The sequence below is a fragment of the Leptopilina heterotoma genome, unplaced genomic scaffold (genome assembly GCF_015476425.1).
Source record: "Leptopilina heterotoma isolate Lh14 unplaced genomic scaffold, ASM1547642v1 Lhet_235, whole genome shotgun sequence".
Classification (NCBI taxonomy): Eukaryota; Metazoa; Arthropoda; class Insecta; order Hymenoptera; family Figitidae; genus Leptopilina; species Leptopilina heterotoma.
Window position 1 is genome coordinate 483,449 of NW_025110952.1, and position 72,089 is coordinate 555,537.

General features: G+C 24.1%; 4 protein-coding genes across 6 annotated transcripts; 1 reads left to right on the forward strand and 3 right to left on the reverse strand.

Annotated features, from left to right (window-relative positions):
- The first annotated feature begins 6,349 nt into the window (after positions 1-6,349).
- Positions 6,350-7,527, forward strand: LOC122502631. The gene is made up of 4 exons (XM_043612782.1): positions 6,350-6,510; positions 6,775-6,828; positions 6,930-7,070; positions 7,265-7,527. Exons 1-4 carry the CDS (start codon positions 6,451-6,453, stop codon positions 7,340-7,342), a joined length of 333 nt encoding a protein of 110 aa, XP_043468717.1. The 5' UTR covers positions 6,350-6,450; the 3' UTR covers positions 7,343-7,527.
- A 19,372-nt stretch (positions 7,528-26,899) lies between these two features.
- LOC122502638 lies at positions 26,900-28,140 on the reverse strand. 2 transcript variants are annotated; one of them, XM_043612789.1, is made up of 5 exons: positions 27,998-28,140; positions 27,746-27,799; positions 27,528-27,569; positions 27,311-27,376; positions 26,900-27,212 (listed from the first exon to the last, which is right to left on the reverse strand). In XM_043612789.1, exons 1-5 carry the CDS (start codon positions 28,055-28,057, stop codon positions 27,075-27,077), a joined length of 360 nt encoding a protein of 119 aa, XP_043468724.1. In that variant the 5' UTR covers positions 28,058-28,140; the 3' UTR covers positions 26,900-27,074. The 2 variants fall into 2 exon arrangements, with proteins under 2 accessions (XP_043468724.1, XP_043468723.1); XM_043612788.1 differs by having other exon boundaries at positions 27,528-27,641.
- Positions 28,141-28,529: 389 nt separating this feature from the next.
- Positions 28,530-33,083, reverse strand: LOC122502617. 2 transcript variants are annotated; one of them, XM_043612767.1, is made up of 7 exons: positions 32,876-33,061; positions 30,112-30,165; positions 29,874-30,017; positions 29,703-29,804; positions 29,568-29,621; positions 28,839-28,982; positions 28,530-28,768 (listed from the first exon to the last, which is right to left on the reverse strand). In XM_043612767.1, exons 1-7 carry the CDS (start codon positions 32,933-32,935, stop codon positions 28,718-28,720), a joined length of 609 nt encoding a protein of 202 aa, XP_043468702.1. In that variant the 5' UTR covers positions 32,936-33,061; the 3' UTR covers positions 28,530-28,717. The 2 variants fall into 2 exon arrangements, with proteins under 2 accessions (XP_043468702.1, XP_043468703.1); XM_043612768.1 differs by lacking the exon at positions 30,112-30,165 and having other exon boundaries at positions 32,876-33,083.
- A 255-nt stretch (positions 33,084-33,338) lies between these two features.
- LOC122502624 lies at positions 33,339-34,425 on the reverse strand. Its single transcript, XM_043612776.1, has 4 exons — positions 34,265-34,425; positions 33,967-34,020; positions 33,717-33,857; positions 33,339-33,633 (listed from the first exon to the last, which is right to left on the reverse strand). The coding sequence occupies exons 1-4, from the start codon at positions 34,322-34,324 to the stop codon at positions 33,526-33,528; spliced, it is 363 nt and encodes a 120-aa protein (XP_043468711.1). The 5' UTR covers positions 34,325-34,425; the 3' UTR covers positions 33,339-33,525.
- Positions 34,426-72,089: the final 37,664 nt, after the last annotated feature.

A 72,089-nucleotide genomic window follows, 5' to 3' on the forward strand; every position in this document is an offset into this window, starting at 1 on the left:
TATTACAAAAATTATTATAGTTGAACTTGACTTATTTTAATTAATAATCAAATGAATTTTTTTTTAATGCAAAATATTGCATTGGAACACAATAATTAAATAACTTAAAACAAAATAAAATTAGAAAACAAAAGGCAAAAAATAATATGAGAAAAAATAATCCTACTCGAAAATCAACGAAATAAAACAAAAGAAAATGAAAATGAAAAAAATAATCAGAAATAGTAGATAAACAAAATAAAAGTAGAGAAAATAAAAAAAGTTAAACTACAGTAAATAAAATTAAAATAAAAAAAATTAAGAAGAAATAAAAAATATTATAGGTAATCAATATTTTTTACTATTTCTTCTACTTTTCTACCAAAATAAACCAAGTAAATGAAAAATATAAAAAATATTTATAATAAACCTTGCATTTTTTTTTTAAAACAAAAATCAAATGTGTTTTTTAAATGAAAAAATTGCATTGGAACAAAATAAGTAGAATAATATACAAAATAAATAAAAAATAAGAAATAAATAAAATTAGAAAAAAAATTTTTTTTTTTAAATAAAAACTCAATAAAATTAGAAAACAAAATGAAAAAATAATGAGAAAAAATAAATAAAAAAAGTACACAAAATTAAAAAAAAAATAAGAAAATTAAACAACAGTGAACAAAATATAAATATGTATTAAAATGAATTTATAAAATAAAATATAGTCGAATTTTTATTATTTATTTAAAAAATTAAATGTTTGCGGATAATTTTATTAAAATTTTTTTTAAATAATTGAATTCTTTTGGAATATTTTATTAAATAAGTAGATAAATTAAAAATTTGAATTGAGGAGAATTTTTGAAAATAAGAGAAATTTTCGAGATTTTACTAAGAATTTTATTAAAATTTTTGAAAGTACCTAATTGAATTTTGGAGAAAAATTTTATTATTTATATAAATAATTGAAACTTTGACGAGAATTTCCAAAGAAATTTGAAAATAATTGAATTTCTGGAATCATTTGTAATTTTTCAAAAATTCAATTTTTTTTACTGTTTTTAACTAAAATTCTCTTCTATAAATCCATTATTTTTAATAACTGATTAATTATATATTGACAAATTTAACTATAATTTCAGAAGAATTTGAATTATAATTATTATTTTTAAAAAATCAAAGTTCATTAAAATTTCTATAATTAAATTCATTAAAAATTTGAAATTTTCTAAAATTTCAAATTGAAACCATTTGAAGTTCATTTATTTATGAAAATTGTTAACGCAACTCTTTTAAAATTGAAAAAAATTAATTTCAATTGAATTTTGAATTGAAATTTTCTTTTCGCTTAATATAAATATAATATAATAATATAAATATAATATAAATATAAATAATATAAATATAAATAATAAAATATAATAATATAATAAAAATATAATAAATAAATAAATAATAAATAATAAATAATAATATAATAATATAATAAATATAATATAAATATAAATATATATAAATATGTCCTCTTTCTAATGTAGAAATATTAGGGTCAATGTACCCTTTAGTAAACAAAGGAAAAAAATTGCAATTTTTTTTCTATTTTTGTTTAGAGAAAATAAAATTAAAAGTTTAAAAAGAAAATTAAAAAAAAACTTTTTTGTAGCTATAAAAAACTATATAAAACTTTTATAACTATATAAAAAAATACTCGTATTTTCGATTATTAAAGATATCTCAAAATCTCAGCTTATTATTGAGAGGGGAAAATAAAAAAAAATTAGGTCGAATTTCGTTACATTTACATTGTCCTGTTTGCCGCATCTTATTTTTTTTTCCTTCCCAGGCGAGAACTGACGCTGGATTCAGGCTTTACGGAACCTTCGTTGAGGCTTGGTCAACATTGATCAAGCCTTGGTGGGACGGCGGAACGAAGGTTGCTTCTAGCTATAATGTAACACTTATTTAAGACTGACGCTCCAGTCTTTGTTGTAGATTGGCGTTCAATGTTCAATCAATGCTGCGGAACCCTAATGCAGGACTGAAACAAGGCTGCTTCCACTGTTCCCAAATTTAGGCGTCTCTCGCGCTCATTCAATATAATATGGATATATGAATTGTATATAATAATAATAATAATAATAGTAATAATTATAATTATAATAGTAATGAATATTATTGTTATTATTTTTATTCATATTATATGCGTTTGTTAATTTAATGGCATTAAGTTACTATTATAATAATTATATTATTATCATATAAATAATATATTACTAACAATAAATGTCATTTGAAATAGTAATATTAAAAAAATAATTTTAGTAAAAGAAAACTATTTTTCTGTTAATCGGTACATTTTTTTCTCGATTTTTCAGCAGACTTTTTAATATTATTTACAAACATATTCACATTTTTTATTCACAACACAACACACAATTTTATTATTAGATATAACGCTTAAAACAAAGAATGAAAAATATTCGCTCGCATGTGGGATCGAACTCACGCACCCCGCCCCTAACGCATACCGGAAGTTCTAAACGCACGCATTTAAACCGCTCGGCCACAGAAGGCTGGAAGGCACCTCGCCTAATCTACTATTTCAATGCCAGCGCCGTATATTCTGTATATACGGCGCGTCACTCAATATTTGTTCAGCATGGGACACCAATGTTCGTCCCATGTTCGATTCAAGACTCGGTCAATCTTGATACAATATTCACTTTCTTTATTACCGTGTGCACTGAACAATATTAAATATCAATATTTATAAATTATTTATTATTAAAATATTTTTTATGATAATTTTATAAGTTAAATTATATATTATTTTTTTTCTCGCACAGTGTCAAATTATTATTTTCAAAGTTTAAGAGTTTCGTTTATCTGAAAAATTATTAGTGAAAAAAATGTTCATTAGGTAGTAATAAATATTTATGCTTAGTAGTTTTACACTAGGATTAACTGTTTAGTAAATATTATCAAAAAACTATTTTTTGTCAAACGCGCGCGACTAAACACAAATAACCTTGAAACTCCAGCATTACCAACTCAACACATACGTTAAACTCTTGAGTTGGCAATGCTAAAGTCTCAAGGTTATTTGTGTTTAATCGCACGCGTTTGACAAAAAATAGTTTTTTGATAATACATATTTACTAAACAGTTAATCCTAGTGTAAAACTACTAGGCATAAATATTTATTACACCCTAATGAACATTTTTTTCACTAAAAATTTTTCAGACAAACGAAACTCTTGAACTTTGAAAACAATTATTTGACACTGTGCAAGAAAAAAATAATAATGTATAATTTAACTTTATTTATATAAATCTTATATAATTAATAATAATAATTATAATAATAATAATAATAATAATAATAATATTTAATATTTATTTTTAATTTAATATTTTTTTATAATAATAATAATAATAATAATAATAATCATTATTATTAATAAATTAATAATTAATATAAATATTATACACTAAATAAATATTAATATTTATTTACCAATTGATATCTTGATAATAATAATTAATAATAATTTTTAAATAGTATACAAAATTATCATAAAAAATATTTTAATATTAATTAATTTATAAATATTTATATTTAATATTTTTAAGTGCACACGTCAATAAATAAACTGTCAAGATTGATTCAGGCTTGAATTAAGATCAGATGTTCGAGCTTCACTCACGAAGATTGACCGAGTCTTGAATCGAGCATGGAACGAACATTGGTGTCCAATGCTGAATCAACATTGAGTGACAGTGGTATAAAGACTGCTTCAACACTGGGTTACCCAGGCTGGGCGTTCAAGGCTCAATAAATCTTCAATCCATCGTCAGCATTGGTCTTTCGCGCCTGGGTTTTCTTAAATTCAATTGACAATGGATATAAAAATCTATTTTGAAAAATTTTCCTTCAAGTATCAACATCGTATAAGTAAGATCATCTTGATGAAGATTTTTCCATAAAGTTGAGAGAGAGAGAGAGAGAAAAAAGTGAATGAAATATATTGTCGAATTTTTGAGAACAGATGTGTGTCTTGGGGTCGAAGATTCAAGATTTTAGATATCCCGCCAATTCCTCTATATATACTTTGCTTATGTGTTGTCGATTCACGAGAAATCATGACAAAAGATTGGTGAAGGGGCTCTTTACTAAATTTCTAAAGAAACTCACTCGAGTTGAACAATAACATATTACCGATTTTCTTACGAGTTCTGACATCATATTATTACAATATTAACCAAGAGCACCATTTTATTTATTTTATTTATTATTATTCATTATTGAAGTCAGATTTTCAAAATTCAAAATGGCGTATCCAATATGGCGGACTATTTTTTAAAATATTTACAAACTTCCTTGAAAATTGTCACTCGGGGGTTATCGAGGTCGCTGATTACGATTTTGATGTCAGATTTTCAAAATTCAAAATGGCGGATCCAATATGGCGGACTATTTTTTAAAATATTTACAAACTTCCTTGAAACACGTCACTCGGGGGTTATCGAGGTCGCTGATTACGAAAAAGCATTCAGATTTTCAAAATTCAAAATGGCGGATCCAATATGGCGGACTATTTTTTAAAATATTTACAAACTTCCTTGAAACACGTCACTCGGGGGTTATCGAGGTCGCTGATTACGAAAAAGCATTCAGATTTTCAAAATTCAAAATGGCGGATCCAATATGGCGGACTTTTTTTTACAATTTACTATTTTTGCTTGAAATAAATATCTCCGATTCTTCTCAAAGTTTCTTATTAACTATTTTATTATTTAATTCATTCTGAGCAACTCAAAAAAAAAAATCTTCCAATATTTTTTTTTTTCAGAAATGGTTTTTGATTGATATGATAAGAAAAATATATTTATATATACATATCTCATAAAGTCTAGAGTCTTTTTTTTAATGAATATATTGTCAACGCAAAAATTATCGAATATAACGACGATAACGACAGGGGAAGGCCGCATAAGAACCATCAGTGCCAACATTAATCTTTGACGACAAATATTAGGGAGAAGGCAAGATGAGTGAGTATCCTAAAGCCATCCTGTGGGGGTGTTCTTTGACGTATCCAGTTTCCCCTTTTACTTTCACCGTTAAACTCCACGTGATCTAACGATGCGTTTTACGTCAACGTTAAAGCACTTTTCTTAAAAAGCATCATCTCAACATTCTATTTTCTATTTAGTCTCTATTCTTTTCTTTTTCTTCTTACACACACAAAAATATATGTATAGCAGTATGTAGTCGCAAAAAAAAAGAAGAGAGAAAACTTAATGATACTTTAAATGATTTATGACTATATATAGAACACTGTTTATTCTCTCATTCATCGTCATGTCCAAAAAAATATTTTTCATGTATTAGAAATAATAAAAATAAATTTAATTTTGAGGGAAATGAAAAAATTCTTTAAAAAATGGAATAAATCTTTTATTTTTTAATTATTATTCTTCAATATAAAAATATAAAAATATTAATTACTATGGCTAAAATAACTTGCGCGTGTAATTGCTAATTTTAATATCATTTTCTTTTTACATTTTTAATTTTTTTTATTTAAAATACTTTTTTTTTAAATTTTTTTATATTTTTTTTTGATTTATATTTATTTATGTAATTTGAAAATTATATCCTTTTCGTACATTATTTTATTCTCGTAGGTACATTTTTTATATTTTTCTGTATTTAAAAAAATTTTTTTTTTTATTTTTTTTTATTTAAAAATTTTTTTTTTTTTATTTATTTATTTATGTAATTTGAAAGTAATCCTTTATTACATTATTTTATTCTCGTAGGTACATTTTTTATATTTTTCTGTATTTAAAATTTTTTTTTTTTTTTTTTTTTTTTTATTTATTTATTTATGTAATTTGAAAGTAATCCTTTATTACATTATTTTATTCTCGTAGGTACATTTTTTATATTTTTCTGTATTTAAAAAATTTTTTTTTTTTTTTAAATTTTTTTTTTCTTTTTTTGATTTATTTATTTATGTAATTTGGAAATTATCCTTTTCGTACATTATTTTATTCTCGTAGGTACATTTTTTAAAATTTTTCTTTATTTAATATCACTTAATTTTTTTTTTCAAAATTCTTCTAAACAGATTATTAATTTTTTTTAACCACTTCTTCACGTATAAAGATAAATTCATTTCAAGGTTTATTTCAACAGTTATCAAATTGCCATAAATTTTTAATGCACTTGTACATTTTTTTCTGTCTCTATATTCGAAAAATGTTCTTTTTGCCAAATAATACGAAGCACTTGCAACATTCCTACTGGCTTGGAGCTAATAAATTTTGCGATAATTTTTTAATATACTTTGTATTCTATAAATGCAGAAGCATTCAAAAATAAAAAATTATTCATACATTGCACTTTCAACCTGCTGCATCAAAGTTCCTAAAAAAGTAAACTTTAAAAAAAGTGAGCAGAAAATGATTTACACGTATATTTTACTTTGTGCACTCGTTGCACAATCAACCAACGCGAATCAGGTAATTTTTCTCTAATTTATAATAATAATTTTGCAATATTATAAATTTTGGAACATGAAAAAAAAAATTTGAAAATAAAAACTTTAGTATTCGCTTGTAAATTTGGATAGATTTCTATAAAAATTGCTTCATAGGAATATGTATATGGACTTCTATAGGATTCCATATGAGGATTTTGGAAATTTTAATAAAAAAAAATTATTTCAAAAAAAAAATTTGTCAACTTTTTTTTTTTTAATTTGTTTTTTTTTTACTCTTTTCTAGATTAAATCACCCGCTGATCGATGTGCTGAAGTCCAAATGATATTCGATTCAGATGTTAGTATTAGAATAATAAACATATTCGGAATTTTATAAACTTAATTTATTTTTCTCAACATGCTTCCTGCTTTTATTTTCATTGTTTCAATTTTCTATAGTTTAATGACGGCTGCATTTTTACTTGTAAAAAAGAAAAAAATGTTTCGAACGAAAAAAATGTAACTTTGGAAAATAATGGCGAACTTGATGACACGAAAGATATTGTTGCTGAAGATGGTGCGCCCTGCGCTAATAATGGAGTAAGAATAATTTTTACAATATAGGGAAAATGTTTTTATAGAAACGCAATCGGCTTTTTAATATTGCGTGTTAACAAAAAAAAAAAAAAAAAAAAAAAAAAAAAAAAATTGACTGTCTTACAACTGGACACACTCCCCTATATATTATTTTAACCACAAATTTTCTTAAAGTTATTTTTCTTTTTTTTCTTTAGCACTGTGAAGAAGGAGTATGCTTCAATATGACAACTACTACAACTATTATCAACTATACTGGTTCGCCTAGTGGCTAATGTTAAGAATAAAAAAAATAATAATAATAAAAATACTTTCTCATATGATGAGAATGTAATAATAATAATAATAATAATAATAATAAATAAACGAATGTATTATTAATTACACTTGAAAGAATTTGGTGTATTTTTGAAACGAACTAAATTCCGTTTCTCATTCAATAAATATTGTTTTAATCGAATTTTGATATTTCGGTTTTTAATTTGTTCCCCACTCTGAAATAACATTTTACCTTTAATCCTTTGATTCGAAAAAACTGCCATCATTTTGTAATCTAATTTATGGAACTGTTAAACTAACTCTCTGACAAAAAAAAATCCATGCAAAAAAAATTAATGCTTTTTTTAATAACAAATTTCCTTTGACTGATCTAAATTATGCAAATTTTTTCTCCTTTTTATTTAAAAAAAAAAAAAAAAATAGAAAATTGTTAATTGTTAAAAAATTATGATTTGGAAATAGAAAATAAATGTATACACATTTTAGGCATAATTTTTTTTATTTCTTAATTGTTCACAAACTATCATTCTTTTATTTTGGAAAAAAAAATATTACAAATTCCAGTTTCTTAATATTTTTATAAATATTCAATTTTCATAAGAAAATAATTTACATTATTTCTTAATAATTACGATTGTTTTAATAAAAATCAAAGTTTTTTTTAAAAATGAAGGAAAAAAATGTTTATTATAATTAATATATATATTTTTTTATTAATATATTTTTTTTATTAATATATTAATATAAATTCTAAAAATTCTTCAAAACATTGAAACTGTAACTTCTTAAAAATTATTTTCGTATTCAATTATTATCTAAAATTTCAACTAAAATTCATTTAAAAAAAAAAAAAATTCTACAAGAATTCAATTATCCAATTAAAAAAAACAAAAACAAAAACAAAAAACAAAAAACAAAAGTAAATTATTTATTAAATAATTATTGAATGTTTCATAAAATTTAATTCTTATAAAAATTATAAAAATTATAAAAAATATAAAAATTCTTATAAAATTCTTATAAAATAATTCTTATTTGGACGAGTTTTAATAAAATTTTTAAGAATAACTACATTTTTCGAGAAATTCGATTAAAATTGAATTAAAAATAATTGAAATTCGCGATGAGTTTTATTATTTATGAAAATAATTGAATTATTTTAAAAAGAAAAATACTAAACACAGAACAAAACAAAAAAAAAATTGATATATAATTTTTATTTTACAATGAAAATTTTATATAAAAAAGTGTGATTTATAAAAATTCTTTTCCTTCATTTCTAAAGTAGAATTCTGTTAAATAATTGTAATTAATGAGAAATATATTAATCCTGCAAAATATTTTCATTTTTTTTTCAAAAAGAACAGAATTTTGTTGAAATTTATAAAATATTAAATTTTAAATAAATTGTGATTAAAAAAATAGGAATTTTATGGAAAATTTTTCCTACGTTTAATCAAACTCTGAATTTTTTTTATAAAATTTATTCTTATAAAATAAAAATTACGCTGATTTTTTCATTTATGAAAATAGAATTTTATTAAAAATAATTTTTTAAGAATTTTCTAATGTTTTCTTTTTTTAGAAACGAAAATAAGAAAATAAACTAGAATGAATTCCAATTTGTCAAACAAATAATTTTCTTATAGAAAAAAAATTAAACAAAATTTGCATGATTTTCATATTTTGATAATTTTTCATTTCAAACTGAATTTTTTTTTTTTAAATTTGTTATCTTTTAAAATTAAAATTATGCCAATTTTTTCCTTTATTGAAAGAAAATTGAATTTTGTTAAAAATCATGATTTAAAAAAAAATAAAAATTCAGCAAATTTCTTAATTTTTTTAAATAAATACTTGAGATTTTGGTAAAAATTGTGATAAAAAAATATAAATTAAGCAAATTTTTATTTTTTATTTCAAAAAAACGATTGAAAGTCGTTTTTATTATTATTGAAAACATTGTTTGTTGAAAAATATAAGTAGAGTCCAAATTTATTCTCTTTTTTTAAAAAATATAGGAGTTTGTATAAAAATTGTGATTTTGAAATAGAAATTATGCAATTTTTTTGTTAATTTCTAAAAAAAAAATTATAATTTCGATAATAATTGTGATTATGAAATTGAAATTATGCAATTTTTTTCATTAACATCTTGAAAAAAAATTATAGTTTCGTTAATAATTGGGATCAAAAAATAAAAATTATGGAAATCTTTGTATAAAAGAAACTAAAATTTTTTTTTTAAAAAATGTGATTGACAAATCGAATTTTTTTATTTTATAGAAATCTATTAAAAATTCTCAGCTTTTTAATTTCCGTTAAAAGTTGCGATTTTCAAATTGAAATTATAAATTTTTTTTCTTTATTTCTAAAAAAAAAGATTGAAATTTTGTTTAAAAATTTTGCAAATATAGAAAAGAAAGAAAATTTTCTACAAAAATTGTGATTAAAAAATAGGAATTTTGCAAATTGTTTTCTATCCTAAAAAAAAATTTAATTAGTTATATAATTCTTAATTTAAAAATTTTTTCTTTGTCGATAATAAACCACTTTTTCTTTTCTAAAAAAAAAAAAGTTGAAAAGTATTTTTTTCATTTTTTTCTATATATGGAGAATAAAAAACTAGAATGACTGTAACTTGAATTAAATCGAAAAAATTTGACACTCACCTGGATATGAAATAAATAAATATATATTATATAAAAAGAAGAAACGAAATGTCGCTAAGAAGAAAAGTCTTACCGATCCTCGTGCGATAAAGGGATGTCTGTTACGTAAAGCCCTTCTAGGAAAACATAAAAGTTCCAATACATCAAATGCAGTTTTTCTTCGACCTCATGAAAGAAGTCGATTGGGGGAGGTCCGGCCTTTCTATGTATATCAGTGAGTTGAGAAAATCTTGTGTTAGTGTTGGGGACCTCTAAAATCCCGGATGGGATAGAGTGAACCTGAACAATGCCATTGAAAAAGATGAGTGCAAATGCACAGACAATGTAATGTTAATGTAACTTATCAACATAATACTGTTACTTATGCAACATTAATGTCACTTGTGTAAAATTAATGTCACTTGTGTAAAATTAATGTAACTTATGCAACATTAATGTCACTCGTGTAACATTAATGTAACTCGTGTAAAATTAATGTCACTTGTGTAAAGTTAATGTAACTTATGCAACATTAATGTCACTTGTGTAAAATTAATGTAATTTATGCAACATTAATGTAATTTATGCAACATTAATGTCACTTGTGTAAAATTAATGTAATTTATGCAACATTAATGTCACTTGTGTAAAGTTAATGTCATGCAACATTAATGTCACTTGTGTAAAATTAATGTAACTTATGCAACATTAATATAACTCGTGTAAAATTAATGTAATTTATGCAACATTAATGTCACTTGTGTAAAGTTAATGTCATGCAACATTAATGTCACTTGTGTAAAATTAATGTAACTTATGCAACATTAATATAACTCGTGTAAAATTAATGTAATTTATGCAACATTAATGTCACTTGTGTAAAATTAATGTAATTTATGCAACATTAATGTCACTTGTGTAACATTAATGTAATTTATGCAACATTAATGTAATTTATGCAACATTAATGTAACTTATGCAACATTAATGTAACTCGTGTAAAATTAATGTCATTTAAGCAACATTAATGTAAATTACGCAAAAAATGAATTAATTTGATTAAACCGGAAGAATTATTATTTCCTGCAAGAAAAAAAATCCGACCAAGAAGGAAACGAAAAATCGAGGACAATATATATAAATAAACGTATATGTACATATTTCTTGTTAAGTAGACAATATTTCACGGGATTGGGAAATGAAGGTGTGCGGTAATGGTAATCGTAAATGTAAAGATCAACCGCGCTGTAGATTTACCCCCCAACCCCCACCCTCCCCTCTCTCTATTTCTCTCTTATAAATTCCTTTATCTCGTTGGTCGTCACATCGCAAATTCTCCATCTAATCTGTGAGTAATTGTCACGGGACAAAGGGCAACAATAGAGGGAGTTCAGCTACCTGCCTAACTTGACAACGAGCTCTCCTTTTTTTTAGTATACATATATAGCTTTTTCTAACCTGTTTTTCTCTAGTCTCACCCTTCTTCACCCTAATTCTAAATTTTTTTTTTTATTCTTTATACAGATAGAAGACGCGCGACGCCTACCGGCCGATTAATCTTCGATTATAAGAGTCGGTTTGACAGCTGTACTCGTAACACTTTTACGATCGACCCTGGAATGTTTGGCAGCCGCATAAACTTTTGACTTTATTCTGAATTGCGTGCAAACAACTATTTTATACGCATATATATATGTATAGGGGTGGCATGACGGCGTAGTTGGATATGCGTTGAAAAAATAAAAAAGAAAAATGCGTGGGAAGACGTTTTAGGGGATTTTTTTTTAATACATATTAGAATATAGTCGCTGAATTTAAATTTGAGACGTCAGTTTTTTAAAATTCAAAATGGCGGATGTAATATGGCGGATAATTTTAAACTTACGAACTAACTAACATAGTTACTAACTTACTACCTTACTAACTAACTAACTAACTAACTAACTAACTAACTTACTAACTAACTTACTAATTAACTTTCTAACTATCTTATTAACTAACTTTCTAAATAACTTACAAACTTAATTACTAATTAACTTTCTAATCAGCTAATTTACTTAACTTAGTTACTTACTATCTTACTAAGTATTTAATTTAATAAGTTAGTTAATAAGTTAGTTAGTTACTTAGTTAGTTAGTAAGCTACTTAATTAGTAATTTAGAAAGTTTTTAAGTTAGTTAATAAGTTAATTAGTAATTAAGTTTTTAAGTAAGCTGGCTAGTTATAGTTAGTAGGTTAGTTAGTAAATTAGTTAGTAAGTTAGTCAGTAAGTTAATTAATAAGTTAATAAAGTTAATTAGTAAATAAGTTTGTCAGTTAGTTAAAAAGTAAGTTACTAAGTTAACAAATTCGTAAGTAAATTAAGTTAATTAGTAATTAAGTTTGTAAGTTAGTTAGAAAGTTGGCTAATAAGTTAATTAGTTTATTAGTAATTAAGTTTGTAAGTTAATTAGCAAGTTTGTTAAAAAGTTAGTTAATAAGTTTATTAATAAGTTGATAAGATAATTAGTAATTAAGTTTGTAAGTTAGTTTGAAAGTAAATTACTAATTGTAAGTTAATTAGTAAGTTAGTAAATTATGTTAGTCACTTAGTTCGTTAGTTACTTAGTAAGTTATTGAGCTACTTAATTAGTAATTTAAAAAAATTACTTACTTAGTAAGTTAATCAGTAACTAAGTTTGTAAGTTAGTTAATAAGTTAATAATTGAACAAGTTTGTAAATTAATTTAGTTAATTAGTAAATACGTTTGTAAGTTAGTTAGTAAGTTAATAATTTAACAAGTTTGTAAATTAATTTAGTTAATTAGTAATTAAGTTTGTAAGTAAGTTAGCTAGTTAGTTAATAAGTTAGTTAGTAAGTTAGTTAATAAATTAGATAGTAAGTTAATCAGTATGTTAATTAATAAGTTAATTAGTAATTAAGTTTGTAATTTAGTTGGAAAGTTGGTTAATAAGTTAATTAGTAATTAAGTTTGTAAGTTAGTTAGAAAGTTAGTTAATAAATTAATTAATAAGTTAATAAGGTAATTAATAATTAAGTTTATAAGTTTTGGAAGTTATTTAGTTAGTAAGTTAGGAACTTAGTTAGTTAGTAAGATAATTAGTAATTAAGTTTGTAAGATAGTTAGCAAGTTAGTTAGCAATTATTTAGAAAGTTAGTTAATAAGTTAGTTAGTTACTTAGTAAGTTAGTAAGCTACTTAATTAGTATTTTAGAAAGTTTGTTATTTATTAAGTTAATTAGTAATTAAGTTTGTAAGTTAGTAAGTTAATAATTTAACAAGTTTGTAAATTAATTAAGTTATTAATAAAGTTAAAAAAAAAAAAAAAAAAAAAAAAGTTATTAAGTTATTAATTAAGTTTGTAAGTAAATTAGCTAGTTAGTTAGTAAGTTTGTTAGTAAGTTAGTTTCTAAATTAGTTAGTAACTTAGTCATCAAGTTAATTAGTAATTAAGTTATTAAGGTAGTTAGTATGTTAGTTAGTAATTAAGTTAGTTAGTAAGTTAGTAAGTTAGTTAGTAACTAAGTTCAGTAAGTTAATTAGTAAGTTAGTAAGTTATGTTAGTAACTAAATTAGTTAGTTAGGAAGTTATTTAGTTTGTAAGTTAGGAAGTAAGTTAATTACTAAGTTAATTAGTAATTAAGTCTTAAGTTATTTAGAATAAGTTAGTTTGTAAGTTAATTAGTTAGTAAGTTAGTTAGTAAGTTAGTTAGTTACTTAGTAATTGAGTTTGTAATTAGTTAGTAAGTTAGTTACTAACTAAATATTGTCCCAGGTTTCCGGGGTCGCTAATTGCGAATCTAATGTCAAATTTTCAAAATTCAAAATGGCGGATCCAACATGGAGGACAAGAAATTTAAAAATGTAGCGGATTTGCTTAAAAATTGTTACTCTTGGAGTTTTCGGGTTATCTGATTACGAATCTAATAACAGATTTTTAAAATTTAACAAGGCTGATGAAAAAATTAAAAAAATTAATCGAATTTGCTTGAAACTTGTTATATTTTTAGGGAATTTTCAGGGTTTCTGGTTACGAATATCTGATTTAAATATTTTCCAAAAAAGGATGATAAAAACTCCCGAGTAATGAGTTTCAAGCAAATCCAAGAGATTTTTAACTTTTCCACATGCGGTCACATTCTGGATCATACTTTTAATTTTTCCTAATTTTTGTGAGGAAATTTGAAAAAGTTTTGTCGATAATAAATATATAAAAATATTGTTTTCTCCTGAAAATTCTACTAAAACATTTTAGAAGAATTATCGATTTTTTTCGATAATAGGTTTTTTTTTATTTTAAATCGTAAAAAAGAGGTCTTTTTGTAAAAATCCATTATTAAATTCTAGGAATATATATAACATTTTCCTCTATTTATATATATATAACAATTCAGAATGTGCGGTGCAGTGCAAAATGATACCCGGCGGGTTTTTAAATGGACGTGAATGCATCGACAACATTCTTTTATTGTTGGAAAAAAAAATCTATTATATTAATGGAATACAATACAATGTCTAGACAAACATATATTTATTTATGTGTGTTGAATCTTCTATGTACGCGCATTCAAAGTCTATTTGATTATTTTATTTTTTTTTCGAAATAAAAAAAAAAGCTTTCTACATTGGAAAAGTATGATATATGAAAATATATTTATTGGAAAACAATTTATTTATTTGAAAAGCGATTTGAAAAATAATTTCGAATTTTAATATTTTAAATTTGTTTACCAATTTATATCGCGCTGAATTCTGGAAAAGTCCAAAATTCAGAAATTTTCTTATGAATTCGAAAAATTTAACTTTTCCCTGACCATAATTCTACTTTTCCCTAAATTCCCTGATCTATGGCAACCCTGAAAAAACGTTAAAAGGTAAACTAATTCCGTCCAAGAAATGAATTACTTTTTTTTTGCAAAAATCACCCAATGGGGGTTTTGTACAAAAAAATCCACTAAACCTTTCCGCAGTTTTCTATATAATGCGCTCGCATCAAAAGAAAACGAAAATCTAAAAAGTCGAATTCCCGCAATGCAGAAATTGTTTCCATATGTTCTAATTTTCAAAAAAGAAAAAAGAAAAAAGAAGAAAATAGAAAAAAGATGAGAGAAAAGAAAAGGTTTCTCGAGAATTTCCTGTGCCTTTTCACTGCATTGTCTGTTGGGGTAAAGGTTGCGGGCACTTGACGTAAATGTGTAAGAAATTTTATATTTTCAAGGACTCCATATAAGTAAAATAACTCCCATAGCGTCCAAAAAGTGTGTGTGTGTATATAGCAAATACACTTCCTGGACATGACCTCGAGAACATATTTTCCGTTTGGTGCTGCGTACATGTTTTGCATCATGAGACACAACTCTCGTCCCTTCTTTTTTTTTTGACTAATGGGAACCATCGTTTTTCTGATTTCCGCATGTCCTCCAATAATAATAATAATAATACCAAATTCGGGGTTGGAGTGAGGCGAGGGGGTTCGGACAGGCCTCTTCTGAATGAAAGAAAGAAGACACACACACACACAACCTGATCTTCTTTCTCGAGTGTTCCTTATTCTGTTTGAGGGCTATCGTCCGGACACCCAAGCGCCATGGGACTTAATAGATACGGCAGGCTGAGGTCCATATGATTCACTTTCTTATACCCATAGGGCATCCGTTTTCCCTTTCCCTCTCTCTTTCTCTCTCTTCTGTTACTCTAATTTTCCACTCACTCGTACACACATATGTATGTATACAGAGAGACAGAAATGCATACAAATATATATATACGTAACTTAATCCCATACAAATTTTAACATCGAACCTATCTCTTTCTTTTTTCTCTCTTTTTTTATGACTACACACATACTGTCGACATGAGGAGATTAGAAAACCTTTCTCGAATTTCTTCAAATGCACTGCTTCCAATAGCATCCGGTTACGAAAAATGAAAAAAAAAAAAAAAAAATGTTTATATCTCATTCGCGGAATTACATTTACGGGGAGGGGGGGGGGGGAGGAGGAGGAAATACTATTGTAGAATTGCCTATACTATTGTATAAGTGATGACCTATAGTTTTGATGTTATTCTACCTTGACCATCTTGCGTTTATCAATATTTTATTTTAATATAAACTAAACTAACTAATATAACTAAGCTTAACTATAATTAATAGCTAATATAATAAGCTTCACTTATTTTCTAAACTAAGTCTTACTATTTTGCACGATTTTTTAACCCCCCCCCCATTTTTTTCCCTTTTCGTCACAAATTTGACATGCTTTGACCCCTTAAGGGGAGACCCCACCTTAATTTTGACCCTTCTAAAATAAAATTATTAAACGAGGTAATATTTTTTTTCTTGCCATCATTTTTAACCTGAAAACATATAAGATGGTCAAAAATATTTAATTTTAATTTTTGAAGAGGTTAGAATTTTTTTCTTCTGACCTATTGCATATTATTGCAAATCCATGCGAGAAGTTGTTTAGAATGGTAAAATATGCATGGAAAAAAAATTTCGTTAAAAAATATTAAAAACTGTAAGAGAAGATCGATTTTTAATAATTCAAATCTTTAAATTGTGCCGAAATTTCGGAAGTCCTGAACCTTTATTTTTTTCTAATTTGATGCTCTGAGTCGAAAAAACATAATTAAAATTGACGATTACCTCATTTTCATGGTAAAAACGATATAAAAATCATGGCTCTTTGCATTTATTGCGGTATATATAAAGTATACCATAAAAGCTTCGAACTATTGATTTTTATGGTTTTTACCACGAAAATGAGCTAAATGTCAATTTTAACAATGCGTTTTTTGAATAATAGCATAAAATTACGTAAATATACACAATTTGAAAAAAAAAATTTAAAGATTTAAGGCTTTCGAAATTTCGGCAAAATTTAAAGATTTGAATATTAAAAATTGATCTTCTCTTACAGTTTTTAATATTTTTAAACGGAAATTTTTTTCCATGCATATTTTACCATTCTTAACAACTTCTCGCATGGATTTGCAATAATATGCAATAGGTCAAAAGAAAAAAATTCTAACCTCTTCAAAAATTAAAATTAAATATTTTTGACCATCTTATATGTTTTCAGGTTAAAAATAATGATGCAGGAAAAAAAATATTACCTCGTTTAATAATAAAAATTTTTCTTGATTTCAAAATTTAAGGGTCAATTTTATTGATTTTTTATTGAGTTTATCTCAAAACCCTGGTGTGATGGGGTTAAATAGACTTCAGATTTATCTTCAGCGACCCTAAAAACATAAGGCATTAGTATACTAAGACTTAAAAATAAGATTTTTTTTTAATTTACAAATTTTGGGGTCAAATTTTTTTATTTTTTTACGATTATCTCAAAACCCTGACGTTATGGGGTTAAATAGACTTCAGATTTATCTTCAGCGACCCCAAAAATTTAAAGTAGTGATACCAAGACGTTAGACTAAAATTTTTTATTGATTTAAAATTTTTAGGGACAATTTTTTTTTATTCTTTGAGATTATCTCAAAACCCTGTCGTGATGGGGTTAAATAAACTTCATATTCAGCTTCAGACACCCAAAAAGCATAAGGCAGTGATAATAAGACTTAAAAATAAAAATTTTTCTAGATTAAAAAATTTTGGAGTCAAATTTTGAGTTTTTTTTTGAGTTTATCTCAAAACCCTGACGTGATGGGGTTAAATGGACTTCAGAAAATTAAATTCCATCGAGAAATTTCATTAAAAAAATTAAAAATAATTGAAATCGGACAAAGAATTAAAAAAAAAAATTCTTTTTAAATAATTGAATTCTTGTGAAAAATGTTTATTTTTTAAAAGAATAATTGAATTTTTTAGGAAGAATTTTATAAAAATTTTCTTAAATAATTGAATTGCTTTGAAGAATTTTATTTTATTACGAAAATAATATTGAATTCTTTTGAAGAATTTTTACAAACATTTTTGACAATAATTGTATTTCTAGGAAGAATATGTTGTATTTTACAAAAATAATTTTATTCTACAACCAATTTTATTATAATTTTTCAAAGTTATAAAGCATTTTATTAAAAAATTTTTAAATAATTGAATTCTCAAGAAAAATTTTATTATTTATAAAAATAAATTGATTTTGTAGCGAAGAATTTTATTCGAATTTTCTTTTTAAATAATTGAATTCCCATAAAAAAATGCATTATTGGTGAAAATAATTGAATTCTCAAGAAGAATTGTATTTGAATATATAATTGAATTGTATAGGAAAATTTTATTAAAATTTGCTATTTTATTAACTAAATCTTGTAAAGAATTTTGTCAAAAATTGTTTTTAAATAATAGAAATTTTAAAAGAATTTTATTCAAGTTTTTCAAAATAATTGAATTTCTCAGAATTATTTTTTTTTTTACAATTCTCTCTATATATTTAAATTCTTATTTCGAGAAACTTTATTAAAAAAAATTAAAAATAATTGAACTTCTGTAATCAGTTATTGTTCTTAAAATTTCTATTTAAATTCATTAAAAAATTGAAATTTTCTCAAATTTAAAATGGCGGACAAAATATTTTTCATATTTTTACAAAATTAAAATGTCTGATCCAATTTTTGGATTTAAATTAAAGCTGGAATGAAAATAAATTTTACTTTTAAATTTGAAATTAAATTGAATTAGTTTGCGATTTTTTTTTTTTATTATATAAAATCTTGAAATTTAGAACTTTGAATTGTAATTCTAATTATTGTCATAAACTACAATCAATAATTCTAATTAGTTACTGCATTAAAATTCTTTTTTTCATCTCGCTAATGAAATTTTTATTATGATAAAAAATCTTTTCTGAAAATAGAATTTTAAAATTATTTAATATTAGGTATTAATTATTAAAATTATATATTAAATTATCAAAGTTAATTAAAATTATTAAAAATTAGAATAAAAATTAATAAAAATAAATACAAACTATTAAAATTAATTAAAATCATTAAATTTTATTGAAAATATTAAAATCAATACAAATTATTCAAATTAATTAATAATTAATTATTATTAATAATTATTAAATTTCTTATTATTATAATTATTAAAATTCATTAAAATCATTAAAATTATTATAAATAAATAATTAAATCATTAATATCACTTAAAAGTACCTAGTAATTATGCAAAAAAAAATTAAAAATTTCCAAAAAAAAAAAATTATTTAATTCTGAATTTACGTTTGAGAAAAAAATGAAAAAAATGAAAAAAAATCCAAATCGTAATTTCCAATCGATTACGTAAAAGATTATCGTTTTCCCTCCATTTCAAAGAGAAAGGAACACATATGGGGTTTAAAGCATATATAGGCATGAAATTTTTTGAAAAAAAAACCTCCAGATTTCAGTATATAGTCACTCACACGTGCAGAAGGAAACTTTTTTTTCCTTGCGGACGAAACAGAAGTCTTCGGGAGATTTTCTTTCTTTTGCAAGCGTGAGGATATCTGAAAAAGAGTAATGGCTTCCTTTCTCGAAAATGGGCCGGGAGACCCGCTCCGATTTCTTTTTTTTTTTTTTTTTTTTTTTTGGGACAAAAGGACTTCTTGAATGGTTCTCGTTATTGCTCGTGGTGGTCTCTGGTCCCTGAACTATATATATATATATTGTACTTTTCAGTCCCAGAATGACCCAAGCCCAGTTTCGAATGGTATATACGTAAGCTATAGCGCACTCTTGACTACATAAGGCCGTTAAACATTGGATAAGGGTTGTGAAGGAAGAGAGGGTTTCTCCTCCTCGTCTTACCATACATATATATATATTTTTTTTTCTTCAATAGACTTTTGATATGAATCTAAAGACTCATATATATACTTTTTATTATAATTCTAAATATTCAGATTTCAATTTTTTTTTCAAACCCGTTCTTCATCGTGTTGAGAGGTTATGTATCTTAATTTTCTCTTTTTTTAATATATTACAGTTTAATTTTAATTAATATGTTATTTTCTTGAAAGTAAACCCATTTTTGAAAAGCATTTGCAAGATTTTAATGTTACATGAATTTAGAGATTTCTAATGGCAAATTGAACATTAGATTTATAATCAGCGACCTCGATAACCGAGTGTCCGCCATATTGGATCCGCCATTTTGGATTTTTTAAATTTGACCTGAAATTCGTAATCAGCGACCTTGATAACCCCCGAGTAGCAATTTTCAAGGAAATTCATAAATATTAAAAAAAAAACAGTTATTAAAATAATTAAATTTCTTTGATAAATGTTTATTAAAATTTTTAAGAATAATAACTTTTTTCGAGAAATTCCATTAAGATTGTATTAAAAATAATTGAAATTTAGCATTGAATTTTATTATTTATTAAAATAATTTAATCCCTGTAAAGAAATTTTATTATTTATGAAAATAATTGAATAATATACGAAAATAATTTGTAAATAATCGAATTCCTGTGAAATTTTTCTTATTTATGAAAATAAATAAATGTTTGCGTAGAATTTTATTAAATTTTTTTTTTAACTAATTGGATTCTATTAGGAATTATTATTAAAGTAGTAGATATTAAAAAATCATTGAATTGAGGAAAGTTTTTGAAAATAATTTAAATTTTGACATGAATTTTATTAAAACTAGCGACATATACCTCACTTGCTAACGCTCGTTCGGTTGTATTTAAACTTATTTGTTTTTACTTATTTATTTTTATTTATTTGAACTAAGTAAATATTTACTGGACGCAAATATTTTAATTTATGGTATCAAATAAATAATTATTTGAACCAAATACAAATTACTTAAGTCAATTAAATGGAATAATTTTATCGCTGGGTTAGTGGACAAAAAGGACACATCGAATTTTGGTTCAAAAAGAGGACACCTCGCTTTTTAGTTGAAGAAAAGGACACCTCGAAAATATTAATTTTAAATGCATTTTTGTTTGACGATAATATCGTTTTCTCCAAGTGGAATGTACGTATGTTTAAAGAACATTTTAGGAGTTACTTATCTTCCAGGTTCAGTGAAGAAACCACGTATCTGTCTGTTCCGTGCAAAAACTACGTATCTCTGTCAGTCGCTTTAAAAACTTCTAATAATATTCTAATATTTTTAAGAAAAAAAATTAAATTATTTTAAAAAATATATATTTTATTGCATCAACTTTTGAAAAAACTATTACTTTATAACAAAATATTAACTTTAAAATAATAATAATAATAAAAATAATAATAATAATAATAATAATAATAAAATGTAGATCTTCTTAAGTGACTGACAGAGATACGTAGTTTTTGCACGGAACAGAAAGATACGTGGTTTCTTCACTGAACGTGGAAGATACGTAACTTCTAAAATGTTCTTTAAACATACGTACATTCCACTTGGAGTGAACGATATGTGTAAAGTAATTGACTTATGATATTTTGTGCTCAAAAAACTATGAAGATAATATGTTCTTAAATCTTCTATTACAAAAAACAATTACATTACACATAGTATCGCCTAGTGATGCATAACGAGACTTTGTCCTTTCATAAAAGGAAAGAGATGAAACTGTAACATTCAATTGTTTTCATTGTATTTTTCGCGAGATTCTCGATATTCGCTCGTAATGCATCACTACTAGTATCGCCAAACGAAAGTTGATGTAAAATGAATATTTTCGACGTGTCCTTTTTTTCAACTAAAATGCGAGGTGTCCTCTTTTTCAACCAAAATTCGAGGTGTCCTTTTTTTCGACTAACCCATCGAAATGAAGGGAATATTACATTTCATATTCGGAATATTCTAGTGGAATGTTCCAGGGATCTTAAAGTAATATTAAAATGTCCGCCCCACAGGAATATTCCAAAATAACATTGAGGGAATGTTCCACGGTAATTTCGAAGTAATATTCCAGGATGATGTTGAGGCAATATTCCACCGTAATATTAATGGAATATTCCAAGGTAATGTTGAATGAATATTAAGGGAATATTCATATCTTTTACAATTTTGAAAGAAATAACGAAAGCCCTAACATAGTAACGAAGATTCTTTGACCTGACACTAATTCTCCCATTACCCCACAGAATTGTTACAGGCCAAAATTTGAATAAAAAAATAAAAATATTAACAAATTTTATTATTATCTCGATTTTTATACAAGTATACATATCTACACATATTCACCTATAATATAATGAAAAAGCATAACTAAATAATACGATTTTAACTACTTATGGTGATGTTTACAACGAAAACTAAAAAAATACATTTTCCCTTGTCTTTACTAAAAATTTGTCAAGAATGTAATCGTTTGTTTTGGAATGATATAAACAAAGGTTGTAGAAGATTTTCTAGACATTGCAGCGAATTTTAAGGCTTTTAAGTACGTGAAATTTAAAAGCTCACATTACCCCACGCTCCCCTGCACAAAAAATAAAAAAGATATTTCAAAAATAATATTTTCCCATCTTTTAGTACTTTTGACCCATTTTCCCCTAAATTTTTTATTAAAACCAGCCAATATCGTAGGTTTTAACTTGTTCACAATGTGAATCATCTTAAAATGCTATATGGGGCGTTCCATGGCTCTATGAACCGACGAAATTTTGGTTTTGCTTATACCCAAGCAGCACGGAATATAACCTTAAAATGAAGGGAATATTACATTTCATATTCGGAATATTCTAGGGATCTTAAAGTAATATTAAAATGTCCGCCCCACAGAAATATTCCAAAAATAACATTGAGGGAATGTTCCACGGTAATTTCGAAGTAATATTCCAGGATGATGTTGAGGCAATGTTCCACCGTAATATTAATGGAATATTCCAAGGTAATGTTGAATGAATATTAAGGGAATATTCCCAGAATATTCCCTGGAATTATTCCAAAATTTCATACTTTGAAAAAATTTGACTTTTTTTCTCTTTATCTTCTTTCTTTAGTAAAAACGATTTTCAATGGTATTTTCAACATATTTAATATTATCTAGGAACATTCCCTCAACATCACCCTGGAATATTCCATTAATATTACGGTGGAACATTCCTTCAACATCATCCTGGAATATTACTTCGATATAATCGTGGAACATTCCCTAAATGTTTATATCTTGGAATATTCCTGTGCAGCGGACATTTTAATATTACTTTCCCAGTAGCACGTAATATTACAGCGATATTGAGAACATTGCCTTAACATTACCAATATTGCCTCAATGTCGTGGCATATTGCTGGAATGTTCCCAATATTACGTGCTACTGGGGTTTAAGATCTCTGGAACGTTCCACTGGAATATTCCGAATATGAAATGCAATATTCCCTTAAATTTAAGGTTATATTCCGTGATACTTGGGTACTTTGTAATTTGATAGTGTTTAGGGTCCTAAATAAGTGTGCCAAAAAGTTTTACAAAATTTTTAATATTTTGCAAGATATTTGCAAGGGTGCGTTCATAAATGATGTCACGTTTTTTGGGGGAGGGTGGAGGGTCTCTACTAAACGTGACACAATGTATTTTTACATGTGAAATTGCATGAAATTTGTTTGACAGGGGGAGGGGGGGGGGGTTATAAAATCCCGAAAAATTGCGTGACATCATTTGTGAACGCTCTTCAATCAAATAATTTCAACACTTTTTTTTCAGGAATTTTTATCTCGTAAACTATATAAAAATGCTATTTTATTAATTTTTTTGAGAAATGTTTTTTTGAAATTTTTACTGCATTATTCTTACGCACGTCACCGTCACCAATATTGTTACAATATATATTGTAACAATATTGTTACGACAAATTTGTCTAGACTTTGGGTTTTTGCAAGTCTAGACAATATTGTTATATAATAATATAAATTTTTCTTTCTAAACTAGAGCTTGAACATTTACAAGATTAAAACCTTATAGTGGTTAGAAAATGTAAAAAATTATTAATATTTATAAAAATATAAATTATTTTACTTAAAATCATTGTGTAATAAGACAAAAATTATTATGAAGTGACATTTTAAAAAATTGTCATTGTACATTATACGAAATGTTATTTTTACGTATTCTCTTACTAAATCTTTCATTTTCGTCCGCTATCCTGGATTCGCCATTTTGTATTTTTAAAAAGTGACTTTGGATTCATAATCAGTGGAATTTTACTGAAAATCAGTTGAAAAGTACTAAAATATCAGTCATTCTTCACTGATTGTTATTGTATTGTGATTTATTTATTATTGTAAATTTCTGTCAAACAAATAATTTTACTAAAAGTCAGTTGAAAATTACACTTACAGATATATAAGTCATTTTTCACTGATAATCCATTTAAAAAGTTATTGTTGATTTCTGTCAAACAAACAAACTTAAGTGCGAAATGCCAAGACTGCAAAAACGGCCCATAATTGGTCTAGTAATGTCTGCCGAGAATTGGCAGTAGTTACTGGGCCATTACTGGTGTTCAAAACGTCCCATTGATGGGCCAATGATGGCGCCGATGGTCAGATTTTCAAATTTTTTAAGACTGGGCCAGCTCTCGGCCTAATAGTGGCACATTCATGGCAAAGTTGATCAATCTTTAATGGCAAAAAGCAATTGCCAGTGATGTGCCGACCATCGGCCCATTAATGGCACTTTAATGGCAAAAATTTTGTATCTTTGATGGCAAATTATGATTACCAGTATTGGGGCGTAGCTTGGCTCAATAATGGCACATTCATGGCAAAGTTGATCAATCTTTAATGGCAATATTCAATTGCCAGTGATGTGACGAAGATCGGCCTATTAATGGCACATTAGTGGCACTTTAATGGAAAACATTTTGTGGCAAATTATAATTGCCAGAATTGGGACGTACCTTGGCTCAGGAATGCCATATTAATGTCTATCATTTTGTATCTATGATGGTAAATTATAATTGCCAATATTGGGACGTAGCTCGGCCCAATAATGGCACAGTATCGGCCAGTGTAGTATAGCTTATAAGAACCCTTTTGCTTCCTCGACTTCACGTCAGAGTAGCAGAGTGGTCAGAGTGTTAGGCTTTGGTGCGTCAGGTTCAGGTATCGATCCCCGCGAGCGGTAAGAATTTTTCAAATATTTGTAAGTTTGCGATTAATTCAGGGAAATAAACTGTATAAATATTATGAATTAATTAGTTAATTAAATAAAAAATATATTTTTTTAAAATTTTTTCAACACTGGGGAGTAATGGCAGCCAATAATGGGCCATTAATGTTTACCGAGAATCGGCCGATGATTGGCTGCCGACGGCCTACCGCGGTTAACCTCCCGACAGTCGGGCCACTATTGTCTGCCAAGAGTAGGCACTGACTATGCCGTCACTGGGCCAGTTTTGGGCCGTTTTTAATTTCGCACTTGGGAATAAGTAAATACACAAGTAAATAAATAATTTCCCTTACAACACAGACAGCGCAGCATTAGCGAGTGAGGTACTTACGTATATTTAAAAAAATTTCAACAGACACTACGTGCATCAACGAATCTTAAAAAATTCAGCAATTTATATTATCAATCGTTTATTAAATCTATATATGTGATTTGTGTATATGTAGCAGTTTATATCTGCACATGAGTCAGTATACATGTGTATATAATTTATGTACATGTGTGAGTATACATGTACATGTGATTAGTGTATATGTTGAGTATACATGTGTGGGTGAATTGCGCGCATGCTTGATATTCATAGAACACTACTGCACATGCCTGATATTCATAGAACACTGCTGCGCATTCCTGACATTGATAGAACACTACTGCGCATGCCTGATATTCATAGAACACTACTGCGCATGCCTGACATTCATAGAACACTATTGCGCATGCGTGACATTGATAGAAAACTACTGCGCATGTCTGATATTCATAGAACACTACTGCGCATGCGTAACATTGATAGAACACTACTTCGCATGCCTGACATTGATAGAACACTACTGCGCATGCGTGACATTGATAGAAAACTACTGCGCATACGTGACATTGATATAACACTACTGCGCATGCGTAACATTGATAGAACACTACTTCGCATGCCTGACATTGATCGAACACTACTGCGCATACGTGACATTGATAGAAAACTACTGCGCATACTTGACATTGATATAACACTACTGCGCATGTGTAACATTGATAGAACATTACTGCGCATGCGTAATATTGATAGAACCCTACTGCGCATGCGTGACATTGATAGAACACTACTGCGCATGCGTGACATTCATGGAATACTACTGCGCATGCGTGACATGACATGTATGTGTTTTGTGTATATGTGTAACATTCATGGGTATGTGTTTTTTGGACATGTGTGAGTGAAGTATTTTCAAAGATAGTTAGACAGGATAGAAAGAGGTGTGAGTCGGTCGGTCGGTCGGTCGGTCGGTCGTACATTAACTTAATATAATATAGAGGATTTTTGAAAATAATTGAATTTCCAAGAAGAATTTTGCTATTTATAAAAGATAATTGAAAAGTTGACGAGTTTTTTTTTTAAAAATTGTTGAAAATAATTGAATTCTGGTAAGAAAATGTTAAAAATAATTCTAAAAAACTTTAATCAATTTTAATGTTAATATTTTTTGTGTGTATTTGAATTTTTTTGAAATATGTATAACTGAAAATATGGAAATATTTAAAATTTTTTAAAATTAAAATGAAAAAATTCTAAGAAATTCTTTTTTTTTTTAAATATTTTAATATAATGTTTGGAAGAAAATTTTCATTAATTTGCATTTTAAAATCCAACACTTATAGATTTTGCATTAAAATTTTCGAGAAGTATTTTAATTTGCAGTTAAAATTCTTCAAAAATTGGAATAAAATACTTAAAAAAAAAAACTATTTTCAATTAAATTTTATAAAATTTCAGTTGCTTGTTTCTATTTCGTAATCATCATTATTAAAAAAATCCACGGAGTGAACATTTTTATGCAGTTTTATTTAAATTCATAATTTTTAAATTCGACATTTTTAATTTTTAACATTTCTTTCATTAATGATTTTCATTAACGTGTTGATAAAACATGTTTTATTGCATGGAGATGATTCATAAAACAAACATTTATAAAGAGAAAAAGCCAATGAAACTTATCATTAAAACATTTTTTTTTTAAAAAAGCGACACTTTTTTTAGACACATTAGTATAAAATCTATTATAGATTTCCAAATATTTTTAAAAAATGAAAAAATATTTTTCATACTGTTGGATTTTTTCGTTTCATTGTAACATAATTCACCATTACACAACTGAAAAGAAAAAAAATTCATAAGTAAAAATTCTACGATAATATATATATATATATATATATATATATATATATATATATATATAAAATTGTACTTACTTTATTACTGTCGAAATTATAACTGTCGAATTTTTTACTCTTATGACATAATCCATTTGTGCAGTTCTGATAGAAAGAAAATGAGAAGTGAAACTTATATTTAAATTATTAAAAAAAATTAAACTTATTAAAATTTATTTAAAATTTTACATATTGCAAAACTGATTTTCACTTCGAGACTAAAAAATAACATGTAATATATAAAAATTATTCTTACTCCATTTCTGCCGCAAGGCGATCCATCTTCAATAATCAATTCCTTAAAAATTTTACTGACATTTATACCGTGAACTTTTTCTGTTTTACAGTTAATTTTGCATCCGTCGTTAGACTATGAAAGTTAAAAAATAAAAATAAATTTTAATAAAGCATGTGCGAAGAAATAATAAAATCGGTACAAAAATTGAAATATATATTTTGTCTTCTAATACTAACATCATAAGAGAATACCATTCCTATGTCCTTACATTGTTCAGCAAATGATTTTAACTAGAAAGAAGAAAAACTCGAAATTCAAATTTTATCAATTAATACATTGATTTTATTATTAGGAAAATATTTTTAGAACTTAAAAGAAATGTATTTTTATTTCTTTGGAACCATATGGAAGAACTATATTCAGTTTAGAACTGCGATTACGATTTTATAATATTGTCAAATTAAAATTATAAATTACGAAAAAATTACCTGATTTGTATCGGTGAATTGTGCAACGAATACACAAAGTAAAATGCAAACGTAAGTCATTTTCTGTTCACTATATTAGTTTATTTTTTGAAAAACTTAATGCCTCGCTTAATGCTGATGCAGGTTTAAGAGTATGTTTTTAAAAAAATATATTTTTTTTAAATTGTCAGAGAATTTATTGTTTTTTTATAGAAATGCTGCAGGTGTTTCTTGTCAGTTTTACTTGATTAGTTTAAAGATAAAAAAAACTAACAAGTGCATTAAAAATTTATAGTAGTTTGATAACTGTTGTCATAAACCTTGGAACGAATTTGTCTTTATGCAAAAAAAAAAAATTGGTTAAAAAATAAGTTATTATCTTACAATATTAAAAAAAATACAAAAAACAATGTAATTTCATACACTAACAGAGTTTCCGCAAATTAACAATTTTTTTTTTTATTTTTTTATTTTTAATTTTTTCATGGTTCAGAAATTAATTAATTATGCGGTTTTGTTATAGCTACAGGAAATAAAGAATAAATCATCAAAATTTCAGTAAAACAGCATTTATTGAATGATAAACGTATATACATTAGTCCGTAAAGTCCGTTTCAAAAATGTACCAACTTTTTATAATCATATTAGTGAAACATTTTTTTTAAATTCAATTTCAAATTTTTTTAGTAGTTGTATTAGTATTTATAGTATAAGCAATAGTGTTGCTAGCACTAGTGTTTGTCAGGCAATGCTTAAAGTCGTAAGATTTAGGCAGAATCCTTCATTGCAGTACTAAAGGAAAACAAACATTATAATGTAAAATTTATCATCAAAAAAGAGGAATTTAAAAACTGATTCTTACTCCAGTACTAGTGCAAGGCAAACCATTTTCAGCAAAGTAAATATCCGTATCACCATAATCATTAATATTTTCCAAAGTTCCACTGCCTTTTCCTTCAGGAACATCCTTTTTTCTTGTACAAGTAAAAGTGCATTCATGGATAGTCTAGAAAAGTTAGAAAATAAATATAAATTAAGAAAGCATATATGTGAAGAAAGGCAATATTCCAACAAAGCACAGAAAATTTTCTGAAAGTTGAAAAATTAACTTGTCTCTGCAACCTTTCGGAATCTTTAGTTGTGAACGTTGCGAAGCTCATGAAAGTCACGAAAATCATGAAACTTGAAGTTGTTCTTTAAATGCCCGATGTTATTCTAATGTTTGATGTAAAAGTTGAACTGCGACCATATTTGAGAGTTGAAGAAATTTTAAACTTTCACGCAATGTTCAGTCAACTTTCGCGTCAAACATTTGTTTTGACGTCAAAAATGATTGTTTCGCGTCAAACAATTTTTTTTGAGAATACTGTCCATATGGGAATAGTTTATTTTGTGAAAAAAAAAAATGTTTGGGAAAAGTGTCCTATACAATCATTGAAAAACAGTCGAAATTTAAAGAATTACTTTAACTCTAAAGAGCCTAACTAAAGATTTCGAACATTGCAGTCAAGGTAATTTTAACCTTTTAGTAAAGTTTCGCTGTTATTTGGGTTCGCATTTAAAAAAAATTACATTTGCGTCAAATACTCACATCGTCAGTGAATTCCATTCCCATTTTCTGACATCGTTCAGAAGCTGATTTTAACTAGTATAAAAAGAGAGAAAATAAACTAAAGTTTTATATCTTTTTGAAAAAATTACTTCTATATTCTATTCAATTTTAAACCTTTGTAGTGTTTGTATAAGTGTTCATAGTAGTAGTCTCGATAGTGTCGCTGGCACTAGTGCTTGAAGACGTGTCATTTAGGCAGAATCCTTCTTGACAGTACTAAAGAAAAGGAGGCGTTATGTAAAATTTATCATCAAAAAACAGAATGATTTAAAAACTTATTCTTACTCCAGTATAAGTGCAAGGCGAACCATTTTCAGTAAAGTAAATACTCCTATCGCTATAATCATCACTATTTTTTGAAGTTCCACTGCCATTTCCTTCAGGAACATCCTTTTCTCTTGTACAAGTAAAAAGGCATCCGTAAACATACTGAAAACGATAAATATCAATTAAGAAAGCATGTGAAGAAAATCAAAATGGTTTCTAAAAATTCTAAAATGGTTTCTAAAAATCAAACACTGACAACATGAGTGAATTCCTTTCCCATTTCCAGACATCGTTCAGAAGATGATTTAAACTAGAAAGGAGGAAAAATATAAAATATAAATATAAAATACTTTATATGTATTTATGAAATTATTCCTACTTATTAAAATCATTAACGCATAAAATCTGTTCATCTGCTGTTTAATATTGTCAAACTATAATTATAAACTAGCAACAAATCGCGCGGCTAACTTCTTACTACCTTTTTTTTTAAATAAAATTAGCAATAAAATAAAATAAAAATAATAAAATAATAAAATTAATAATAAAATATTAAAAAAAAATAAAATAAATAAATAAATAAATATTAAAAAATAAAATATTATTAATAATAAAATTTGAAAATTTTCTAATTTAAATTTTTGTTGGAAATACTAAAAAAAATTCAATTTCGTAGAATTTAAAAATAATTGCAAAAATTTAAAAAAAAATAAAATTATTCTTATTAAATTCAACTATGTTCAAATCTTGAAAAAAATTCTCGTGAAAATCTCAATTATCATTATAAATAACAAAATTCTTCTCCAAAGTATTCAATTATTTTCAGAAATTTTTCTAATTTTAATGATTTTCAATATCTACGATTTTAATAAAATATATTTCCCAAAACGAATTCAATTATTTAAAAAAAAATTTTAATTTGAAATTTTAGAAAATGACAATTTTGAATGAATGAATTAACAATTAAATAATAAAAATTTCAGAGGAATTCTATTATTTACAAATTTTTTATAAATTTCTTCGCAATAATTCAATTATTTTCATGAAGAATAACATTTTTTTTTAACTAGGAATTCAATTATTTTCATAAATATAATAAAATTCTATACGTAGGTTTTCAATTATTTTCATAAATAATAAAAATCATCGCAGAATTTCAATTATTTTTGGTACAATGTTAATGGAATTTCTCGAAAAATGTAATTCTTAAAATTCTTAAAATTTTTATTAAAATTAATTTTCAAAGATTTTAATGAAATAATTTTTAACAATTATTCAATTTTTTTTCAAAATAATTTAAATTAAATTCTTCGTAGAATTAAATTAATTTCAATAATATCAAAATTCAATTATTTTTAATATCTACTATTTCAATAAAAATTCACAAAAGAATTCAAATTATTTAAAAAGAAATATATTTATTAAAATTCATCGCAAGAATTAAAGTATTTTTCATAAATAATAAAATTCTTCTCAGGTATTCAATTATTTTCAGTACAATTATTAAAAAATTCGATTCTATTAAAAAAATTAAAGAAATTTTTCAAAAAAAATTCAATTATTTTACAAAAATTTTTAATAAAATTCTTCCTAAATTCAATTATTTTCATAAACAATAAAATTCTTCGAAGAAATTCAATTATTTTCATAAACAATAAAATTCTTCCTAAATTCAATTATTTTCATAAACAATAAAATTCTTTGCAAGAATTCAATGATTTGCAATTTTTTTTCGCAATAATACACTTGTTTTCATAAACAATAAAATTCTTCGAAGAAATTCAATTATTATCAAATTTTTTGATAAAATTCTTTGCAAAAATTCAATCATTTGCAAATGTTTTATAAATTTTTTCGCAATAATTCAATTATTTAACAAAAAAAAAGTTAATAAAAGTTCTTTATTAAGAATTCAATTATTTTGGAAAATTTTAATAAAATTCGTTGCAAAAATTCAATTATTTTAAAAAAGTTTGATAAAATTCTTCGAATCAATTCAATTATTTAAAAAAATTTTTGAAAAAATTCACGGCAAAAATTTCAATTATTTTCAAAAATTTTCCTCAATTCAACGATTTTTATATAAATATCTACTAAAATTTTTCCAAAGAATTCAAATTTATAAAAAATTTTATTGAAATTCTGCGCAAACATTTAATATTATATTCATAAAATAATTAAAATTTCACAAGGAATTCAATTATTTTCCATAAATAATAAAATTTTTTAAGGAATTCAATTATTTTCCATAAATAATAAAATTTTTTAAGGAATTCAATTATTTTCCAAAAATAATAAAATTTTTTAAGAAATTCAATTATTATTTTCATAAAAAATAATTTAAAATTCTAGAAAATAATAATTGAATTAAAATGATGAAAATAATTTTGATAAAGTTACAGTAACAATATTCTTATAATGTAAAATAATGATTTTATCTCTCGGTCATCTTTAATTTATTAGAAAACATGAAGAAATCGATCACTCCGAGTCTTCGACTCGGAGCAATCTCTATCTTCATGTTTTATAAAAATACTTTTATAAGAATTGTTTAATTTAAAAAAGGTTTGAATTTTGAATTTTTGAATGTCTTAATTCCTGTGGAAAATCCTGTTCCAAAGATAAGATTAAAAATATAAATTGTGCAAATATTTTTCTTCTTTTTCTAAAACAAAATAATAATTTTCTTAAAAAAATTGTGATTCAAAAAGAAAATAATGGAAAATAAATAAATTTTCTATTTCTTAATCACAGTTGTTTAATAATTTTCTATTTTTTAAAAGTAAAGAACAAAAATAATTTCAATTTGACAAAACATAATATTTAACAAAATTTTTGTCTCTTAGAAGTAAAAAAAATTCTGATGATTTTTATTTTCTATCTAAAGTTAACATATTTTCTATCTAAAGTTAAGAAAAAGCAAAAGTATAAACAAACGACAACTTCAGAGTGTGAGGGACAGAAAAAGTGAATGAAAGAATGAAAGAACATTCAAATTACTATAATTACGAAAAAATTACCTGATTCGTAGTGGTGAATTGTGCAATGAGTGCACAAAGTGAAATATAGGCGTAAATCATTTTCTGTTCAATTTTTTTTAAAGTTTATACTGTTTGAAAAGATTTTAAGCTATATGAATATAAGTTTTTACTTCAAATGCTTCTGTATTGTTTAAAAGTATACAAGGTTTATTAAAATTATCGCAGAATTTATTGGTTCCAAGCCATTAGGAATGTTGCAGGTGTATCGTTCTAGTTGGCAGAAAGAACATTAGATGATATTTAAAGATAGAAAAAAATTACAAGAGTGCATTAAAAATTTACAGCAATTTGATAACTGTTTGAAATAAACCTTGGAATAAATTTATCTGTACGTGAAGAAATGATTAAAAAAATAATCTGTTTAGGAGAATTTAAAAAAAACAGGACAGGAGTTATTCATGGTTTTGGTTTGCAAAACAAAATAAAGAATAGAGCATCAAAATTCCATTAAATCAGTATTTATTGAATCATAAACGTATACATTAGTCAGTTTCAAAAATTTAAATTTTTGAAACAATTAACTTTTTATAATCATATTAATGATACATTTGGTTTAAATTTTGTAAAAATTTTTGAAACAATTAACTTTTTATAATCAAATGATACATTTTGTTTAAATGATTTTAAATTCAATCTCTTGTAGTAGCTGTATCAGTATCCAGAGTAGAAGTCTCGATAGTGTCGCTGGCACTAGTGCTTGAAGACGTGACATTTAGGCAGAATCCTTCATTGCAGTACTAAAGGAAAGGAAACATTAGTCCGTTTCAAAAAAATTTAGCAAACAAAAAAAAAGGAATAATAGTTAAAAACTGATTCTTACTCCAGTAGTACCGCAAGGTGAACCATTTTCAGCAAGGTAAATACCCGTATCACCATAATCATCATTTTTCAAAGTTCCATTGCCTTGTCCTTCAGGAACATTCCTTTTTCTTGTACAAGTAAACAGACATCCGTAAACATACTGGAAAAATAAAATGAATATAAATTAAAGAAGAAAGTCAAATTGGTTTCACAAAATTGCTAATATATATTTGTCAAATATTAATTAATTATTATTGTCAAATACTAACATCATGATTGAATTCCATTTCCATTTCCTGACATCGTTCAGCAGATGATTTGAACTAGAAAAGAGAAAAAAATTAATTTACTTTTGTATTCATGAAATTATTCCTACTTATTAAAATCATTAACGCGTAAAATGTGTTCTTGTATACTGTTTTAATGATTTTAATGATTTTAACTTATACGCATAAAATATCTTCATGTACTGTTTTAATGATTTTTAATTTTTCTTATTCACGAAATATGCTACCACTACATGTTTGATTATAATTTGGCAAAATTATGATTATAAATTCCAATTACCTGATTGGTGTAGGCGAATTGTGCAATGAGTGCACAAAGTAAAATATAGACGTAAATCATTTTCTCTTCACTTTTTGAAAGTTTACTTTTTAGGAACTTTGATGCAGTAGGTTTAGGATACTTCAAGGCGCCACGTATGAATAATTTTTTATTTCGAATGCTTCTGCATTTTTAAAAAATTCACTAAAATTATCGCAGAATTTATTGTCTCCAAGCCAGTAAGAGAACTGCTGGTGTATTTTGTCAATTGGACGAATGAACATTACTTGATAATGCAAAGAGAAAGAAAATGTACACGTGCATTTTATAGTTCGTTGATAACTGTTGAAATAAACCTTGAAATGAATTTATCTTTAGGTGAAAAAAAAGTAAATATGTTTGAATCTAATTTTCTGAAATTATAGAATTTGAACATTCAAATATTCAATCTGGTATTTAATTATTATTTTTCTATTTTCTTCGAACGAAAATTTCCAAATGTTTAATTGTTAGGTTTAGAGTACCATTAGTTTCGAGATTCATTCTCTTTTTTTTTTGGGGTCTAATATAGAAATATTCGACTGTTTTACTGTTACATTCCTTCATTTCGTTTTTACGGATAAAGAGAGTCATTCCTCGGGATCTATTCGACAAAATAGCTGAAAGTCGTTACATCTTAACGTTACGTCGCAAACTCTTTATTTCTTGACGAGAGCTCAGATCACAAGAGTGACTTGGGTACTCAGAGCAATAATGGTAGTTGTAAAAAAAAATAATTCCTATTTGGTACAAAACGAAATGGAGCAACACTACCGCACAGTCATTTACTATAAAATCCCGGCGCTGAAAGTATAGAATTCGTGAATTAATGGTTAGAGGAATTTAAAGGACTTTATAAAAAAAATCCTTGAAACATTATTCTGGTATACCTGAAGAGAACTCTTGATTCCAAATTCAGAGATGCAACAAAAATTTAATTTTGATTTTCCCCCACTTTACAGACAAAAATTTACGATTTACAGATTTACAGAGAAAATTTTCACTTTTTCCCTGCGACCCTGAAAAATATTCTATATGATTTACTCCAAAAATTATTAGATACACAAAAAAAAAAATAAATTCTATGACATTTATTTACAAATTTCTTTAAAAGTAAAATTATTCGAAAACATTAATAACTTCTTTTTAAAATAAATATTTAATATTATTATTTTTCCATATAGGAAATAAAATTCTTCAAAAGATTCAAATTCAAACATTTTTGAAATTAAACAATTATAAAAAAAAATTGTTATAAAACATTAAGAAAGCGATCACTTCGAGTCTTCGACACGGAGCAATCGATTTCTTCATGTTTTTTTATAATAAATTTAAGATGAGAAAATAATTGAATTCTTGCGACAAATTTTATTAAAAACTTTTTTTAAAGAATTGAATTCATATATGAAAACATTTATTTGTAAAAATAATTCAATTCTGGAGAAAAAAATTATTATTTATGAAAAGAATTGAATTCTTGGGAAGAATTTTGTTCAAAATTTTTGAAAATAATTGAATTTTTTAGAATTTTTTAAAACTTTTTGAAAATAATTAAATTCCATTGAGAAATTTCATTAAAAAATTGAAAATAATTGAAATATTACGAAAAATAAAAAAAAACTTTTTTAAATAATTGAATTCTTTTGAAAATGTCTATTTTTGAAGAGAATTGAATTCTTGGGAAGAATTTTATTAAAATTTCTTAAGTAATTGATTTGCTTCAAAGAAATTTATTTTTTACGAAAATAATTGAATTGTTTTGAAGAATTTTATAAACATTTTTTAAAATAATTGTATTCCTACGAAGAATGTTATATTTTACGAAAATAATTGTATTCTATGATCAATTTTATTATATAATTTTTAAAATTTTTATAAAACAATTTATCAAAATATTTTTGAATAATTGAATTCTCGAGAAAAAAATTATTATTTATGAAAATAATTAATTTCTTGTGAAGAATTTTATTCAAATTTTTTTTAGACAATTGAATTTCTCAGAATTTTAAAATAATTTTTGAAAATAATTAAATTCCATTGAGAAATTTCATTAAAAAATTGAAAATAATTGAAATCTGACGAAGAATTAAAAAAAAAGTTTTTTAAATAATTGAATTCCTTTGAAAATGTTTATTTTTGAAAAGAATTGAATTCTTAAGAAGAATTTTGTTCAAAATTTTTTTAAATAATTGAATTTCTCAGAATTTTTTAAAACTTTTTGAAACTAATTAAATTCCATTGAGAAATTTCATTAAAAAATTGAAAATAATTGAAATCTGACGAAGAATTAAAAAAAAAGTTTTATAAATAATTGAATTCCTTTGAAAATGTTTATTTTTGAAAAGAATTGAATTCTTAAGAAGAATTTTGTTCAAAATTTTTTAAAATAATTGAATTTCTTAGAATTTTCTAAAACTTTTTGAAAATAATTAAATTCCATTGAGAAATTTCATTAAAAAATTGAAAATAATTGAAATCTGACGAAGAATTAAAAAAAAAGTTTTTTTATAAATAATTGAATTCCTTTGAAAATGTTTATTTTTGAAAAGAATTGAATTCTTGGAAAGGATTTTGTTCAAAATTTTTTATAACAATTGAATTTCTCAGAATTTTAAAATAATTTTTGAAAATATTTAAATTCCATTGAGAAATTTCATTAAAAAATTGAAAATAATTGAAATCTGACGAAGAATTAAAAAAAAAGTTTTATAAATAATTGAATTCCTTTGAAAATGTTTATTTTTAAAAAGAATTCAATTCTTGGGAAGAATTTTGTTCAAAATTTTTTATAACATTTGAATTTCTCAGAATTTTAAAATAATTTTTGAAAATATTTAAATTCCATTGAGAAATTTCATTAAAAAATTGAAAATAATTGAAATCTGAAAAAGAATTAAAAAAAAAGTTTTTTAAATAATTGAATTCCTTTGAAAATGTTTATTTTTGAAAAGAATTGAATTCTTAAGAAGAATTTTGTTCAAAAGTTTTTAAAATAATTGAATTTCTCAGAATTTTTTAAAACTTTTTGAAACTAATTAAATTCCATTGAGAAATTTCATTAAAAAATTGAAAATAATTGAAATCTGACGAAGAATTAAAAAAAAAGTTTTATAAATAATTGAATTCCTTTGAAAATGTTTATTTTTGAAAAGAATTGAATTCTTAAGAAGAATTTTGTTCAAAATTTTTTTAAACAATTGAATTTCTCAGAATTTTAAAATAATTTTTGAAAATAATTAAATTCCGTTGAGAAATTTCATTAAAAAATTGAAAATAATTGAAATTTGACGAAGAATTAAAAAAAAAGTTTTTTAAATAATTGAATTCCTTTGAAAATGTTTATTTTTGAAAAGAATTGAATTCTTGGTAAGAATTTTGTTCAAAATTTTTTTAAATAATTGAATTTCTCAGAATTTTTTAAAACTTTTTGAAAATAATTAAATTCCATTTTGAGAAATTTCATTAAAAAATTGAAAATAATTGAAATCTGACAAAGAATTGAAAATAATTGAATAATAAATAATTGAAATAAATAATTGAATTCCTTCGAAAATGTTTATTTTTGAAAAGAATTGAATTCTTGGGGAGAATTTTTTTAAAATTTCTTAAGTAATTGATTTGCTTCGAAAAAATTTATTTTTTACGAAAATAATTGAATTGTTTCGAAGATTTTTACAAACATTTTACGCAAATAATTGTATTCTACGATCAATTTTATTATAATTATTCAAATTTTTATAAAACAATTTATCAAAACTTTTTTTAAATAATTGAATTCCCGAGAACAATTTTATTTTTTTTGAAAATAATTGATTTCTTGTGAAGAACTTTATTCCAATTTCTTTAAATAATTAAATTCTTAAGAAGAATTGTATTAAAAATAATTGAATTGTATAGGAAAATTTTATTAAAATCGCAATTTTATTAACTAAATCTTGTCAAGAATTTTGTTAACATTTTTTAAAAAATAGAATTTTTAAAAGAATTTTATTTAAATTTTTCGAAATTATTGAATTTCTCAGAACTATTTTTTTTCAATTCTCTGAATATATATTTGAATTCTTTCGAGAAACTTCATTAGAAAATTAAAAATAATTGACTTGGTTTGAAGAAATTTATAAAAAAAAAAAATTGGTAAACAATTGAATTCCTGTGAAACTGTTATTAAAATTTTGTTTAAATAATTGAATTCTTTTGGAAAATTATATTAAAATAGTAGATATTAAAAATAATTGAAATGAGAAAAATTTTTGAAAATAGTTGAAATTTTGCCAAAGAATTTTATTAAATTTTTTACGAAAATAATTGAATTTCAGAGAAGAATTTTATTATTTATAAAGATAATTGAAATTTTAACGAGAATTTTTAAAAAAATTTTGAACCTTAATTGTATTTATGCGAAGAAGTTTATCACTTTTGAAAATAATTAAATTTCTGGAATTATGTTCTTAAAATTTCAAATTGAAACCTTTGTAGGTTCATCTAATTTATATGAAGATTGTTAACGCAACTCTTTTCGAAATTCAATTAATTTCGAAATTTTCAAGTAAAATTATTCTTTAAATATTTTAAAAATAATAATTTTATGATAATTCTTCAAGAATTAAGTTATTTAATATTTAATTAAGTTATTGAAAAAGGAATTATTGTCATAGAAGTAGAAAAGCTTAAAGGTTTCGTATTATAATTCTTGTCAATTTCATAGTTTATGAGGCAAACAAAAAAGACTCAAAAATTCTGAATTTTCTTATAAATTCTAAAAATTTAATTTTTTACAGTACTTTTAATAAAATTCCCTGACTTTTTCCTGAATTCCCCAACCAATTCTAATTTCCCTGACTTTTTCCTGAATTCCCCAATCAATTCTAATTTCCCTGACTTTTTCCTGAATTCCCTGACCTGTGGCAACCCTGAAATTAGAATTTGACAAATTTAGTTAAAAAAATTAAATTAATTAAATTTAAAAAAAAAAAACTTTAATTAATTAAATTTTTATTAAATTAATTTCAATTTTCAACAGGTTATAGAAGTTAATTGTTGCGGGAATTAATTAAATTCAGTTAACGATATTAATTCCCTCGTAAATTAAATCCAAACGTTTAGTGAGATAAGTTGCATCTTGATGAATTAATTTCTTCGGAATCTAATTTTTGGCTAACGGAATTTATTTGAGGATCAATTAATTCTAATAGATCATCGAATATTAATATTGATTAATTAATATTAATATTATTAATATTATTAATATTAATTAATATTTATTAATATTAATATTAATATTAGAATCAATTTTGATAATTAGAATTCGACGAAATGTTTGAATTAGAATTATTTGAATTACTCAATTAACGGAATTTCAAGGGACTTCCCATAATGATATAATAAGACTGTGGAACAAAAAATATTTGCGTTGACATTTCTTTATTCCTTTCCCAAAAGAAGAGAATTAGAACTTGAAAGAAATGTATTTTGTATTTTGAAAATTTCACTCAGCAGTCTGTCACCGCAAAGTGAAGAGAGAAGTAAAGGGCTGGTATATAAAGTCCAAACCATAATTCTGCTTCCTGGCCTCCTCGATTGTTATATAGAAGAGTTTTGTTGTGATACCTGCGCTTTTTTTACCTCTCGCTAAGAAACCCTTTTTTAAAGGAACGTGAAAAACTCATAAAAAAAAAGAAGACTTCTTTCAACCCTGTAATGTACACCATCGATGAATGGGTACTTTGAGACTTAGGGGTAAATCGCATCGAGAAAAGAATGCCGACGAAAAGTTCTTTGATCTTGAATGACTGCGGGGGTCAGTGGCGCGACACCAACACACATATTATATAGTGCGCTAAGAATTTTCTAATGTATCTAAGCACTCAACACACAAAACAAAAAATCGCACTGTTACACAGAAAAAAAGAAAAAAAAAAAAGAAAGGGATGGAGACTTTTGAAAAAAATCATCTCTGTAGAAATAAAGTAGCGCGCGATGTTTTGGCAAGTTTGACATTGTCGAGGGAAATATTCTTTGATGAAAATAAGTGAAGCGTTTTAATGGAAGCTCGAAGATCATTTGAAGGTGGTAGGTCGTGAAACGCGATCAAGGTTAACTCCCGCTGTGACCTCGGGTTCAAATTTTCTGCTTCCTTCTGTATTTTTATTTTTGATACATCAACTACATATTTCAACAATAATCTCCATTAGTGGTGAAAATATATTTTAATATATTTAATGAAAATAATATTGTCAGCAATCGTTTTTGTACGCTAACCGGAAGTGGAAATTAATTCAACTTGATGGAGGAGGTTTTAAAAATTAATTCTATCCGGTAAATGGAATTAATTTGACCCGAAATGAATTCCATTCATCGTTAACGGATTTAGTGAGTCAGGAAATTAATATTTCATATAATTTACGAAATTAATTTGTACCGAAATTAATTCAAACTCATTAACGAAATTAATTTGCGTAAAAAGTATTTCTATATCCGTTTAAGGAAATTAATTTTTGCAGAAATTAATAATTTCTTGAGAAAGTTATAGTTCTTCCCCAATTAGCTTGCTAATCAGTAAAAAAAAAAAAAATTAGTTTAATATATGGATAATTTCCATTCATACACCAAAAATATGATTTCTATTTTTGAATCATAACAAATAAAAAAAATTGTACAAGAATAATTGTAACGCAAAGGAAAAGTCTTTTTCTAAAACGAAACATTTCAATTTGCAATTTAATACTTTTCTCTAAACTAACGTCTATATATAGTGAAAAGGAATTTTCCCGCATTTGCAATTACGCATACTTTTTACAATCGAAGCACACCATGAAAATGGCATGAAATTAAAAATAATTAACCATTCATACATCATTAATCACAATATTTGCTGGAAAAATGTTTCGCAGCATCAGCTTGCAAATCATATGCGAAACGTTTTATTTCAATTTTCAAACATACTTTTGGTCACTGACATTGAACACTAAACACAATAATCATCTGTCGCGTGAGCAGCGGCATTGTTTGGTTTTTTTTTTTTTTTTTTTTTTTTTTTTTTTGAAAAATTTAATAGCATTTCAGTTGAAAAAGGGGGTTTTTGTGAAAAGATGAGAAAAACTATTTTTATTCGTTTCTGACCCTTACGGTCATTTTCATTGGAATGACTGCGGAGTCGATTATTAAAAGAAAACGAGCGGTATTTTCACCCTTAATATTATACAATGTTTGTGTCTGGTGGACCTGAAGGATATAACCGAATGAGGCAACACAAGTTTTTGGATCAGCTGCGACCCATAAATTTTCAACTAGCCCTTTCAGAAGAAAAAAAAAACCGGACTAACGCTGACCATAGGCGTCCCTTAAAGACATCTTCTAAAATATTGCGTCGTCCCAAAAACATTTTGAACTCTTTTTAGATCTTTACAACAAGAGAATATCGCTCTTGGAATGCATCATGCTGCCATTTGGATTGTTATATATATAGTGTTACGATTTTCTTCATCTATACGAACAAAGCACACGTGAATTATGTCCCCCTCCCCTTGCACTCTTCTTCTTGACACACAACTCCTCCCTGAAAAAGACACCTTTTCCCGGAAACTCCTTTGAATATATTATATAAATAAACGTCTTATAGTTTTTTTCTTCTTTTTTTTTCTTTCTTTCTTGTATTTCAAATTTTAATACTTTTTTTTCCTTTTTCATTAGCGTGAAAAAAGTTTGGAATTATAACGATTTACAATTATTTATTTGATATTTTTTTATTGTTAAATTATAAAAAATTAAAATTACAATTCCGTTAAAATAACTTTAATTCTTTTTATTTAAACCGACGAAATTCTTTTTCACAAATAAATAAAATAAAAAGTATTTTAGAAAATAAAAATTTTAAATCCGTTGTTTTTCGAGGACATTGAATATTAAATTAGATTTTTAAAATACAAAATGGCGGATCCAATATGGCGGGCACTTTTTTAAAAATTTTTAAAAAATAATGTTAAACTCGTTTCTCGGGGGTTTTTGGGGTCGCTGATTTCGAATTTAAAGTTCAATTTACTAAATTCAAAATGGCGGCTCCAATATGGCGGACATTTGTTTAAATGTTCAAAATCGTATTAAATTTGTTACTCGGGGGTTTTCGGGGTCGCTGATCATGAATTTAAAGTCCAATTTACTAAATTCAAAATGGCGGCTCCAATATGGCGGACATTTTTTTAAATGTTCAAAATCGTATTAAATTTGTTACTCGGGGGTTTTCGGGGTCGCTGATCATGAATTTAAAGTCCAATTTACTAAATTCAAAATCGGTTCCAATATGTAAATAAGATAAAAAAAATTATAATTTTCAATCTGCGTTAAGGTCATGTTATTCAGTGGTCACGTGTTCCCATAGTAAAGTATATGGAGCACGTGACCACTGAATAACATGACCTTAATCAAAATTTTAAAAATTCTCATATACACGCATAAATTCCTCGAAGAAAAATGAATCTGTCGATGATAATATCTATATATACGGTATATTAGTCATTTATTTTAGAAATGAGAAATGTATCTCTAGTTGTTGTGTATAGGTTAAAATTTGTAAATAAACGTTAAAGATTTTGGTTGTGGAGAAGAAAAAAGAAAATCAGCAAACATAGCAGAAAAGGTATTAAAATTACGGAGATTTCGTATCGCACATTCCTGTGTTATCGGTTCAGACAGAAATATTTGTTTAGCCGCAGGACTTAAGAAAGAAGATTGGAATAATAATACCACCAAGAGGAGAATCCCTTTGTTCAAAAATCAAACGAATTCTCGTAATTTTATTCTATTTTTTTTTTTTTTTTTTGTCTTATTTTGGAAAAATAATTTTTTGAAAAATTCAACTTTTTAAAATAAATTAATTCTACAGAATTGTTATAGTTAAAAATATGAAAAAATCAGAATTCAATTATTTAAATACAAAAATAAATAATTCGTTGAATCATTAAATGTTTTTAAAAATTGAATTCCATTAAAGAATTTTATTAAAATTTTTAAATATACATAATTACATTTTTCGTGGAATTTGATTAAAATATTGTATTGAAAATAATTGAAAATTTGGAAAGAGTTTTATTATTTATAAAAATAATTGAATTCCTGAAGAGAATTTGATTATTTATGAAAATATTTGAATCTCTGTAAAAAAATTTATTGTTTATGAAAATAATTGAATTTTTGCGAAGAAATTTATAAAAAATTTGTAAATATATTTTTGAATCTCTGTGAAATTTTTATTATTTATGAAAATAATTAAAAGTTTGCGTAAAATTTAATCAAATTTTTTTTTAAATAATTTGAATACTTTTGGAACATTTTATTAAAATAGCAAATAATTGAAAACAATTGATTTTTATGAAAATTTTGGAAAATAATAGGAATTTTTAAAGAATTTTATTAAAAATTTCGAAAATAATTCAATTTCGGAGAAAAAAAATTTTTTTTCTTTTTTTTTTTTGATATTCAATTTAATTATTATCTAAAATTTTAACTGAGATTTTGAAAATTTTTTTTTTAAATAGTAGATTTTTAAAATCATTGAATTGAGGAAAATTTTTAAAAATAATTGAGGGGCTGGATGCTATAATGTGTTACGCGTGAACACACGGCCAGTCAGTTGGGTTATGGAGAGAAAATTTTGAAGTTGTTCAAAATGAATTTAAAATTATTGTTTCTTGTTTAGAATTTCAAGGCGAAACTTTTTTTCTAATAAAATTTTTTTATATAATTGTTTGTTTTTAAGTAAATTGAGAAAAGCGCGATTTTCTAACCTAAGAAATTTTAATGAATTTTTGACTTCAACTCGTGATTACTTCGTTAAATATTAATATTTTTCCACGAAATTTACACACAATATTCTTCAAACTAGTTCAAAAGTGAAACAATATTTAGTAATTTTTCAAAAAATTCTATGTCTAAGTAAATAATTATTTAAATAAATGTGCCGGAAAAATGATGCAGCTATTTTCAATTGAAAAAGTTGAGTGACGAAATTTCGTTTTCGGAAAACTTCCAGTGACAAAAATATTCATCAATATGTTAGGAAGTTTTTTTGAAAATTTTTCGTCATTTGATAGTAAATTAAAGAAAATAGAGCAATTTTAACAGCGTCGTGCTCTGCTGTAAACGTAAACATTGACTCACTGTATACATTGGTCTTGTAATGGCGGCCATTCCACACGTGCGCGGCCACGCCGTAATTTTACAGCAGAGCGCGACACTGTTAAAATTGCTCTATTTTCTTTAATTTATTATCAAATGACGAAAAATTTTCCAAAAAACTTCCTAACATATTGATGAACATTTTAGTCACTGGAAGTTTTCCGAAAACGAAAATTCGTCACTCAACTTTTCCAATTGAAAATAGGATAATCATTTTTCCGGCAAAATTATTTAAATAATTATTTACTTAGACATAGAATTTTTTGAAAAATTATTAAATATTGTTTCACTTTTGAACTAGTTTGAAGAATATTGTGTGTAAATTTCGTGGAAAAATATTAATATTTAACGAAGTAATCACGAGTTGAAGTCAAAAATTCATTAAAATTTTTTAGGTTAAAAAATCACGCTTTTCTCAATTTACTTAAAAACAAAAAATTATATAAAAAAATTTTATTAGAAAAAAAGTTTCGCCTTGACATTCTGAACAAGAAACAATAATTTTAAATTTATTTAGAACAACTTCAAAATTTTCTCTCCATGACCCAACTGACTGGCCGTGTGTTCACGCGTAACACATTATAGCATCCAGCCCCTCAATTAAAATTTTGCCAAGAATTCTATTAAAATTTTTGAAAATAAATTGAAATTTTGCTAAGAATTCTATTAAAATTTTTCGAAAATAATTGAAAAAATCTATGTCCCATAAAATGTTTGGTGAAATTCGCATTCAAAATTGAAATTTTATAAAATTTCAAATTGAAACCTTTTAAATTGAATGATTTAAGTAATTTTACTGTCTTCGGTATTGCTGATTACGATTCCGATGTTAGTTTATAAAAATTCAAAATGGCAGATCCAATATGGCGGTTGAAAAAAGATAAAATTCACTGAGAAGAATTTTATTTTCGGGTCGCTGATTACGAATATGAAGTCAGATTTTTAAAATTCAAAATATAGCTAATTTCAATATTATTTACCTGCAATATTACTGGAAGATTTATAATTTTTTTTTCTTTATTTATTTATGCGCAGTTTGTCTAAATTATTTTAATGAAAAATGAAAATAAAATTAACATGAATTGATAAAGAGTTGATTTTCAACAAAAACATAATGACACCTTTAAGGCGAACTATAAATGCACCATGAATGTCAGAGTTAGATTTGAAAATGGATTAGGAGGTAAATTATTATTCTCGTTATATATTTGACTATAGTTTCCGTTTTCTCCTCTTTTTTTTCCTTTCTTTTTTATGTAGTATATTTTCCGGCTACACTGAATATATCGATATTGTACGTAACTGGTTGGCTTTTAACGAAATACACACAACAGCTGAACGATTCCGACGAAAAAACCTAAAGAGATGTGAAGAGACGATGCGATGGTAAGTCATAAAATTCCTAAAAAGCACACGACCGTAAGGAAGAAACCTCGTCGTGATGCTATTTAACGACGCTTTTTCAATGCTTCAAGCTAAAGCTAAACGAGAACCGTAAAAATTACAAAGGATGTCCTGATTATAGATTATTTACAAATTAGACTCGGTGACCCAAACACATTTTATTAAGTGTAACATTTTTTTTTCTTTCTCTCTTTCTTTCTTCTTTTTCCAGTAACCAAATAGTTTGATTATTTAATATTTAAAATTCCATTTTATTGAGCAACTGCTGAATAAAAAAGAATTTTTTTTTCATTGTTGAGTCAATATAATGCAGTGTGTGGGAGTCAATAAATAATGTATAGTAAATTGTTAACAAGAAAGAAGCAGATTTCGATTTTATTTTTTATTTACTTTACATTGTTATATCACATTACTTTAATCACAGTTTTTCTTTAGATATCAAATTAAGACCAAAAACCAAACCAAAAGTTAAACCACATCAAAAATCAAACTAAAACAAACCAAACCAAAAACCAAATCAAAAACCAACCAACTGAAAAACCAAACCAAAACCAATCAGACAAAACCAAAAACTAAACCAAAAGTCAAACCAAATCAAAAATCAAACTAAAACCAAAAACTGAACCAAAAGTCACACCAAATCAAAAATCAAACTAAAACCAACCAAAAACCAACCAACTGAAAAACCAAACCAAAACCAATCAGACAAAACCAAAAACCAAACAAAAAATCAAACCAAATCAAAAATCAAACTAAAACCAAAAACTAAACCAAAAGTCAAACCAAATCAAAAATCAAACTAAAACAAACCAAACCAAAAACCAAATCAAAAACCAACCAACTGAAAAACCAAACCAAAACCAATCAGACAAAACCAAAAACTAAACCAAAAGTCAAACCAAATCAAAAATCAAACTAAAACCAAAAACTAAACCAAAAGCCAAACCAAATCAAAAATCAAACTAAAACCAACCAAAAACCAACCAACTGAAAAACCAAACCAAAACCAATCAGACAAAACCAAAAACCAAACAAAAAATCAAACCAAATCAAAAATCAAACTAAAACCAAAAACTAAACCAAAAGTCAAACCAAATCAAAAATCAAACTAAAACAAACCAACTGAAAAACCAAACCAAAACCAATCAGGCAAAACCAAACAAAAAGTCAAACCAAATCAAAAATCAAAATAAAACCAAAAACTAAACCAAAAGTCAAACCAAATCAAAAATCAAACTAAAACCAACCAACTGAAAAACCAAACCAAAATCAAACAGACAAAACCAAAAACCAAACAAAAAATCAAACCAAATCAAAAATCAAACTAAAACCAAAAACTAAACCAAAAGTCAAACCAAATCAAAAATTAAACTAAAACCAAATCAAAACCAAAACTAACCAAAAACCAAACCAAAAAACCCAAACCAACCAAATCAAAAACCAACCAACCCAAAAACCGAAACAAAACCAACCAAACGAAAAAAAAACCAAACAAACCAAAAGCCAAACCAAAAGTCAAACAAAAGAAAAAATTAAACTAAAACTAACCAAACCAAAAACCAGCCAACCCAAAAACCAAACAAACTAAAAAACCAAAACCAACCAAACAAAAACAAAAATCAAACTAAAACCAAAAACCAATCTGGAAAGCCAAAACCAACCAAACCAAAAACCAAATCAAAAAACCAAAACTAACCAAATCAAAAACCAACCAACCCCAAAAACCAAACCAAAACCAACCTAATGAAAACAAAAACCAACCAAACCAAAAACTAAATCAAAAACCAGCCAACCCAAAAACCAAACAAAAACCAACCAAACTAAAAAACCAAAACCAACCAATAAAAACAAAAATCAAACTAAAACCAAAAACCAATCTAGAAAGCCGAAACCAACCAAACCAAAAACCAAACAAAAGTCAAACAAAAGAAAAAATTAAACTGAAACTAACCAAACCAAAAACCAGCCAACCCAAAAACCAAACAAACCAACCAAACTAAAAAACCAAAACCAACCAAACCAAAACAAAAATCAAACTAAAACCAAAAACCAATTTAGAAAGCCGAAACCAACCAAACCAAAAACCAAAACTAGCCAAATCAAAAACCAACCAACCCCAAAAACCAAACCAAAACCAACCTAACGAAAACAAAAACCAACCAAACCATAAACTAAATCAAAAACCAGCCAACCCAAAAACCAAACAAAAACCAACTAAACTAAAAAACCAAAACCAACCAAACAAAAACAAAAATCAAACTAAAACCAAAAACCAAACTAGAAATCCAAAACCAACCAAACTAAAAACCAAACAAAAGTCAAACAAAAGAAAAAATTAAACTAAAACTAACCAAACCAAAAACCAGCCAACCCAAAAACCAAACAAACCAACCAAACTAAAAAACCAAAACCAACCAAACCAAAACAAAAATCAAACTAAAACCAAAAACCAATTTAGAAAGCCGAAACCAACCAAACCAAATACCAAATAAAAAAACCAAAACTAACCAAATCAAAAACTAACCAACCCCAAAAACCAAACCAAAACCAACCTAACGAAAACAAAAACCAACCAAACCAAAAACTAAATCAAAAACCAGCCAACCCAAAAACCAAACAAAAACCAACCAAACTAAAAAACCAAAACCAACCAAACAAAAACAAAAATCAAACTAAAACCAAAAACCAAACTAGAAAGCCAAAACCAACCAAACCAAAAACCGAATCAAAAACCAACCAAACAAAAAACCAACCCAAAAGTCAAACCAAATAAAAAATCAAACTAAAACCAACCAAACAAAAAACCAAACGAAAAGTCAAACCAAATAAAAAATCAAACTAAAACCAACCAAACCAAAAACCAATTAAAAAAATCAAAAACTTAATCAAAAACCAACCAAACCAACAGTTTTTTTAATGGCAAACTTACAAAGATAAAAAAAATAATAAATGTTTATGTGAACAATAGATATTATTGTCAATAATATTATTTCTAAATGCTAAAAATTTACTCCGAATGAAACATTTAAAAACGTTAAATATACAATTTTTTAACAACTTTTATTATTAAAATAATCGATTTGAATTTATCTATAAGCTTTAGTATATATAGTGATAATTTATTTTCTCGTCATAAATAATGATTTTTCGACAAAAAAATTATCGTTAGTAGTTTTTAATTATAATTCTTTATAATCTCCTCTTTCATTAAAAAAAATTCTTATTTTACAATTTTTACAGAAACTACCTCTCTTTTAGATTTATATTATTTTTATTGTTAAACTGAGAATTTTTTCCAGTAAATTATGTATGAAGTCAATAAATAGGACAACAATGGGTTTTCAATAAAAATAACAAAAAGGGTTTAAAAAGTGGGTTCTTTTATTTTCTTGAAAATCCATTGTTGATCCATTTTTTAAATTTACATAATCTATTGGAAAAAAATGTCAGCGAAAATGATAAAAAATCTAAAATTAAAATTTTCAAATCGATATCGATCGAAACTTTAAAAAAAAAAAATTAAATCTACAGAATTATTGGTTAAAAGTATGAAAAATTTACATTTTCTAATATTTTAATTTGAAATCTTTTTAAAATTCAATTGACAGGTTGGATGCTATAAGCGTATTACACGCCATTTACTTAACATGGCGCATAATATCTTATAGCATCCAGCCCCTCAATTATTTCTCAAAATTCATATGCTATAATGCTTTTAATATTCAATCATTATCTAAAAGTTTAAAAAAAATTAATTTTCAAATCAATAAATTATTATCAGAAAATTCAACGAGAATTCAATATTAATTTGAATACGAAAAATAAATAATTTATTGATTTAATCAATGTTTCTTAGAATTGAATTTTTTCGACTCTTTATTTATGAAAATAATTTAATTTCGAAGAAGAATTTTATTATTTATAAAAATAATTGAAATTTTGACGAAAATTTAAAAAAAAATTTTTTTTGAACATAATTGACTTTCGGCGAATAATTTTATTATTACTTTTGAAAATAATTGAATTTCTGCCCAATTATTTGTAACTTCTCGAAAATTTAATTTTTTTAGTGTCCTTAATTAAAATTTTTCTACATATAAATCCAATATTTTTAATAATTAATTAAATATATAAAATTTAACTAATTTCAGATGAATTTGAATTTTAAAATTTTTTCAAAAATCTAAGTTCTTTAAAATATTTAATTAAATTAATTAAAAAAAAATTGAAATTTTCTAAAATTTCAAATTAAATCCTTTTAAAGTTCAACTATTCATGAAAATATTGTAAACGCAACTCTTTTAGAATTCAAATTAATTTTTAAATATTTAAGTAAAATTTAGAATTTAAGTAAAATATTCATTAAAATAATTTATAAATAATAATTTTATGATAATTCTGGTTCAGGCTTATATAATATCATCAAATTTCGATTTCTCCAAACTTTTTTTTTTGTCGTAAATAATGATAATAGAAAAAATTGTAAATAATTGTAGATGTATTACAGAACATTTATTTTATTTTATTTTTTTTTTGACAATCATGTTTAGAAAAGAGTGAAATTCTAGTTATTGGAAAAAAGAAAAAAAAAAAAAAAAATATCCAATTGCATTATTTGAAAATTTAGAATCATTTAGAGTCCATTGTGTACAAGTTGAGGACGTAAGATGAGGGCATTATAAGAGAGCTTGTCTTTGATGTGGCACAGGGTGCCTTAAACTTGCGCAAAGGAAATTTATATGTATAAGATGTAGGACCAGGTGAGGGTGTATCCAGCTGCGCTTACGATTTTATACCCTTGTAATTATCCTTCGCTCTTCTCTTTCGTTCCTATTTCTTCTTCCAGCATCCGGAAAAATGTCTGCATCAATAGGAAAATTTACAAAAAAAAAAAAAAAAAAAAAAAAAACAGGTATCTTATCTCTTGAAGTATCTTGTACGATAAGAAAACAACATCAAAGTGGACGAATTTTTTTTTCTAAGAATAACAAAATAACAATATTTCCTAACAGTTTCTAATCAAACGATTTTATTTAAAAAAAATTTTTTAATTTTTTTACAAAAAACTTGGTGTAATTTTTGTTGCGCATTTATTTACTTTATTGTTAATTTTTATAAAAGTTATAATATTTTAGGATTTTATTACTTTTATACAGAACAACAATTTACCAGAGTTTTCATTATTATAATTATTATACCTATATAATAATTTAAAAAATTTTTATATATATATAAATATATATATATATATATATATATATATATATATATATATATATATATATATATATATATATATATATATATATATATATATATATATATATATATATATATATATATATATATAATTATTATAATTTTTGAAAGAAACGAAGGAAAAAAAAGAAAGAGACAGGAATATACTGTAATTTTAAAATAGAAAACATAATGACTTTTCTTAACGTCAAAAACTCAAAATACACTTAGAAAACTTGAATTTAAAGCGCAATCATTTCTTAATTATTTTCAAAAAATAGAAAAATACTGAACTGCGATTTAAAAATAGAAATAATTTCCACTAAGATTCGGTTTAATTTAAAGTTATATAACAAGACATCGATTACGATAAGAATTTTCTTTGAATTTATATTTTCATAATTCTTCATTATTTTTATAATTAAAAATTTACAAATGAAAAAATAAAATATAAAACTTTTTCTCAAACTTTACACTTTTTCACATAAAGAAAAAAAAAAAAATTCTCAAAACTGACATAAAAATCCCAGCAACGAATTTTATATTATTCATGAAAGAATTTAAATATTTATAAAAATAATTTAATTTTTGCGAAGAATTTTATAAAAGTTTTTGAATAATTGATTTCTATCGACTAATTTTATGCAAATTCTAAATTAAATAATTGAATTCCTAAAAAATTTTTATTAAATTCATGAAAAGAATTATCGAATTCTTAACAGAAGATTTTTACAAAAAAATTAGATTTTTTTAAAATAATTAAATTTCCAAGAAGAAATTTATTAATTTTAAAAATAATTGAGTTCTTGTGATGATTATTGTTATTTAATAAAAATAATTGAATTTTGCAAAGACCCAATGGGAAATGCCAGTGTAGTGCCGATGTTCACCACTGGCTTAGTACTCAGACGATTGTTCGGCGTAGTCTAGCCGAGCCTCGACAATTAGTGCTGGCGCAGTACAGAATTTTTGTTTCGCCAAAGCTTGGACAAGCCACGGCGGCAAGTGCTGGCTGAGTATAGAAAAATTGTTCACGGCGCTCTTTGCCAACATTGCTTTTTTGACATAAACTTGAAAAAAATTATAAAAAAAGTTTATGAATTAATATTTTACTTTTCAGTTGTTCATTTTTTATTCTTATTAAATTTAATAATAACAATTTAACATAATTGTCTAATTTTGTAAATAATAAATTATTTAAACAAATTAAAATTATAAACAAAATTTAAACTTTAATCTCAATAATAATTTGGTTCCTATTAAAATACTATTATACTTCTTACTATGAATAAAAAATTATTAAAAAATTACCACGTAATTTAAGAATTACGTAAAATGTTAAATGCAATAAGTAAAGTAATTTAATTTAATTATTAAAAATTTAGTTTAATTTATTTTATTTCAATTTATTATTTCTAACGTATCCCTATCTTTTTCTCATCTTTGACTCAATAATTGTATGTCTGAATGATACTGAGATATTAATAATTTACTGTACACATGTGTCGTTAGCATAGTGGTTAGAGCGTTAGTCTGTTAGTCCGTAGGTCGTAGGTTCGATTCCCCTCGTCAGCAATTTTGTTTATTTTCATAGGTTTGCGATATTTCTAGATTCCAATCGTTAGGTACTAAAATATGAAAATCTAATGCACACTTACTGTAATTGTTTATTATTTAATTTTTAAATGTTATAAACAATTTTTTTCTACTTCATTTACTATATCCATTGTTAGTCTCCATCTTTAATACAATTTCTTTAAGAAGAGAAATATTTTATGAATAATAACTATTTATTAATATTATTTACCATTTTGTGGTTAAATTATTTATAATTATTAATTTACGACTAATTAATAACAATACGGCATTTATTGCGGCAATATTCTCAGCCAGCACTGGTCCAGTGCTGCGCCAGCGCTGTCTGGCAGCACTGGCAGACAGTACTTCGCCAGCGTTAGACAGCGTTATCATCCCAGAGTTATGCCAGTGCTGTCTGTCAGCGTAGCTGCCAGTACTACCAGTGCTGGCGCAGTACTCCGCCAGTTGTAAATTTCCCATTGGGGAATTTTATTAAAATACCTCGCAAAATAATTGAATTTTCAGGAATAATTTTGTTATTTATCGAAATATTTTCGAATTTATCGAATTCTTGGGAAAAATGTAAATTAAATTCTCCAACAGAATTTTATTAAAATCTAAAAGAATAATTGAATTAATTTAAAAAAAAAAAATTTTTAATTATAATTGTATTTAAATTTTAAAATAATTCATTTCTTTCGAAAAATTTTATTATTTCAATTGAATTCTTCCAAAAAATTTTAAAAAAAATATATTTTTAAGAATATATAATTACATTTTTTGAGCAATTTCTGTAAAATTTTATTAAATATAATTAAAATCCTGCGATGAATTTTATTATTTATGAAAATAATTGAATGTAATTGCAAAGAATTTTATTAAAATTTTAACAAAATAATTGAATTCCTGAGAAAAATTTTATTATTTATAAAAATAATTGAATTTTTGTGAAAAAATTTGTTGTTTCTGAAAATAATTGAATTTTTGTGAAAAAATTTGTTGTTTCTGAAAATAATTGAATTTTGTCGAAGAATTTTTTTAATTTTAATAATAATTGAATTCTTATTATGAATATTGTTATTTATAAAGATAATTGACTTCCTACGAATGATTTTATTATTTATGAAAATAATTGAATTTTCTAATGAATTTTATTCCAATTCCTGAAAATAATTGAATTTTGTCGACGAATTTTTTTAATTTTGAAAATAATTGATTTCTTGTGATCAATATTGTTATTTATAAAAATAATTGAATTCCTAAAAAAATTCTACCGATTATATTTATAAAAATAATTAACTTTCTGTAAATGATTTTATTATTTATGAAAATAATTGAATTTTGCAATGAATTTTATTCAAATTCCTGAAAATAATTGAATTTTGTCGAAGAATTTTTTTAATTTTGAAAATAATTGAATTCTTATTATGAATTATTTTTTTTATGAAAATAATTGAATTTCGGCGAATGATTTTATTATTTATGAAAATAATTGATTTTTTCGAAATTTTTTTGAAAATGTTACCTGTTCTAAATTAATTGAATTCCTGTGGAAATTTGATTATTTATGAAAATAATTGAATTTTCTAATGAATTTTATTAAAATTCCTGAAAATAATTGAATTTTGTCGAAGAATTTTTTTAATTTTGAAAATAATTGAATTTCGGCGAATGATTTTATTATTTATGAAAATAATTGAATTTTCTAATGAATTTTATTAAAATTCCTGAAAATAATTGAATTTTGTCGAAGAATTTTTTTAATTTTGAAAATAATTGAATTTCGGCGAATGATTTTATTATTTATGAAAATAATTGAATTTTCTAATGAATTTTATTCAAATTCCTGAAAATAATTGAATTTTGTCGAAGAATTTTTTTAATTTTGAAAATAATTGAATTCTTATTATGAATATTGTTATTTATGAAGATAATTGACTTCCTACGAATGATTTTATTATTTATGAAAATAATTGATTTGTTCGAAATTTTTTTGAAAATGTTACCTATTCTAAATTAATTGAATTCCTGTGGAAATTTTATTATTTATGAAAATAATTGAATTTTGGATGAATTTTATCAATTTTTTTTTTAATAATTGAATATTCTTTTGAGAAATTTTATGAAAATAGTAGACTATGAAAAGAATTGAGTTTCGAATATTTTTTAAAAATTATTGTATTTTTCTAAAGAATTTGATGATAAATTTTGAAAAAAATTTTTTGATTTCTATATAGTATTAGCGAATTTAAGGGGATTTGAACCTTGATGACGTCACAGTTTGTGCAAAGCATTAGTTTTAAATCTGTGACGTCATCATGGTTCAAATGCCCTTAAAGAAGTGGAAATTCTAAAAAAAAAACAGAAATAAGTAGTAGCTTTTATATTAGTGAAATTTTTAGTCGTTTTAGTAAAAACTTTCGCTATATTCTAGAAAAACTTAGCAATTTTACCAATTGAAGCTTTTTTTCGTGATTTGTAAATTATTTTTTCGTAAAACTCAAAATTAAGTAAAAAATAATTTTTTTTTTCGAAATTTATTGAAAAGAAGTTTTATTTTTTTCTTCATATTTGTACTGGTAAAAAAATATTTTCTTGTTGATATATTATTTTATAAATCAAAAGAGAAATTTTTTTTTTTTATTGATATTGATATATCATAAAGAAAAAAAAGCGGTGAGAAATTAATTAGGCGTTATAATTTGATTATTGAAAAGAAACAAGATTGAGCAGGTGTTTCACGCGTTGAATGATGCGATCAAAATCAGAAGATAAGAAATAGGATTTGATGTGAAGCACGTGAGTCTCTTTTCTATTTACAAAACGTTAGCGCCGTTCCCGTTGCACGCGCGCGCGCGCCCGCTTAAAAAACTACCTGTTGGTTTATCTTTATATATTTATATGCTTTCAAGCAGCCAGTTTTTTAAATTCCATCACCTGCCAATGATAATTTCATTTTCCGAAAATTATTCCCAAAAATAAAAAATTTCTCCTTTTCTCCAGGGAAAATTCTATTTTTAGAGTTATTTTTTTTAGAAGGAAACATTTTCTTCACTTTTTTTTCTCACAAGCAGAAGAAAAAATTTACCACTTCATAAAATTTTATTATAAAATTTTATTTTATTTTATTTTATCCATTTTTTTATCCATTTTTTTTTATTCATAAAATTTTATTTTATTTTTTTTATTAGAATACATGTAGAATTTTGTCAAAATTGTTTTTAAATAATTGAATTCTTTTGGTAAATTTTATTAAAATAATAGATATGCAAATTATTAAATTCAGAAATACTTTTGAAAATAATTCAAATTTTGCCATGAATTTTATTAAATTTTTTAAAAATGATTGAATTTTATTATTTTTGAATATAATTGATTTCTTGTAAATAATATTGTTATTTATGAAAATAATTGACTTTCTACGAATGATTTTATTATTCATAAAAATAATTGAATTTTCTAATGAATTTTATTCAAATTCTTAAAAATAATTGAATTTTGTCGAAGAATTTTTTCAATCTTAAAAATAATTGAATTCTTGTTATGAATATTGTTATTTATGAAAATAATTGAATTTCAGCAAATAAGTTTATAAAAAAATATTGTAAATAATTGAATTTCTATGAAATTTTTATTTTATTATCAAAAAGAAGAATTTTATTAAACATTTTTTTAAATAATTGAATTCTTTTGGGAAATTTTATCAAACATTTTTTTAAATAATTGAATTCCTTTGGGAAATTTTATCAAAATTTTAAAAAAATAATTGAATTTTATTACTTTTGAAAATAATTGATTTCTCGTGATCAATTATGTTTATTTATAAAAATAATTGAATTGCTAAAAAGAATTCTATTACATATTTATAAAAATAATTGAAATCCTGTAAAAAAATTTTATTATTTATGAAAATAATTGAATCTATACTTTTGAAAATAATTGAATTCTATTATTTATCAAAATAATTGAATTTTGCAATGAATTTTATTCAAATTCCTAACAATAATTGAATTTTGTCGAAGAATCTTTTTAATTTTGAAAATAATTGAATTCTTATTATGAAAATTGTTATTTATGAAAATAATTGAATTTAGGCAAATAAATTTATAAAAAATATTGTAAATAATTGAATTTCTGTGAAATTTTTATTTTATTATCAAAAAGAAAAATTTTAACAAACTTTTTTTTAAATAATTGCATTTTTTTGGGAAATTTTATTAAAATTTTTTTAAATAATTGAATTTTATTACTTTTGAAAATAATTGATTTCCTGTGATCAATTATGTTTATTTATAAAAATAATTGAATTGCTGAAAAGAATTCTATTATTTATAAAAATAATTGAATTTTCTAATGAATTTTATTCAAATTCTTGAAAATAATTGAATTTTGTCGAAGAATTTTTTTAATTTTGAAAATAATTGAATTAAAAAATAATTAGGAATAGAAAAATAATTGAATTCCTGAAAAGAATTCAATTAATTTTGATAAATAATTAAATTCCTATGCAGAATATATTGAAAATTTGTTAAATAATTGCTAACCTGATAAGAATATTGATAATTTTTGAAAATAATTGATTCCAAAAAAGAATTTTAATTTCTTTTCAAAAATATTTGAATTTCTGCGAAGAATTGCATTTTTTGAGGAGAATTTTATTACTTGAAAATAATTGAATTCTTACTAAGAGCTTCATTAGTATTTGAAAATAATTCTATTCTCAACAATAATTTTTTTTTCTTTTTTTGAAAATTTTTTAATTTTTTAATTAAATTCCTACTAAGAATATTAATAATTTTTAAAAATAATTGAATTCCTACGAAAAATTTTATAAAAAAAAAAGTTTGAAACAATTGATTTTTTTCGTAAAAATTTATGCAAATTCTATTTTTAGTAATTGAATTCCAGTGAAATTTTCATTATTTTAGAAAATAATTGAATATTCATTTAGAATTTTGTCAAAAATTGTTTTCAAATAATTGAATTTTATTACTTTTGAAAATAATTGATTTCTCGTGATTAATATTGTTATTTATGAAAATAATTGACTTTCTACGAATTATTTTATTATTTATGAAAATAATTGAATTTTCTAATAAATTTTATACAAAATCCTGAAAATAATAATTGAATTTTGTCAAAGAATTTTTTTGAATTTTGAAAATAATTGAATTCTCATTATGAATATTGTTATTTATGAAAATAATTAAATTTCGGCGAATAAGTTTGTAGAAAATTTGTAAATAATTGAATTTTTGTGAAATTTTTATTATTTATAAGAATATTTAAATTTTATCAAAAAAAAAAAGAATTTTATCAAACCTTTTTTTTAAAATAATTGAATTCATTTGGAAAATTTTATTAAAAATAGTAGGTATTGAAAATCATTGAATTAAAAATTTTTGATTGTATTTGAAATTTTGCTATAAATTTTATTGAGACTTTTGAAAATAATTGAATTTTATTACTTTTGAAAATAATTGAATTCTCGTCATTATTATTGTTAGTTATAAAAAATAATTGACTTCCTACAAATAATTCTATTATTTATGAAAATAATTGAATTTTCTAATGAATTTTATTCAAATTCCTGAAAATAATTGAATTTCGGCGAAGAAGTTTATAAAAAAATTTGTAAATAATTGAATTTTTGTGAAATTTTTATTATTTATAAAAATATTTAAATTTTATCAAAAAGAAGAATTTTATCAAACCTTTTTTTAAAATAATTGAATTCATTTGGAAAATTTAATGAAAAATAGTAGATATTGAAAATCATTTTGAATTGAGAAAAAATGTTTGATTATGTAATTGAAATTTTGCCATGAATTTTATTTGAAATTTTTGAAAATAATTGAATTTTATTAGTTTTAAAAATAATTGATTATATAATAAACGAAATTAAAATTGACATCTAAATTAAAAAAAAAATGAGACCTCAAGAAAGTTTACACGTTTAAAAACTCACATTTTTAAAATTTCTTTCCAATCGTCTCGCTTTTCTTTCGAAGAAAGTTTTTTAAAAACTCTCTTTAAATACAGTATAATATGCATTTAATTATTAATTTTTAATGACTAATTTTTAATTAGCATATTTGACTATTAATATTTAATAAACTAATTTTTAATTAGTGTTGGTATATGTATTTAATTATTAATATTTAAATACAATTTTCTAAATAAGGTTAAAATGCTAATGTAATTATATTGTTTGCGATAATCAATCTATATAGAAACCGGAACTAAAGAGGATATATTGTTTTTTTTTGTTTTCGTCAAAAATAAATTTTTATCTCTTGCACCAAATCGCAGAGGATAAAGATATATGTTATAGATTTTGTAAAAATACTGTTTTACCTTTATTTACATAGTTAAATACAAAATAAGCCGCATCTTAATAAGAAAATCGGCTTTAAATTTTTTTTTTCCGCTCTAAACAAAAAGTTCACGTCTAACAATGTTTTAGAGATTATTTTCAACTTAAAGGGGTTAAAGAGCTGTTTTCACGTTGTGCACCGATTTTGTCGCGATAATTCTTCGAAATAATGAATATCCACAGTTTTTAAGGTAATTAGTCGGAATAAGCCACTTTTTAAAGAAATGCTTTTAAAACTATATGTAAATTCTACAGTATTTTTTTATTTAATTAGGTGAAAAATTATTTTTTCGTAATTTTTAAAATTAATGTATTGTTTATTGTTTATTTTACCTCTATTTATGATTTACTTTATAATTTTCATAAATCACTAATAAGAAATATTTATTAAACAGTTTAATTTTTTTGTAATAATATACCTATTTATTTAATATATTTTTCTTAAAAATATTTTTTTTATAATTTCTCAATTATATAAAAATACTTATTCAAAGCATTTAATTTTTTCAATTATTATTTAATTAATAATTTATTTAATTTAACGTAAAATGTAATTAATTTTTGATTCAATTATTTACAATTTATTCTTTTATAAACTTCTTCGCCGAAATTCAATTATTTTCATAACAAGAATTCAATTATTTTCAAAATTAAAAAGATTCTTCGACAAAATTCAATTATTTTCAGGAATTTGAATAAAATTCATTGCAAAATTCAATTATTTTGATAAATAATAGAATTCAATTATTTTCAAAAGTATAGATTCAATTATTTTCATAAATAATAAATTTTTTTTACAGGATTTCAATTATTTTTATAAATATGTAATAGAATTCTTTTTAGCAATTCAATTATTTTTATAAATAAACATAATTGATCACAAGAAAACAATTGTTTTCAAAATTAATAAAATTCAATTATTTTTAAAAATTTTGATAAAATTTCCCAAAGGAATTCAATTATTTAAAAAAATGTTTGATAAAATTCTTCTTTTTGATAATAAAATAAAAATTTCACAGAAATTCAATTCTTTACAATATTTTTTTTTATAAACTTATTTGCCGAAATTCAATTATTTTCATAAATATCAATATTCAAAATAAGAATTCCATTATTTTCAAAATTAAAAAAATTCTGCGACAAAATTCAATTATTTTCAAGAATTTGAATAAAATTCATTAGAAAATTTAATTATTTTTATAAATAATAGAATTCTTTTTAGCATTTCAATTATTTTTATAAATAAACATAATTGATCACAAGAAATCAATTATTTTCAAAAGTAATAAAATTCAATTATTTAAAAAAATTTTGATAAAATTTCCCAAAGGAATTCAATTATTTAAAAAAATGTTTAATAAAATTCTTCTTTTTGATAATAAAATAAAAATTTCACAGAAATTCAATTATTTATAATATTTTTTTATAAACTTATTTGCTGAAATTCAATTATTTTCATAAATATCAATATTCAAAATAAGAATTCCATTATTTTCAAAATTAAAAAGATTCTTCGACAAAATTCAATTATTTTCAGGAATTTGAATAGAATTCATTTGAAAATTCAATTATTTTGATAAATAATAGAATTCAATTATTTTCAAAAGTATAGATTCAATATTATTTTCATAAATAATAAAATTTTTTTACAGGATTTCAATTATTTTTATAAATAATAGAATTCTTTTTAGCAATTTAATTATTTTTATAAATAAACAGAATTGATCACAAGAAATCAATTATTTTCAAAAGTAATAAAATTCAATTATTTTCAAAAATTTTAATAAAATTTCCCAAAAAAATGCAATTATTTAAAAAAAAGTTTGATAAAATTCTTCTTTTTGATAATAAAATAAAAATTTCACAGAGATTCAATTATTTACATTTTTTTTTATAAACTTCTGTGCCGAAATTCAATTATTTTCATAAATAACAATTTTCATAACAAGAATTCAATTATTTTCAAAATTAAAAAAATTCTTTGACAAAATTCAATTATTTTTAGGAATTCGAATAAAATTCATTGCAAAATTCAATTATTTTCATAAATAATAAAATCATTTAAAGAAAGTTAATTATTTTTTTAAATATAATCGGTAGAATTTTTTTTAAGGAATTCAATTATTTTTATAAATAACAATATTGATCACAAGAAATCAATTATTTTCAAAAGTAATAAAATTCAATTCTTTTTAAAATTTAAAAAAAAATTCCTAAAAGAATTCAATTATTTAAAAAAATGTTTGATAAAATTAATCTTTTTGACAAAATTTAAATATTTTTATAAATAATAAAAATTTCACGAATCACCTATAATTTTTTATTTTATAATTAAAAAAAAACTTTTTATTTTGATTAAAAACAATTTTTTCATGTAATATAATATTGCCACGTTTATAATTAAATAAATAAATAAATATTTTTTTATATTGAAAAAAATATATTACATATCGGTTTTAATAAAAATCTATATAAAAATAAAAAAAAAATTTTTATTCAAAACTTTCTGTTACTATTTAAATTTTCATTTTTAAATTTTTTATTTTATTAAAAAATATTTATTAGTAGAATTTTTTAGTTTAAAAATTACTTACTGAAAATATATTTTTTTATTGTCTTGTTTATAAATAAATAAATAATTTTTTCTAATTTTAATTATATTAATGGAAAAATTACTAATTTAAAACTTTTTTAATATTTACTCGATTGTAAAAGGGGAATTTGTTTGGAAATATATACAATTAAATTAATCCATTCATTAAAGGGAGGATAAGTTTTTTCTAAACCTGTTAACCGAGAACAGACCTATAGACATATTTAACAGGTGATTATTTGTGAATAAATAAAAATGTGGTTTCGATCCTCTTCGAACACAAATAAAGGGTTATTTTTTTTTCCTCTACTCACATTACAATAAAAATGATGCGCAGTCATCCTATAAATTACCCCTTCATAATAAGGGGTTCATTAAAATGATTTGTATAATTTCAATTATGAAAAAAATTCCCCCTTTTATTATTTTAGTCATTAAATCGATCCAATTTTAAAAAAATAATTAAAACTAAAAATTATTAACTTCAAATTATTCATAAATCTGAGGCAGAAACTAAAAATGTTGAATTTTTAATTTTTTAATTTCAATTTTTTTTCTATAACACAGTTTCAATTTTTTTTTTTTTTTTTGCAAAAATATTTCTTTTTCGAACAGTTTAGAAATTTCTGTTATAAATGTTTTCTTTTTCAAAAACTGGTTTTTATAAAAAGAAATAACGAAAGGCGAAAAAAAATTAACTGTAACGTGTACCTTGAATTATACTGTATATAAATTTTGTAGAAAAAAAAAAATTAGTTCTATACACTTTATAGAAATCTAGACAATATTTATGGGGCACCACAACTCGCTCTATAAAGGAATGGAATTCATGTTTCTTTTGAAAATTTTTTGTTTATTTTTTTTTTTCTTATTTTTCTTTTAGAAATTTTTGAAAAGCATTACACAACTCTGTATATAGCATAGTGCGCTTCTGCTCGAGAGTGGTTTTCACCCTTTTACTTTATGACCCTGGGATACTTTAAATGACGCTGACGCGACGCCTTTTACGAACATCTATATGGCTTTTCCGAACGACAAAAGGGTGTATATATATATAAAAAAAAGTGTAAATTCAAGAAAATTATGGCATTCCTTAACTGGAGAAAACATTCAAAACATTTTAACCATTTCGCCGAAATACATTTTGATTTTTTTTTTTTTTTTTTTTTTTTTTTTTTAAATTGAAGTTTATTACAGATTCTAAATTATCCAAATTTATAATTTACAATTTTAAATTTTTACAATTCAGTTTAATTAAAATCTATATTGTCAAAAAAAAATTTAATAAAAAAAAAAATTTAAAAAAAAATGTTAATTCTTTAGTAATTTAATAAAATGAAATGAAAAATAAATAAAAAAAATCAATTGATAGAAAATCGAATGTAAAAAGAAGCAGGTGTATGAACTCTCGGGGAGAGAATATGTTTAAAGTACAAACACCAGTAGTTGTGTATAGTATATATACGGGCAACCATCTGCATATATATAGATAGGATATGTATTCCTACGCCCACAAGTGTTTTTTGTCCCTTTTGCGTGATATATATTTATTCCCTCGAGAAGATGTGGCACGAAAGCAAAATGCATCCCTTTCCTGAGAAATCGTTTTTCCAGGGTTGAAAATGACCGGATGGAGAGTGTAGAGGACATACATGCGTCTATCTCTCTCTATATATATAAGAGGGTGAAAATGCAGGTCCAGTTGCTCTCGACAAAGCGTGTGAAATTTTTCTCAACCCTCTATTGCCGCTGCAGGTCCAGAAATTCTTCGTGTTATTTTTTTTTTAAATTTAGAAACATAGAGACAGATAATGACGTGTTGTTGTACTTAACCAATGGTTCAGAAACATAATCCTTATATTCCGTTCACAATGTTGTCTCTTCAATGCGACATGTGTCTCATTTTTCGAAAATGAGTTAATCTTTTCCCCTTTTCGTTATTTTCTATTAGTATAAAATGTGGGAAATTCTTCCATATTTTTAAATTTATTATTCATGCATAGAAAAATATTTCAATTCATTTAATGAATAGTAATTATTTCTACAAAATTGAATGTAAACAATTTAACAATTATTACGCTCTAATATATATTTATTACATTATACTGTTATTAAACTTATTACCAAATATTAATTTTCTTGTAATTCTGACGTGCTAGTCAATTTTAAGACTCAGGATCGTATTCAGCGGTCAAGAGTATATTGAAAACGACTACAATGTCAAAAATAAGAAAAAAAAGTTTTTTTTGGGTCTTTACCCCCACTTTTTCAAAAAATTTGTTTTAAAGAGCAAAAATGCCTTAAAATCATTTTTTGGCGAACTTATCTTCACTTTTCTTAAAATCTTGAATTGTTAAGCAATTTTAAAACTCGGGATCGAATTCAACGGTCAAAAGTATATTGAAAACGACTACAATGTCAAAAATAAGAAAAAAAAAATTTTTTTTGGGTCTATACCCCCACTTTTTTCAAAAAAAATTTTTTGGTCTTGCGTATATGGGTCTTTAAAGTATACAATTCAAATTTTAAACTAACACCTCATGAAAGTCTCTGTCACTCACATTTAAAGAGCAAAAATGTCTTAAAAACTATTTTTTCGGACTTTGCATCCACGTTTTTGAAAATCTGGACGTGTTAAGCAATTTTAAAACTCGGGATCGAATTTAGTGGTCACAAGTTCATTGAAAACGACTACAATGTCGAAAATAAGAAAAACCATTTTTTTGGGGTCTTTACCCCCACTTTTTTCAAAAAAAAATTTTTTGATCTTGAGTATATGGGTCTTTAAAGTATACAATTCATGGTTTAAACTAAGTCTTTCATGAAAGTCTCTAGCACTCACATTTAAATAGTAAAAATGTCTTGAAAACTATTTTTTGGGACTTTGCATCCACTTTTTTGAAAATCTTGACTTGCTAAGCAATTTTAAAACTCGGGATCGTATTCAGCGGTCAAAAGTATATTGAAAACGACTACAATGTCAAAAATAAGAAATAAAATGTTTTTTGGGTCTTTACCCCCACTTTTTTCAAAAAATTTTGTTTAAAGTGCAAAAATGTCTTAAAAACGTTTTTTGGGGAACTTATCTTCACCTTTTTTTGAAAATCTTGACGTGCTAAGAAATTTTAAAACTCGGGATCAAATTCAGCAGTCAAAAGTATATTGAAAACGACTACAATGGCAAAAATAAGAAAAAAAAATTTTTTTTGGGTCTTTACCACAAAAAATGGAATGAAAAAATGAAATTTACAAAAGGAGAAACTTGACATTCATTTCTTTTTTTGTACTCGTTATTTTATACTTAAAATCAACCTGTTTCGAAATTAATAAAGCTAAAGTTTAATCCCTTTAAATTTGTGTTTGTGGATTAAAAACCGGAAGTACTAATTAAGAGGGTGAAAATAAAGGTCCAGTTACTCCTCTTGACAAACCGTGTGAATTTTCTTTTAACCCTCGCGCATACAGGTCCAGAACCCTCTTTTGTACGTGTTTTTAAATTTAGAAACAAAAAAAAAAACAGATTATATTACATTAACTTCAAAAATTGGTTTACCGCTTTTTCACTTGAGAAAACGGATTTCAACAAATTGGATTATAAATAACATTTAATATTTTTTTTAATTTCTTTTTAACCCTTTTATAATTCTGACAGTTTTTAGAATTTTTGAATGTTTTGTTATAATCAGTTAGTAGCTAATTTTTTTTGACAAATTTTTTAGAATTAGTAGATGAATAAAAAAAATTATACTTTTTTTTTACAAATTACATTGATTTTCATATAATTCTCTAACAATACAAATAGTTTACCTCATATTTACTCAAGTTGGTCGCTTTATTTCTTCTGTTTTCAAAAAAAAAAAAAAAAAAAAAAAAAAATGGAAAAAAGGAAAAAAGGAAACCAGGTTCAATAGTTTTTCACCCCCTTTCTTCTTGCACTCAGTTGTGTGGTCAAGTAGAGGGTCAACGAATACGTAACATTATACCTATATGTTAATTGTGAAATTGGATTCCATGAGTGGAAAAAATTCTATTATTATATACCTGCGATGCGTGGGAAGGTAAAAAGGGCAAAATAATATACTATCCACGTCTACAGTGAGCAAATTTTAAAAAAGGGACATTAAAAAAATCTATTCTTTCCAATTTTTTTTTTTTTTTTTTTTTTTTAATTTTAACAATAATTTTGATTGGATTCGAAATATTCGACTATAAAAAATCCGATGTAAAATTCCGACCACAAGTAATTTGTTGCAATTCCGAGGCAAACTCAAAAAAAAAGTATTTTTCAAAGAATTTTTCCAACTTGGCATAAAAAAACGAGGGCAAAAAATCTGTAATTGAAAATTTCCACTTTTTTCAGCAAAAAAAAAAAAAACTTTAAGGAAACTTCAAGAATTCCAAAAGGCAAATGAGGCATTGCTGAGATGTTGAGATAATGTGAAATTTTTACTCTCCAACCACCAATATAATAACAAAACGTGGAGTAGGAAAAATCGAACGAGTTTTTCGCCTGTTATTCGACATGGTCATATCACGTGGTGCACTGGCTTTCGAAAAACAGAGCAACAGATGGGCCATTTTGCCTTTGGGTGTCGACTTTCTGGAAACAGACTGGAAAAACGTGTTTTTTTTCCTCCCTCTCATTTTCCTCCTCTCTATACTCTTTAGAAAATGAAAATCAGCGTGAAAAAGGAAATCGACCAAATTAACAGACACGAGAAATTTTAACGGTTCTTTCTAATGTATTGCATGTACAGAAAAAAAAATTTACATTTTTCAGTTTTTGTATTCTTATAATTCTGTTCGAGAATATAAGTGTTTTTAGAATTTTTTGTTTTTAGTAGTAATTAGAAAATAGTACTACTAATTAAAAAATATAGTGGTATTTGTAATTATTTGATATGCAAATCAGCAACGAGGGGGAATTTATTTCTTTCCTAAAGTTAACAGTTTATTGCAAATTATTACAATATTATTACCCTCTGTTATTTATTTATTAGATTATACTGTTATTACAATTATTATCAAGTATTGCTATTACTCTAAATTCTGACATGCTAGGCAATTTTAAAACTTGGAATCGAATTCAGCGATCAAAAGTATATTGAAAACGACTACAATGTCAAAAATAAGAAAAAAAATTTTTTTTTGAATCTTTACCCCCACTTTTTTCAAAAAAAAATTTTTGTTCTTACGTCTATGGGTGTTTAAACTACACAAATCATGCTTTAAACTAAGTCATTCATGAAAGTCTCTCATTTTGCAACATAAGGAGCAAAAATGTCTTAAAAACTATTTTTTTGGACTTTGCATCCACTTTTTTGAAAATCTTGACTTGCCAAGCAATTTTAAAACTCGGGATCGAATTCAGCGGTCAAAAGTACATTGAAAACTACTACAATGTCAAAAATAGGGAAAAATTTTTTTTTTGGGTTTTTACTCCCACTTTTTTCAAAAAAATTTTTGGTCTTGCTTATATTAAAGTAATTAGTAGTATATTAAAGTTATTATCAGTTTTAAAACTTAGGATCGAATTCAGTGGTCAAAAGTATATTGAAAACGACTACAATGTCAAAAATAAGCAAAAAAAACAATTTTTTTGAATTTTTGACCCTACTTTTTTCAAAAAAAAAAAGTTTTTGGTCTTGTGTCTATGGATCTTTAAAGTACACAATTCATGCTTTAAACTAAGTCTTTTATGAAATTCTCTAGCACTCACATTTAAATAGTAAAAATGTCTTAAAAACTATTTTTTGGGACTTTGCATCCACTTTTTTGAAAATCTTGACGTGCTAAGCAATTTTAAAACTCGGGATCGAATTCAGTGGGCAGAAGTATATTGAAAACGACTACAATGTCAAAAATAGGGAAAAATTTTTTTCTTGGGTTTTTACTCCCACTTTTTTCAAAAAAATTTTTGGTCTCGCTTATATTAAAGTAATTAGAAGTATATTAAAGTTATTATCAGTTTTAAAACTTAGGATCGAATTCAGTGGTCAAAAGTATATTAAAAACGACTACAATGTCAAAAATAGGAAAAAAAAATTTTTTTTGGGTTTTTACCCCCACTTTTTTCAAAAAAATTTTTGGTCTCGCTTATATTAAAGTTATTATCAGTTTTAAAACTTAGGATCGAATTCAGTGGTCAAAAGTATATTAAAAACGACTACAATGTCAAAAATAAGCAAAAAAAAACAATTTTTTTGAATTTTTGACCCCACTTTTTTCAAAAAAAAAGTTTTTGGTCTTGTGTCTATGGATCTTTAAAGTACAAAATTCAATCTTTAAACTAAGATTTCATGAAAATCTCTAGCATTGCAATTTAAAAAGCAAAAATGTTTCGAAAACGTTTTTTTAAGGACTTTGCATCCACTTTTTTGAAAATCTTGACGTGCTAAGCAATTTTAAAAGTCAAGATCGAATTCAGTGGTCAAAAGTATATTGAAAACGACTACAATGTCAAAAATAGGAAAAAAAAAATTTTTTTTCGGTTTTTACCCCCACTTTTTTCAAAAAATTTTTTTGTCTTATATTAAAATTATTATTAGTACATTAAATTTATTATCAGTATATTTAAAGTATATTAAAGTACAAAATAGTAAAAATGAATGTAAAGATCAATTTTTGTTAATAATTAATTTGAATTCTATATTAAAAACATAACTATAATTTCAGAAAAATTTGAATTTTGTTCGAGAGTTTTTTAAAATTTTTAATTAATTATTAAGTTATTTAGAAAAAAAAATTATTGTCAGAAATAGAATAATCAAACATTTTTTCAAGAATTGTGGAAAAATTCCGGTAAAAAATTCTTGGAAATTCCACTAAAGTCATAAAGCAAAATTTCTCAAAAATATTTTCACGTGAATGATAAAAAAAACGAGAGAGAGAAAAAAATGTAATTTATTTTTAATCCTTAGAATATACTGTAAATACAGTTTTTTTTTAGATAAAAAGCGATAAATATGGTTTCGTTCTGGTTATAGATAAATAACAGATGACATAAAGAAAATTTTCTTTTTTTGTTGATACATAAAAATGAAAGAAAGGATTTTTGGTCTTCACTATGTGTACAGTCAAAACTAATCTATCTAATATCGTCCAGAACTGTTTGTCAGTTATGTGTATAGATTGTATTGTGTATTCCCAAGTTTGATGTATCCCTACTCGAACAGGTAAAAGAGTGTAGGTGGAGGGAATCATCACAGTGGTGCACGTTCCCACGCTGTGAATGTGTGTAACATTCATCCCTTTCACTCTTGCGAATGTATCTAATAATAATACATATTTGGGGAAATTTCATCCTCTCTATATTGCTGAAATAATCCCAAAATGCATTTATTTTAATACGTCTAATTAAATCCAATGATAGAGGTCACTAAGGAAAAAATATCTCGTATTTTTTTTTAATCACTTTCATTTTCACTTTGACATTCAATAGACAGATTGTCACGTTCATTTTCACTTTGACAGATTTTTTATTTTCACTTTGGTGAATTTTTTTTTCTTTTTATTTTCACTGTCACTAAGATAGATTTTTATTTTTACTTTCATTTTCACTTTGACAGATTTTTATTGTCACTTTAATTTTCACTTTAACTTTCATAAAAAGTGAAAATATAAATCAAAGTAAAATATAAAAAAATAAAATTAAAAAATTAAAATTAAAAAAAAAAAAAAAATTTTTAAATTTAAAATTAAAATATAAAAATATAAAATATAAAAAAAAATTAAAAATTGAAAGAAAAAAAAATTTTTTTAAATTTAAAATTAAAATATAAAAATATAAAATATAAAAAAAAAATTAAAAATTTTTTTTTTATTTTAAAAAATATTTTTTAATTTAATTCTACGCAAACATTCAATTATTTTTCAAAAATGATAAGATTTTTTTTCAGGAATTCAATTATTTTCATATTATAATAAAACTCATCGTGGAATTTCAATTATTTTTTTAATAAATGACATATTTTGAGCACACATTTGATGCCGAAACATCTGAAATAAGAAAATTCTTTGACTTCTTTTTGCACTGATCCTAAAGCCAATTAATTTAATATTGAATATTTTTAATAAAATTTTAATTGAATACACTCGAAAAATGTATCTTTTGTTTTTTTTTTTGATTATGTTTTTAATCTTAAAAATTTTATTAAAATTCGTCGAAATTCATTATTTTATTTAAAAAGTGGTTGATAAAATTCTTTATATAGCAAGAATTTCTAAAAATAGGTAATTGAATTTTGAAAACGTTTCAAATTAAAATGTTTGAAAATTTTAATTTTTCATACTCATAACAAACAATTTTGTAGAACTAATTTTTTTTTTTTTTGAAAAGTTGAATTTTTTAAAAATTATTTGTTGTTTTTATTTTCTAAGATATATAATTAATTGGAGAATTTTTCAAATAATTGAAACTTCGTAAAAATGATTTGTAAAGAAATGAAGTTGAAAATTCTCAAAGAACGCTTTATTTTTCAAAATTATCAAAAATTAATGTTTTTATGTTTCATATATATAAGACTTTTATAGTTAAAAAGCACTGAAAAAATTGAATTTTTGAAAATTTACAAATCATTGCAGAAATTCAATTATTTTTAAAAATTTTAATAAAATTTTTAGTAAAATTTCAATTATTTTAAAAAAATTTCCTCAGTTAAATGATTGTTAATTATTATTAAAAAAAAAATTAATAAAATTCTACGCAAACATTTAATTATTTGCAAATTTTTTAAATAAATTTCTTCGCTAAAATTCAATTATAATAATAATAATAAAAAAATACGAAAATTTTCGTAAATAATAAAATTTTTACAGGGATTCAATTATTTTCATAAATAATAAAACTCATCGCAGAGTTTCAATTATTTTTATTATACAATATAAATTTTAATCAAATTCCTCGAAAAGTGTAATTATTTTTAAAAATTTTATTAAAATTCGTCGAAAAAATTCAATTATTTGAAAAATTTGTTGAAAAAATTCTTCATGAGAATTCAATTTTATGAAACATTCAATTATTCAACAAATTATTTATTTTTGCATTTAAAAAATTTAATTCTAGTAGAATTTTTTTTTAATAAAAATTGATTTAAACATGAATTTTCGTTCAAATTTTAAATAATTGAATATTAAAAGTATTTTAGCATGAATTTTGAAAAGATTTCAAATTAAAATCTTTGAAAATCGGAATTTTTCATACTTTTAACTGAAAATTCTGTAGAATTAATTTTTTTTTTATAATTTAATTGAATTTTGTTTGAAATTATATGAAGCATTTATTTAAAAATGTTATTATCAGTGAAAATAGTTGAATTCTTGTGAAGAATTGTATAAAAATTTTGTTAAATATTTTATTTTTTCGAAATTTTTTAAAAAAATTAATTAAATGCCTGTGAAAATTTGATTAATTTTTGAAAATAATTGAATTTTATCAATTTTTTTTTTAAATAATTGAATTCTTTTGCAAATTTTCATGAAAATACTATATATTGAAAATAGAATTTCGAATATTTTTTTTGGAAATAATTGAATTTTTTAAAAGAATTTGCTTATATAATTTTTGAGAATAGTTTTTTTATTTCTAGTATTAGCGAATTTAAAATAGTGAAAATTCTCAAAAAAGAAACAGAAATGAGTGCAAAGCATGCTCTCTAAACAAAATTTTTTGAAAAAAGTGGGGGTAGACGCAAAAAAACTTTTTTTTTTTATTTTTGACATTGTAGTCGTTTTCAATGTACTTTTGGTCGCTGAATTCGATCCCGAGTTTTAAAATTGCCTAGCACGTCAAGATTTTCAAAAAAAGGTGAAGATAAGTTCCCCAAAAAACGTTTTTAAGACATTTTTGCACTTTAAACAAAATTTTTTGAAAAAAGTGGGGGTAAAGACCCAAAAAACATTTTATTTCTTATTTTCGACATTGTAGTCATTTCCAATATACTTTTGACCGCTGAATTCGATCCCGAGTTTTAAAATTGCTTAGCAAGTCAAGATTTTCAAAAAAGTGGATGCAAAGTCCCAAAGAATAGTTTTTAAGACATTTTTGCTCTTTAAATGTAAGTGCTAGAGACTTTCATGAAAGACTTAGTTTAAAGCATGAATTGTGTACTTTAAAAACCCATATACGCAAGACCAAAAAAATTTTTTTTGAAAAAAGTGGGGGTAAAGAGTAAAAAAAATTTTTTTTTCTTATTTTTGACATTGTAGTCGTTTTCAATATACTTTTGACTGCTAAGTTCGATCCCGAGTTTTAAAATTGCCTAGCACCTCAAGATTTTAAGAAGTGAATAATTTTACTTTTGAAGAAATTTTTAAATAAAAAAAATTCTTCTTTTAAAAATTTAAGGCGAACATTTTTGTTCAATTCCTATATTTTTTCGCTGCCATAAGAAAAAAAAAATGATAAATGTGAGAAAAAAAGAAAATTTGGGAAAATCCCTTTTTTCTCC

What these genes read in the sequence shown, in the direction of transcription:
- LOC122502631 (XM_043612782.1), top strand. Translation starts at nt 6,451, where the DNA reads ATGATTTACACGTATATTTTACTTTGTGCACTCGTTGCACAATCAACC. An exon ending in AATCAACCAACGCGAATCAG is followed by an intron (nt 6,511 to 6,774) that starts GTAATTTTTCTC and finishes ACTCTTTTCTAG; the next exon opens with ATTAAATCACCCGCTGATCG. An exon ending in AAATGATATTCGATTCAGAT is followed by an intron (nt 6,829 to 6,929) that starts GTTAGTATTAGA and finishes AATTTTCTATAG; the next exon opens with TTTAATGACGGCTGCATTTT.
- LOC122502638 (XM_043612788.1), bottom strand. Translation starts at nt 28,057, where the DNA reads ATGACTTACGTTTGCATTTTACTTTGTGTATTCGTTGCACAATTCACC. An exon ending in AATTCACCGATACAAATCAG is followed by an intron (nt 27,800 to 27,997) that starts GTAATTTTTTCG and finishes TCTTCTTTCTAG; the next exon opens with TTAAAATCATTTGCTGAACA. An exon ending in GAATGGTATTCTCTTATGAT is followed by an intron (nt 27,642 to 27,745) that starts GTTAGTATTAGA and finishes TAACTTTCATAG; the next exon opens with TCTAACGACGGATGCAAAAT.
- LOC122502617 (XM_043612767.1), bottom strand. Translation starts at nt 32,935, where the DNA reads ATGATTTACGCCTATATTTCACTTTGTGCACTCATTGCACAATTCACC. An exon ending in CGCCTTGCACTTATACTGGA is followed by an intron (nt 29,805 to 29,873) that starts GTAAGAATAAGT and finishes CCTTTTCTTTAG; the next exon opens with TACTGTCAAGAAGGATTCTG. An exon ending in CTTATACAAACACTACAAAG is followed by an intron (nt 29,622 to 29,702) that starts GTTTAAAATTGA and finishes TTTTTATACTAG; the next exon opens with TTAAAATCAGCTTCTGAACG.
- LOC122502624 (XM_043612776.1), bottom strand. Translation starts at nt 34,324, where the DNA reads ATGATTTACGTCTATATTTTACTTTGTGCACTCATTGCACAATTCGCC. An exon ending in AAATGGAATTCAATCATGAT is followed by an intron (nt 33,858 to 33,966) that starts GTTAGTATTTGA and finishes TTATTTTTCCAG; the next exon opens with TATGTTTACGGATGTCTGTT. An exon ending in CACCTTGCGGTACTACTGGA is followed by an intron (nt 33,634 to 33,716) that starts GTAAGAATCAGT and finishes CCTTTCCTTTAG; the next exon opens with TACTGCAATGAAGGATTCTG.